Genomic DNA, 70,344 nt, shown 5'->3' with positions numbered 1-70,344 from the left:
CCAAACAATCGTTGTTAAGATAACTTCAAAAATCATGGTACTTACAGTAAGTCTTCTTTTGAATTTCTTTTAGAGGAATTCTATGCCTAGGAGGTAGCTTGATCATCTTGTCCGCCATGAGGTAATCAAAGATCTTCTCCTTTTGGGATACATCATAGGCATAAAAATTTAGCTGACTTGGATGAATGTACTGCTCCTAGCTACTTTGGAGGTTCTAATTTGACAATGTCCTTGTAGATGTAAGACTTTTTACTTAAAATCTTGGCCATAGCCACTTCTTGATTAAGATCATCCTCAATGTTGGTCACCATGTAGTTAGAATCCCTGTTATAGGTCCCTTTGGATAAGTTCGTCATGTTTTGCTCCTTTCTAATGACTCTTTCGTAGTGGAAATCCCTGGCAGTTAGGTGAGAGAAATCTTGGAAGTCTAAGTCGTCAAACTTCTTTTTGAACTGTACGAGCATGCCTTTTATCGCCAATGCTATCACTTCTCCTTCTAGTATTTTAGTATTGCATCGAAGTCTGGCTTTTTTAAACCTCGTGAGGAAATACTCAATTGGCTCTCTTGGAAATTGAGTAATCTTTGACATGTCTGCCAGTATGACTTCTTGTTCGTCCTTGTATAGTTGTTTATGAAAAACTTTCTCCATCTCAGTTCATGTGTCAATAGAATTAGTAGGTAATTTAATGTACCATGAGAAAGCTATAACAGTGAGAGTGTTCCGAAATTGCTTGAGTTTGTAGTCATATTTCAAGCCAACTTCTCCATGCTAGATAGTGAAACGAGCTATTTGCTTCATAGTTGACAAAGCATATTTCCCGAAGAAAATTATAAAGGTTCGAACCCTGTAAGGAGTGGAATATAGTCTACTCTCCCTGTGAAAGGCCTGAGGTACATGGGTCTCTCCAAGTGCCTAGGACCCAGCATGTCCTAAAGTATGTTCATGACTTAATCCCTGTTCACCGCTTGTTGAGATTAACGTTGGAGCAAATACGGCTGATGATAATGTTGTTGATAGCCAAATTGACCTTGCCCTCGAGCTCAAAGGTTCTACAAGAGGTACAATCTAAGGAAGCCTCTGATTGACATCGTTTATTTCTCTTTGCTCATTCACCCTTGTGCTTTGAATTATGGGAACAACAATTAGTGGAGGTAAAGAGGTAAGGCCATAATATATCACCTGAAAAACTTTTTTCTTGCTTTCAATAGTTAATAGCATTTTGCATAGGAGCTGAAGGAATATTTGTAGAAACTGGAGTTGAGTTGGTCATAATAGGGTGACATTAGTGCTAACGGGATTCGATAATGATTGGCTAACCTTCAACATGATGGCTAACTCTATTAGAAATTGTTGTGAGCCTTGCATCGATTGAAGAACTTGCCACAATTCTTGGGAATTTCGTTGAAGAGATTCATGATTCTACATGAGAGCCTGTTGACAAGCTTGCTACATATTCTCTGCTATCTGCTCCATGGTTTGCATCAAACTATTGTTTGCCAAGGAGATTTCTCAGCTTAAGAGTTTGACAAGAACGAGACTTACATTTCCTTCTCCTTTGCCTTCGCCAAAATGAGTGGGCTAAAGAATGTTATATGACTCTCTTGGTGAAAGAGGTGGAGATGGATCTCCAGCTGGTTCACATATCACTACTTTTCCAGTTCTCTTTGTCATGACTACAAGTAATCGACACTATACGTCCCACCAGGTGTGTCAAAAATATGTTCGATGTTTTATGTGCTAGACAAGAGATATCCAAAATCCAACTATTGGGAATAAGAGTGTTGGGTTATGGATGATGTGTGTTAAGGTGTACCAGGACTTGCTGTTAGTTCAAAGATTTTTGATAAAGATTTGCAACAAGTCTGACCTCTTCACCAAATGGATTTTGTGCAGACAAATAACACAAGATTGCTGGCTCGAGGTTGCCTTCTAAAAAAAAGACTTAAAATTCATGTCGTGTCAATCTAAAAACAGGAGATAAAAAACTATCACCAGAATGAAAGGACTTCTATTTTAAAAAAATGAAAAACAACCCATTGCTGGAATGCTTCAGGAATTTCACTAAAAAGTAATACGTCCGGGAATGTATATGGGCGTGCTTTACAAGATAAATCGAAGACATAGCCATGGAGGCTTTCAAAATCAAAGGACAAAATCTTAAACTAGTTGGTCTAAACCATGCTAATTGAAAAGATAAGTAATTGGAGTCATTGCCTAAGTAGTAGTAAAGATTTGAAGACCATGAGTCTGTGGTTGACACGGGGTGATTGTAGACTTCTCTCCTTCCCCTTTTAGAGTGCTTGTGACGATCATAGCGACATCTCTTCTCCTGTTTTTCTACACTTTCCTCACATATTCTGTCATTGGGAATCGTGAGAAACCATATTCTTGTTGCTAGCTTTGGTTATTGGGTTAGTGGTCTTTATGACCGTAACCTTCTCCTACAAATGGAGATGATGATAATATTTCTATGATCGTGCTCCTTTTTCAGGGTGGATGTGGGAGCTCTAGGACGCAGTGATATGGTCCACCTTCCTAGCTTGCAAGCTTCATGCTTGAATTTGTGAAAACATGATGACTAGTAGTCATCATTCTGTTGATGCTCCTATACGAAAGATCATGAAAAAATGTCATCTTCTTCAGAGTACAAGACGAACGTGACCTTGGCTTCTCAGTATCGTGAAGTAGCTGGGAATGTGTTTGAGAAAATTCAGAGACGTAGGGTTAAGAAACTCCAACTTCTCATGAACTTCCTTTGAGATAATCTACTACAAACTCCGTTCTCCTTTAACAGATTGATTTGAAAGAGGACAAATCATTAAGACAATAATTTCCACATTTGTTGCCTTTTCAACATGGATTTTTGGACACTCCTGATGTCCAGGAACTGATTCCTGGATTTTAGGCTAAAGACAATCAGAAGGTCCTGTAAAATGAACAACTATCAAAAATAAAAATGTGTTGTACTTGCAACGTGTTAGTTTGAGATTGGTTGTTCCTTACAAAGTATAGGACCCGAATTGCCACGTGTTAACAGGTGAGTGAGGGTTATTTTTGGTACAAACACAAACATGAATATCTATTATGAACATCATCAAATGTGCCAATATTAATTATCAGAGAATCTCGTGGTGAGTTAAAATTGGATAAGGCTGAATAATTGAAAAGAACCTACCATTATGGGAGATGTGACGTCCCTTAAAAAAAATCGAATTTAAAGGTCTTAGACGATTCAAGGGACTGAAGAAAAAGAGACTTTGAGCATCTTTTGATTATGGCGGCCTATCGTGTGTGGGCCGTGCAGTGAGGGAGGGGCCGTGCGTGGGCTTTCAGAACTCTTGTATCTGTTTGCATACCAACCGTGGGGCCTACCAGTTTCATTTTTGATTCTGCAGCCGCCGGTCGACGGTCACTTTGCAAAGAGCTGGGGCTCCTCATCAAATTGCAAAATAATAATCAATCTATCACGCGTCCAATTGGCCATGCTCTCCAATCCCCAATCTATACACTCGCTAGTTATAATCATCAACAGGAAGAATAAAAAAGAGAAGGGCACTTGCCAAACAAAAACTACGGGGTTTAATCACCCCACACTTTCTTAAATAATCCAAATTCATTGTGGATAATTTATATGGACATATTTAAATGAGGTCTCTTAGGGTTATTTTTTAAAAGTTTCAAGTATTATCCACGTTGATGAAGTCGTCAAGGTTTACGTCGCCGAACTCTTCGTCGGCTGAACGTTTGCCCGTGAAGATGAAATCGGGCACATCGAATCCGTACGTGTCGACGTCACTGTAAAGGAAACCATCAAATAGGACGGATGTGGGCGATGAGGCGGCGGGAGTGCTAGTACTAGTAGTAGTGGTGGTGTTGGAATAATTGTTTTTTTGGGGAAAGTTGATAGCAGCGTTAGGACCTATTAGTTTGAGGGCAGCTTGATCGTAAACAGTGGCAGCTTCTTCGGGAGTGTTGAAAGTACCGAGCCAGACCCGCTTGCGGCGTGCCGGGTCACGGATCTCGGCAGCCCACCTACCCCAAGTTCTCTGACGCACGCCCCGGAACTTGTACTTGAACTTGAACTTATTGTTGTTGTTGGATCTCTTGTTTGTCAACGGTTGTGGCTTGCCAGTAGTAGTAGTGGAATTTGGTAATAAACTGATCTCTGTTACTTGCCTCTTCACGCGACGAGAAAACCTGCGCAGATCATGATCCAGCTCGTCGTCGCTAGAAGAATCGGTAGCATCGGCGTCTGTGAAGATGACTCTGACAACTTTTGTAGTTACTTCTGTATGCTCAGTGGCCAATGGGACAGAGACTAACATCTTTATCCAAACCGTATATATAGCTAGAGCTGTAAGGAAAATCAACAAAAAGAAAGACTAGTGGAAGAAGCCGGATGACCTTATTGGGTCTTTGGCTTAGAAAGGAAGAGAGTGTGCCTAAATATTATGTAACCGATTATGAGAGCTAATGAACTACGAGAAATAAAAAGCAATCAAGGAAATGAGGATTCAAAAACCGGGATGGATCATTGCTATATATGGCCTAGTGAGTAGTGAGTGTGATTGACCATCTGTGTGTGTTTGTTTTTGAGGAGTGTGTGGGTGTCACGTCGGAGTGGAAAGCGGGGCAATTGCTTCCAGCCAACTCATTTGACGTGTCAAACACATAATAATGTTTCAATATTCTCAATTCATTGAACCAACCCCAACTCATGACTGGAATAAGGACTCCAATCGGACTCTAATTCTCTTAAAAATTATGTTAAATCATGAATTAATATGTGTGATTAAGTATTTTAGTGTTTGTAATATTATAATATAATATATTTTGAGAAAAAAATTTCTAAATACTAAATTCTAAACCCTAAATCTTAAACACTAAAAATTAAACCCTAAATCCTAAATTTTAAACCACAAAATATTAATTTCTAACTCTTAAATTCTATTATGTCATTTAAAACAAAAAAATAAATTCCACATCACCTTCCACTGTACTACAAACACACATATAACATTCAGTCAATTAATTCGCTCTCCTATAATATCATTAGTCCCACATCGTATCGTATAATAAGCGAGCTAAAAAACAAAAGCTTCAACAAGCAAATGGTACACAATTCTATTCACACATCAACATGTCGACATTAGATTACTGCTCCTCCTTTCTAAGATTCTTTAACTCAACATTAGTTTCTCACCAATGCTGAGCTCAACAAAAATAACAAAGGGGGCGTTTTGAACACTTTCTATCTTTTACCTAAGGGGATTCAAACCAAGGAGCTCCAAAATCTCTCCATGTGCTGCTGAAGGGGGGATTTTAGCCGTCAACCCATGGCATACTGCTGACTCCAGCTACGAGCTGTCGCCTCATACTTTGCCCTGTCTGTTTTGTACATATGAGCAATTTCTGGCACAAGTAGTGGGTCGTCAGGATTTGGATCCGTCAAGAGAGAGCATATAGACAACAGCACCTACAATACAAATACTCATAGAGTTCATTTCTAAATTCAAAATAACCAATATCAAATGAAGTGCACCAATAATTGATCACACAACCGCCAAAGGCCACTATTTGACAAGATGATAAAAGTAAGCAGCAGTTAGAACCTTGGAAATTGTTAGTGCTGGGCTCCATTAATGTTCTTTAAGTATATCAAGACATATGCTTCCATTGCTGTTAATATTTGGGTGGAAGACTTTTCTTCTGATTGCAACCTGAAGAGAAAATATACATATACCCAGTCAATGGTCAGTCATAAATATATTGTAACTGATCAAATTTGATTTTTAAAATAAAATAAAATAAATCTCACAAAAATCGTGAGATTAGTTTTGATTTGATAAAGCCCTTTTATAGACTAGGTTTTCAAGAGTGATAGAGATATGAAAAGATTCTAACTTCATTAAAAAAAAATTTTCCTCGACACTGCTTTCTTCTTCGGTATTCCTAAGTCAGAGAGTAACATTCTTCTCTTGGTTCGTCGTACACCTCTGGTTGTGCTGCCGTGGGTGTGAATCAAGTAGACCTAGAAGGCAAAATTACGTGAGTTGCTAGCACACAGAAGGTAGACAATTAATTTTCCTCAGTCAGGCTGAACCGGCTGCTCTTGTGCTCGAACTTTGTCAATCTTGTTTGATATTTTTGTCCGTTTCACAACATAATCAACAACTTTTTGCTGTCCAAAATCTATAGCAATTCGGTTTTGTTGCTCATCACAAAGTGTGATAGCCATGGCGTACTCTTTATTGTTCGGATTGATCTCAGTTTGGCTTGCAAACTTTTCAACCTCCCTTTGACTCAAGGCTTTTGCAATTTGACCCACTTGTCCTTCAAATTTCTACTACCCAATAGCTAGTTGTCTCACCATATCCTCCAACGTAGTAGAAGGTGGATTGGCTTGATTCTAACTATTCTTCCATGAAAAATTAGGGTGCGCATTGAAATCAGATTATAAGCATTAGATTATGGATCAAACCTTGGATTTCGATGGTAGGAGTTCATCATATCGACTTGTTCTAGCACAAACTTAGGGAAATCCACTTGTTAAGGGCATGTAATGGTTTGAGGGCATGTAATGGTAGCATGGCCAGGAGCATGGCATATGGCACATAGCTCTTGTGGAATTGCGCACCCATTCATTGCTAGAAGCATGTCAAACTTGCTAGCAATGGCATCAACCTGCGATTTTGGTGTAAAAGAATCAAAATTAATAATTTCACACACCTGCTCAATTACCTCTCACTTCCAAGTGTTGGGCCTCAAGAGGTAATTTGTCAAATAAGGTTTAATATGTCGTTGGAGTCATATTCTTGATCGATCCCCTGCATAATTATTGACTGTAGCTTTACTAGAAACAGTAAATGCCTTACAGAAAATACACATTAACACTAAGATAGGCAAAGTATGATGAGAGCATTGATTCAATAAATTATTAAATATTTCTCATGCCTCAGAAAGAGACTCCTTTGGTTATTGCTCAAATTGCATGATCTTGTCTCTTAATGTGTCAATTTTATCAGTTGAGAATTTTTTTTCCAAGAACTTGTTCTGAACCTCGATCGGTCCAAGTAGGATCTTGGTCTCAAACTATTCAACTACATCTTTGCTTTGACTTTCATTGTGTGTGAGAAGACCTTCAACCTTAAATGCTCTTCATTGACCCCGTAACTAAGGACATACTAGCAACCATGTTAAAAATCTAACGATTGTGATTAAAAAGATCTTTAGAACTTAAACCATGAAAAAGGCATCATGTTGTAGTGGATCGTTTTAAGCTCGTAGTTCCTACCTACCGTCGGAAGTGTGATACTAATGCATGAGGGAGATTGTATAATGGTGGGAATGTCAAGATCGCCCATCATATCAGGTTGCACAACCACCACCATTGCTTACAACCTGAAAATTGAAAGAAAGAAAGTTAAGTACATAATTAAACTAAAACTAGTCCTTCATAAAGGTGCCAAAAACTTGTTCAAATAATTCTTGTAAGTGCACAAGATTTTACAAATAGCACAATGTATACAAGTATGAGGTTGATCCCACATAGACTAGTCTAATTTAATCATCAAACCTAACATGATGTATGACTGAGAGTTGATGGAAGAATGAAAATTTGAATGATGAAATTAATAAAAATTAACAAAGAAGTAAAAATCAGATTTTGTGATACCAATAAGAGAGAGGAATACTAAGGTAATTCTATCACAAGCATTCAACTAATTCAAGTGTTGATTCTTTCTTGAATATGTTGGTTCATTCGTTCGCAGTAGTAACAATTATCACTAAACAATGGATTAATCATGTTTATTCACAGTCGTTAATCCAAAGTTAACGACTCATTAAGATCTAAAGAACTATAACAACCAACCAATCACCTAAGCCGTGTTCTCATCATTTGACAATTGACTTCTTTAATTTAAATTCATCTAAGACATGTGAATTTTATTTGTTCCTTAGTCTTAACTAAATGAGTCTATGTGCTATCCAATTGGTGATCAAACAATCAAATAAATAATAAACTTTTAAGCATAGAAATTAAAGACAAGAATTATTGGACTATAATCATGCACTCATCAAATTGAATAATTTACAATATTCATGCTAGGCTACATCACACCCAAGCAATAAGGTTTAATTACAAACTATCATCCAATAAGCAAAAATAAATATATAAATAGAATACATAGAGAGAATCAAGAAAAACCCCTTTTAGAATTATGGAATAGAGGTTGGGAAGAAAGCCTTGAATCCTTAAACCTTGCCTAAGTTTGGAGAGAAGAAGGTTTGCTGCCCAAAAACTCATAAAAAGATTGTGTGATTTAATTTCGTGGCCTCTTTTATATACTAGGGTTTAGAATTAGAGGTTTTAAAACTAAGAGAATATATAAAACTCCTAGCCCAAAATCCACCTATTGTTCTCACGAGTAGGGCTGAGACTGGGCGAGTCGTTTGATTATCGGTCGATAATGCAATCGACTATACTCATTATTGAAAACCATTACCGGCATGAGTTTTTTGGGTTGGGTAATGGTGGACAACTGATTTCATCGGTTGCTCACCGGGACAGTCGGTCGGTAACTACCGACTTTGAAATTCTAAAATGGCCACCAAAAAAAAAACTTCAGCTATTGCAATATTTACTGATTCACTACCAGTATCATATATTAAAAATCAACTTCATAGCTTCACTAGCTTCAAAATTCAAAAGGATAAAAAAAATTTCATGAATAACTATTGGCTATGATGATGAAGCATGGAGGTGGATCTGAGACTTCAAACTTGACCTACTTGAGAAACTTGAAAATTCAATAACGTTGACAAACTTGAGAAGTTTAATAACACTGACAATGTCGATTGGCTTTTTGCGATGGTGGCCTGGGACTCAACCGCATTGGAGTAAGCTAGAGAAAAGATGATCTTCGACTGCGATCGCGACGGCCATGGCTCGATTGAAGGATGAGTTCCGATAGTACCCTTCGACTACGATTGGAGAACGAGTTTTTTTGATTCAGGTTTCGTTCTTGTGGATTTCACTGCTGTGTAATTGTAGACTTTAAAATTTCCTTTTGTAAAACTGTAAGGTATTTGAGTTGGACTGGGATAGTAGGACTGGGTAATAATGAACAAATGGGTATTTGTTTGTACCAAAACTAAATCGTAACAGTCAGTTGATATGTGACAAAGAGGAACCCACAATACAAAAAAAAGGGTCAATCTTTTGGTGACACGTGGCGGGGGCAAGAAGATTTTTAAACTAATCGATCTTCATTTTACAGGTTTTTGATTGGTTGCTGACTTGAAATCTAGGGATTAGTTCCTAGAAATCAGGATTGTCCAAAGACTAATTGTCCAAGAAGCTATAATTCAGGAAGTCTTGGTCATAACGAATGAATTCTTTTCAAAAGTGGTTCGTTGGATAAGCATCGAGATTCTAGCAGAGTTTTATCAAAGAGGGACCTGGAGAAACGAAATTCTGTTAGCTAAATAACCCTGTTTTCTCTCAAAGTTGTACCTAGCTGAAACACGTTTACGCGCAATTCATACCACGTTCGTCCTGCACCATTCAAAAGTTTCAATTTTCACATGATCCTTCGTGCAGAAGAATCAACAAGATGATCGCCACGAGCCATGTTCCCATGTTTTTCACCATGAAGCCTGAAGGTCAAAGGAACGACTTCCACGACATCAAAGAGAGTTTGTTTCCTCCATAAAGAAGCCATACGACTAGAAGGACATTTCCATTATTTATACATTCAGGAAAAATTTGTGGTTGCAAACCCACTAACCCAGTCACTCCAGCAAGCAACAAGATAGTAATTGTGCCATGATTCCCATGATGCTTCACGACCAACACCTAAAGAAGAAAAGAAGAAGTGCTCATCTCTTAGCACTATAAAAGAAGAAGAGAAAAAAACAGCAAATTACCTGCGTCAAATACAGACCCAACGTCTTCAATCCTTTATTTGCTTTCTTAGGCATGACTCTGCCCACTTATCCTTTTATTTAGCATGGCGCCGTGCCAACTAGTACTTAGATTTACTTTTCCAAAAGCCCCCGCAACAATGTTTTTAGTTTAAGCTTGTAAAGCACACCTATATCCTAGGATGTATCCCATTTCAATGAAGATCCTAATGCATTCCCACAATGCGTTGTTTTTCATTTCATCCCAATAGGAGCTCTGTTTTTCCTGCTTTTTTTTTTTTCTAGATTGACACTCCAAATATTTTAAGTCATTTTCCCGATAAGGCAAACCTCGAGCCAGCAGCTTGTGTTATCTAACTGCGCATAGTCTGTGTGGTGTAGAGGTCAAATTCAGTGCAGAATCCTACAAATCATCCTATCAAATCTTTTAGGCCAATAGCAAGCCTTGACACACCTGCAAATCCAACATCCATATCCACAAAATTCCTGTTCGCAACAACCTGAATTGTGAGGTCTCTTGTCTAGAGCAGAAGACGACAAACATATTTTTGGCACATCTGGTGGGACCTGAAGTGTCAATTAACTTACAGTCATGACAAAGAGAACTGGAAAAGCAACAATAGGTTAACCAGCTGGAGACTCGTCTTCGCCACTTTCACCAAGGGAATCACTCAATAATTTTTAGCCTACTTGTTCCGACGAAGGCGCAGGAAAAGGTAATGTGAGCCCTGTACTCGTCAAACTCCTGAGCCGGGAAATCTCCTCGGTAAATCACAGTTTGACACAGTCCATAGAGTAGATAGCCAATAACATGCAACAAGCTTGTCAGTAGACTCTCTTGCAGAATCATAAGGATCTTCAACGAAATTCCCAGGAGTTCCGATAAGTTATTCAATCAATGCAGCAAGGCTCGCAACAAGTTGCATTTTTGCACCTGTTCCTCAACAGTCGATACAGACTATCCAACCGTCAACTCTACCTCAGTCGTCTCAACAATTCCTAACAGAGCTAGCCACTATGCTGAACGTCAGCCAATTGACGTCAAATCACAGTAGTAGTAGCAATGGCCAACCTGTTGTGACCAACCCAACTCCAGTTTTTGTAGCTATTCCTCCAGCTTCAGTGTAGAATATTTGGAATCTTGGAACACAAGAAATGAGTTTTCAAGTGATGCCTTATGGCTCAACTCTTTAATTCCACTTACTACCGTTCCTATCATTGGTAGCACAATCATTCCCTTGGGAACAACGGTGAATGAGTAGAGGGATATGAACGAGAAAAACCATAGGCTTCCTCAGGTGACACCTCCTGCAAATCCTTGGAGAGAACAGTATTTTCAACCACAACAATCGCAACACCAACCATACCTCTAGGCAGAGATTGGAGGCAGGGTCCGTTTGGCTTTCATCAGCATTACCACTAGTCGTAGATGATTCAGTGACAGCCTCAGCAGGTGGTGAACAGGGATCAAGTTGTGAACATAGTTCAGGACATGCTAGGCCCTAGGCGCTTGGGGAGACCCATGTACCACAAGCCTTTCATCGAGAGAGTAGACCGTATTCCACTTCGCAAAGGATTTTGGCTTCCTGATTTCCCTTTGTTCTCCATAAAAGACACCCAGTCAACTGTGGAACACATAGCTTACTTTACTATTCAGTGTGGTGAATTGGCTCGGAGGACGACTACAAGCTCAAATTGTTTGGGAACTCTCTCACGGGTATAACCTTCTCTTAGTATATCAAGTTACCCGCTAACTCTATTGATACATGGACAGAAATGGAGGAGGCTTTGCATAAGTAATTCTACAAAGAAGAACCAAAAAGTCATGGTGCCAGATTTATCAAGGATCACTCAATTTCCAAGAGAGGCGGTTAAGTCATTTCTTACTAGATTCAAGGAAGCCATACTTCTATGCAACATTGAGATTCTAGAAGGAGACGTAGTGGCATTGGCAGTGAAAGGGAAGCTCGTTCAATTCAGGAAGAAGTTTGATGATTTTGACTTCCAAGACTTTTCTCACCTAACTGCCAGAGTTGTGTGCTACGAAAGAGTCAAGAAGAAAGAACAAGACATGGCCAATTCATCCAAAGGAACCTACTATAGGGACTCAAACTACATGATGGCCAATTTCGATGATAATCTTAACCAGGAGGTGGCTGTAACAGAGATTCTGAGCAAGAAGTCCTATATTTGCAAAGATATTGTCAAGTCAGAACCTCCTAAGCAGCCAGCTGTAGGATCATCCAAGTCAGCCAAATTCTATACTTACGACGTATCCAAAACAAAGAAGATCTTTGATTGCCTCCTAGCAGACAAGATGATCAAGCTACCTCCTGGGTATATAATCCCTCCTCCTGAAGAAATCCAGAAGAAAACTTACTGTAAGTATCACAATTCTTGGGGCCACTTCACCAATGAATGTGTAGCTTTTAGGAATGAAATTCAAGCACGGATAGAGAAAAGAGACTTCATTGTTCCCAAACCAGCAATGGAAGTGGATATAGGCCACAAGCCTAGATCAATCCCAAGATAGAAGGTGAACCTAGAAGATGTTCAAGCAGACCTCCTAGCAGACACCAGAGACCTCCTGTCCGAACACCAAATCCTAAGGAGTTATGGTCCAATAAGAAGTTTCACAAGGTGACAACCAATGAGACCCTCTGGAAGACTGATGTTTTACTTAGAATATAGATACAGGATATTCAATCACAGACAACCTTTGCAGAAAGAATGAAGATTCATCCCAACCCCAGGGAAGAGACTGAAGGCTCATTTCCAGAAGTCAGAAGCTTCAAGCTCGGGTGCAGGCTCGGAGGACAAGTTCAATGCAGGGAAGGTAAATTCAGAAGGTTCTAATCGATTGCAACAAGGTAATAGTGGAAAAAGGATCAAGGAAGCCAGAAGGTTCGTTGGCAGGCCAGTCCAACATCGTCCATCTCAACCTAGGTCTAGGATAGTCAAACTTCCAGCTTCTCCTATCAATGTTTGGGTAAAGGTCCAACATCCAAAGGATAAACCCACACTCACCAAGTCTCAAAAAAAAGGTTGGAGAAGAAACGATAGAAGGAGAAGAATGCTGCCAAGCGTCCTCAACAATCGTTTGAAGAGCCTGCCCAGTTCCCATCTAGGCAGTCTATTGAAGAAGGCGTTCAGTTCGTTATTGGTGGCTTTCTATCTTTAGCCTTAGGGGAAATCAACTATCATTCACTTTTCAAGCAAATGACACAATATCCAGCAGAAGAAATGCATGTTCAACAAAGGAATTCATACCAAAAGGAAACTCAGAAGACATACACTCTTGACTCAAAAAAGATAGTGTTCTTGAGGTGTCAGCCTACTATACAATAGGAATAGGGCTCGGGGGCAAGAATGGAAACTCTTCTATAGACCCAAGGTATTCTGAAGATCTCTCCTGCAATATGACTTATATTCTACCCAAAGATATTGCAAATGTTGAAGAAATACTAATAGCAAGTCTATCTGTCACAGATCAGCCAGAGTTGCTACTATCCTTAAAGAGCCAATCAAGGAGCAGAGCCAAAAGTCAATCAAAGATGAGTCCCAGATACATTCTCCAGAAAGGTCTCAAGGGAACCCGCCATGGTGATCAATCATGAAAAAGCTTCTACAAATTCAGAAGATGAGGCAACATTTTGCTTTATGTTTGAAAAGCCAACACTCAACATTATTCAGCACCTACGGCCTATCTATCTTTCAGAACATGTGGATGGAATGTTGGTCAACAGACTCGTGGTGGATAACATATTAGTAGCAAATCTTATGCCTCGGTCTACAATGCACAAAATTAGTAGGCAAGATTCTGAATTGGTTTCTACTAACGCTACTATATCAAACTTTGTAGGAGGTATATCTACAGCTCAAGGTATTTTGGCTGTAAACCTCACTATCGATAACAAGATCATGACTACAGCTCATGTTGGAAAGAGACTGGATACAGTCCTGCATGGCAATTCCATCAGCTTTACACCAATGTATGGTCTTTTGGAATGAGAATGACATAGAAGTGATTAGGGCAGACAAGGATCCATTTTTGGAGTCATCAAATTTTGCACAAGACAGGCTTTATGATGAAGACATTGGCAATCTCAGAGTTACAAGCCTGGACAAGCAAGGCAGACCCAAATCACTTACCTTCCACAAGGATTCATCCTTGGAAGAGCAAAATCTATCTACACTAAGGTTTTCGGCCTTTTATTGACCAGAATTTGCAGACTGATTACCCTTATCATTTAAGAACTCAATGATGTCGAGACTACCGATAGAAGTTGAATAGGCTCAATCCTTAAAGGTCACCATGCAAAAGATGACCTCGTACATAGTAGAGAAACGTTTAGAGAGTTTGTTTCAGACTGACTCCCTAATGAATGTAGCAGAATGGTCTTTGAAGAGGACCAACCAGAAGATCATGCTATCTAGATAGAGGAACTTGAATAAGCTCTAGCAAAGCTAGATGACCTGAAAGCTGACGTTCAACATCTTCTAGAAGAAATCAATTTGGGAACAGAAGAGTCTCCAAGACAGTTGTTCATCAGTCAACTCCTACCTCCAGACATCAGAGAAGAGATGATTCAATTACTTGAAGAATTTTAAGACTGTTTTGCATGAGAATACAAGGAGATGTCTAGCCTCTCCAGGGAGTTGGTGGAGCATCGGTTACAAATCAAGGAATGCTACATACCGCACAAATAGCCTTCTAGAAGAACGTCAAATGTGGTAAAAAATGAGTTGGAGAGGCTTCTCAAGGTTGGGTTCATTAGAACTGCACGGTACGTGGAGTGGTTATCTAACATCATTCCTGTAGTAAAGAAGAATGGGAAGATAAAAGTATGCATCAACTTCCAAAATCTAAATCTTGCTACACCAAAGGACGAGTACCCTTTGCCTATGGCAAATATTCTGGTGGACCGAGCAGCAAAGCACCAGGTTCTATCCTTCATGGATGGACATTGAGGCTACAACTAGATTTTCATTGCAGTAGAAGATACACACAAAACAACATTCATATGCCCAAGTGCCTTAGGGGCATTTGAATGGGTGGTGATGCCATTCGGCCTGAAGAATGCAGGAGTTGCATATCAAAGAGCCATGAATTCTATTTTTCATGGCACGATTGGTTGATTCATGGAAATCTACATTGATGATGTGGTGGTCAAGTCTCCTTCTCACAGGGAACACCTTGCTATCTCAAGCGAGCACTCTCCAGAATGCGGAAATATGGGTTGAAGATTAATCCCTTAAAGTGTGCCTTTGGAGTTTTAGCAGGGAACTTCCCAGGGTTTCTGGTTCAACAAAAAGGCATCGAGGTTGACAAGAACAAAGCCAGAGTCGTTGTTGAAGCACAACCTCCTAGCAAATAGAAGGAACTTCAAAGATTCTTGGGGCAAAGCAACTTCCTCAGAAGATTCATCTCTAATCTTCCAGGGAAAGTCCAAGTATTTTCTGAGCTCTTAAAATTGAAACAGGAAGAAGGATTCATCTGGGAGGAAAGGCATCAAGAAGCGTTGCAGAAGATCAAGGAGTATCTAGCAAAACCTCCTATCCTTACTCCTTTTATTCTCAAGAAGGCGTTGAAACTTTATATCTTAGTAGCAGAAGGTTCTATTGGTTGTCTGCTAGCTCAAGACAACGAGAATGGTAAAGTGCAGGCGGTCTATTATCTCAATAGACTTCTATCTCCTATAGAATAGAGATACTCTCCGATTGAGAAGCTTTGATTGAGTTTGTTCTTTGCTGCTATCAAGCTCAGACACTACATGCTGTCAGTCATAGTTTTACTTCTATGCAAGACTGGCCTCATCAAATACTTGTTGTCCACACCGATTATCAGGGGAAGAATTGGCAAATGGTCCATTGCTCTGAATGAGTTTCTTTCCAATATGTACCTCAAAAGGCGGTGAAGGGACATGCGCTTGTAGACTTTCTTATTGATCATCATTGTCTAGACATTGAAGAAACAAAGTCTCTAGAGTTGAGGACATGCCTAGTATCCTATACTCCATGGACGTTCCTATTTGACGGATCCAGGACAGACAATGTGTCAGGATGTGGTACTGTTATCATTTCTCCTGAAGGTCATAAAACTCTTCTGTCATTTCAGTTTAATTTTGATTGTATGAACAACCAGGCCAAGTATGAAGCACTCATCATTGGACTAGAGATCATAAGAGAGCTAGCCGCACAAAACATTGAAGTCTTCCGAGATTCCCAATTGGTGATCAACCACTTGGGAGGCGCCTACAAATGTCATAGTCCAGGCCTTGTACCTTACTACATGGTAGCTAAGTAGCTTCTAGAAGATTTTGATGATGCAATTATTTCTCATGTTCCAAGGAGATTCAATGCAGAAGCAAACAAGCTTGCATAGGTGGCCACAAGAGTCAAAATTCTCCAAGGAGCCTGTGACAGAACCATCATAGTACATACTAAACATTTGCCTTCTATCAAAAGGGGGCACTTGCTGTTCTGGATGCATTTCACGTGGAGATCTCAAAGTCAGGTTGAAGACATCCTTTAATCCAGTTTCTGCAGTATCCAAACTTGAAGGCAAACCAGAAGACCAGAAGGAGAACAGTCAACTATGTGCTGATGGATGGAGAACTTTACAAGAAGAGTCCCGAAGATGATTTACTCCTGAGATATTTGAGTCAGGAGGAATCTATGAAGATTATGGCGAAAGTACATGAAGGAGTTTACGAAGCTCATCAAGCAGGCAAAAAAATGAGGTGGCTCATCAGAAGGTATGGATACTATTGGTAATTTATCCTGGCAGATTGTATCCAATATTCTAAGGGATGCTCGCCTTGCTAGATACACGGGCAAATTCAACATGTACCAGCTACTGCCATGCAAGCAGTTGTGAAGCCATGGTCATTCAAGGGATAGGCTATGGATCTCATTGGGAAGATCTTCACACCTTCGAACTTAGGACATCATTTCATCATAGTAGCCAGAACTAATTCACAAAGTGGGTGGAGGCCTTTCCACTCAAATCCGTAACTCAACAGGACGTGATATAGGTTATCAAGGAGAGCATTATTCACATACTTGGCCTACCCCAACACATTGTGGCAGACCAAGGCACAATTTTCTTTGGAGATCAGGTACAAGCTTTTGCGTTAAAGTATAATTTTGAAATTTCGCATTCTACACCATATTATGCTCAAGGCACTGGCCAAGTAGAGTCTACTAACAAATTTTTGATGCACATAATCGAGAGAATGGTGGAGAATAGGCTAAGGGCTTGGCATGAAGCTCTTTCAGAAGCTCTTTGGGCCTACAGGACATCAAAACGGACAGCAATAGGACCTACACCCTTTATGCTAACTTATGGTCAGGATGCAATCTTCCTATGGAGATGACGATTAAATCAAGAAGGGTAGCCTTGCAGAATTCATTATCTCCTACAGATTACTATCAAGCTCTGATGACAGAGCGGGAAGGCCTTGAAGAAGTTAGACTTGCTGCCTATGATCATCTTCAAATTCAGAAGCAGAAGGTTATGAAGGCCTACAACAAGAGAGTAGGAGAGAAGACATTTGATGTTGCTAACTTGGTCTGGAAAGTTGTTCTCCCCATTGGTTAGAGAGATTCAACCTATGGCAAATGGTCACCATCTTGGGAGGGACCCTACTAGGTGACAGATATAAAGAAATGAGGTGTCTACTGGTTACAAGATCTAGACAGGACTCAACACAAGCATCTTATAAATGAGAAATATCTCAAGAGGTATTGTCCTACCCTATGGGAAGCTATGGATAAATCTGTTTTATGCTAACCTCTACACTGCAAAAAAAGCCAAAAAATACCTTTATCCAGAATAAAATCCCACCCATTCTACCCAATCCATAATAAAATCCTGTCATTCAGGAAACCAAGCCAACATCCAAATTATCCAACCATTAACCATTCAAAAAGTCAGAAAAATATCCAAAAATGCACCACAGAAAACCCAAAACAGAAAACATAAAATCCAATAAGTTACCGGGTGCATTCAAATGAACCTCGCTGGAAACCTGGGGAAGATAGAAACAGTGGGCAGAAGTTAGCAGAATTTAGTAATTCATCAAGATTAAGGGGTTATCAAGCAGAACCTTAAGAGGGATCATTAACAGCTTCATCCCCAGCCAACGACATGTCAACCGGCATGGTAGCAATAGAAGGAGAAACTTCATCAGAAGTGATATTCAACTCAGCGCATATATCCTTCAGCTGATTCCATTTGGCAACAGAAGCTGCGGTGTTCACCTCAATGAAGGACTTTTCACTAGCGATAGTTGTTGTACGATCATCCAGCTTAGACACCTGAGCGTGTACAGCCTCAGAGTCCCTGAGGGTGACAACATTCTTCTGAGAAATACTGACCAGAGTCCTTTCATGCAGCTTCACTTCAGCTTGGAAGGTGAAAATTGTCCTCTTTTCATCTTCCTCAGTAGCCAGAGAATACTTTAGCTCACGGCCCAGACTCTGAAGTTTAGCAACAAGCTCCTCATGCTTTTCTTCTTCAGCATTCAATTATGAAAGGTGGGTTCTATTGCTGATGAAGTTAGAGATGATAATGGAGAGATTTTTGGAGAAAGTCAGGAGCCTTTCACGGACAGAGTTAGAAAAATCTAAAGCATGTAGAGTCTCTTCTATTGCAACCTTCAGATTGTTGAACATTGAATGGTGTAGGCAGGTTTCTGGCTCAGTGGCGCTGAGAGTCTTTAGGAGTTTCTTTGATGCAGTTATTTTTTCTTTAGAAATCGTTTCAGGACCAGCAGAACTTAAAGCCCCAACGACTGGAGTCACTACAAGAGTTGGATGCTATTACTACGCTTTTTGTCTGCACTTTCTCAGAAGCGCTGACGCTCGTTTATTATTACGACAACTTTCTACGAAAGCGCCGTAAAATTATAAAACAAATGCGACGCTTAGGAAAAGAGTCGTTACAATATTGATATATCGGTGCTTATATAAAAAGCGTCGTCGTATCAAAATATAATTCGTGCGAAACAATTGGCGAAAATTATATCGCGGCATTTCCTTTTAAAGCGTCATTATATACCGGCACTTCAAAACAAAACGCCGTAATAGCTATTCCATATAGTGATAGTGATATGAAGCGTCGTAACATTGACAATATTAACGGCGCTTAATCTCAAAAGCATTGTTATTTGTAATTAAATAAAATTTGATTTATAACACTTCAGATTAATTCTACATATTTATATCTACAAATAAAATCTATGATTATTTTTCTGTAGAAATCTATGATGGAAGCATCTTTCAATTGTTCATTTCAACTATATATAGCAATGAATAAAATAGGATGTTCAAAGAGCTTCAATAGGGTGAGCACCCAGCAAATTCTATATTTTTTTTGTATAGGAAAAATAATAACGGCACTTTGAAAACATCATTATATAGTAAAATAAAATTTTAATAAAACGATTCACGGCGCTTCGTTAGCATCGTAAAATAAAAAATAAAAAATAAAAATACATATGCGGCGTTTGGTAAGTGCGTAATAGAGTAAAATAACGGTGCTTACCTCACCAAGGAATACCAATCCTAGCATTTAATTCACGATGCTTTTTGTTGATTTTTCGGCACATTAGTAAGCGTCGTTATTTCTTTCTTAAACGGCGTTTCTACAAAAGCGTCGTAATAACATTAACGACGCAGTTATTAACGGCGCTTATTCGGTGTTTCGCGAAGCGTTGAAGTATACCATTTACGATGCTTTTTTAACTTTTTAAGGCACCAACGTTGTCCTTACTGTTGTAGTGAGTTCAAGGAACTGAAACTTGAGTCCGGCTAACCAGCTTGGCCAAGAAGCCTTGGATGTCAACAGCCCGTGGAGGAGTGACAGATGGAGTACTTTTTTTTTCTTTGGAGCAGGAAGTGCTTGAGAAGGATGAGAATCATAATCAATCTACAAACGACACAAGGGGATTACTCTCAAGGTTAGTAATTTGCAGAATAATTCAATCAAAATAGCAGAGCTACCTTCTCTGGAGAATCATGAATGGTATACACCTTTAGCGGACCAGTGAAGGTAAGAGTGTTGTAATTTTAATTAACTTGCAAGCGCACGAATACAATTATAGCATAGGTATGCAATAGCGAGGTCGATCCCACGGAGATTTATCAAGTAATTCCAATTTCTACTCAATTAGAATGTCTCGAGATAATAAAACTAAATTATTTCTGAAAATTAAAGAGAAGTTGTGTGAATTTGAAAATCAAGAAAGTGCAAGAATATTAGAAAGATTCAGGGTGTTTTAAATCAACAGAATGCAAACTAGGACTTCGATTTCACCATTCCAATCCTATTCTATGTCTTATTTGGTTAAGATTCAATTCTCGTTTCTAAGGTTTGTTCTTATCTAAAATATGAAATGCCATTGATTGTGGTCAAGATCAACTATTCTTAATTTGTTATCTAACCATTGATTGTGGTCAAGATTACAAACAAGAATGCATTGAGTGCAAGAAGAACATCAAGAACCAAGAGTGTCTACGCATGGATCGTGCTTCAACAACATCTCATTCATTCACAAGAGCTATATCAATTTTACCCATTGATCGTGGTGTAATCTTGTCTCAAACATGTATCTAAATAATGGTGATCAGTCATTAAATCAACACATGATATATGAAGCACAATGAATAAAACTAGAAACTTGAATTGGTAACGAATTAATTAAGACATAGAATAGTCATGCTAGGCTACATCGAATCCCTAGTAAAAGAGTTTAGCCACACATAATATATAGAAACTTCAACAATTCAAGAAGGAACAACATCAAGAACTTAAGAAAAAGAACACCCTTTACAAAGTAATCTTGGTGAAGAGGATTCCCCTTTTAAGAACCTTGTTGCTTTCTTCTCTCGTAGTGATGTTGCTCTCCAATATCCTCACCTTACGTGATTTTTGAGTCTCTCCCTTAGGTCTGCCGTCTCTTGCTGTGTATGCTGTTCCCCTTTATATCATCCTTGGTTAGGTTAAAGTCATCCATATGAAAGGAAACAATATAATCCTAGTAGAATTAGAATCCTTTAGTTTCCTCTTGCATTAAGATTTTCTCCAGCTGAAATATGGAATCATAATAGTCAAAGATTCATGCAAATCATAAATTGATGCTCTATTAGTTTCCTTCAAAGGCTGGAAACGTCCTTGGGCTTTCAAGAAGTCTCAAACCAATATTGTTAAGTATGGGCCCGGATTCCTGATTTTCTGGCCTGCGCGGTCCGTATTCAAATTGTCATAACTTTGTCCACAAAACTCGGAATCACAAACTGTAAAATTCTTCAGAAACTAGACTTCCATATCTTTTCAACGGTATATGACACAAAACCCAGATCTTCTCAAAGGATTTATGGTGACCTTCACAAGTGGGCTGGACTGAACAGTGGCAGATTTTGCTGAAATTACCAAGACTCGCATGTACATGTCCAATAACATTGTCAAAATTGCCATTGACATAATTCATCGTCTAGGATTCGATTAACTGAAATGCAAACAAAAATAACGTAAAACACCCAAGCTTAACTTGAAAACAAAGCAATAAGTTAAGAAAGAGAGGTATAAAATCAATGTAATTTTACAGTCATCAAAGAGTTCTTTTGGAGGATCTGAGTCGTTGTCCAACCCCAGACCTTTTGGCCACAGATCTGATAGCCATGGTCTTTCCTAACTTCTGAAGGGTTGATGGAGTTTTTTTAGAAACAACAGAGCCCACTTCATGGCTATCATTGTCTTTGGAGGAGGCATGAACAGAACCTGCAAGCAACACCAACATTCAGCATATGCAATAAATAGAATACATAAGCAACAAATTTTAGGAGCTTACCAGAGTCACCAGGACCATTCAACCTTGGATCAGGAGCGACAATGGCTAGAAGTTCTTCCACATTATGGGAGAATTTCTGGTTCACGTATTCAGTCCACCAGTGGGTGAACTCTGGAGTAGTTTGATGGCATTCAATAAAAGCAGAAATTCTTGCTAACGATAGGATTGAAGCAGACACAGAGTAGATGCTGATGAGATCTTCAGCTGACCACACGCCCCTGCATGAAAAGGATTTGTTCTCTGAAATATACTGTGGCAGAGGAACCATTAGAACGAGTCCAAACTGTCGGGCTAGTTGAGCAGTATTGTAGTACTCCACCCTACATTTGTTATTGTGAGGGGACTCGCTGAAAAAATATGGAAGATCCCTTAAAGACAGGGAGTTGATCCATGTCACTTGGATTAGTGCTTAACTAATCTGGAGCTTGCCTACGATCAAAGGGAAACCAAACAAAGATAGCAAACTGGGAGAAATCCTGGTAGAAGTAAGAAAAGTAGTCTTTGAAGCTATGATCCAGAGGCTCCACTCCTTTGAATTATAGATTGAAGTAGTCCATGTTTGAGGAGACAAGATTGGGTTCAAGGCATAGGGGCTTGAAATAGGCCCCCAACCAGAGCTGCATTATCCAAAGAGAGCTAGGGCAACTCTCAAAGCCAGACTCTATGAAGGATTGCATAGCCCGATACACCATCGTCAGGACCATAGGAGCGAAGGAGTACACTACCCCGTGAGCCTAGTAGAGGGCAAGTTTGGTGAAATCCTGGGTTATCATTGAGGAGCTGACGTAGAAGAAGAACTTGTTGAGCCAAAAAATCAAGAAACGGGTATGCTCTTCTATTAACACAGTGTCTTTGTCTTCTGCAAAAGTTTTTAGCAAGAAGAAGTACGAGATATCTTTTACCTTTTTGGTAAGAGAATGAGGCTTTTCTGGAGGCTCGATGGAGTTTTAGCTTATGGAACTTGATTCCCAGAATGAAGGCAAGATCTTGACGGGTGGGGCTCATGAATCCAGCCCTGAAATGGAAAGAATTGGTCCCCATATCCCAGAATTGGGCAGCGGCACATAAGAGAGCTTTGTCAACATGGATTTTTTGTTCACTGATCACGAGGAGGTCATCAATCCCAAGTCTCTTTCAGAAATGTTCCAGATGAGGGTAAAGGTGACCCAACCACTTTCCATATTGTGGTTCCTCCATGGGCCATAAAAGGATAGGAGAGGTCTTAAAATAAGTAGCCCATGCATGGATATGGGTGAAGGGAAGCTCAAAACCACAGAGAGGATAAAAAGAGTTCAAAGATTTTGGAAAAGAGCCAACAAAAGAAGGGGCAAGTCCGAACCTCTTAGATCCAAAAGCTGGAGTAGGAACCCGCAGGAAAGGATGAGCATTTATGGGGATTTCTTCCTGTGTAATGATCTCTTGAACCTGAACACTTGGGTTAGAAGAAGGAGATGAAGTTCTAATGGCAGCCATGGTGAAAGACAGAAGAAGAAAATTTTGTGGAAGAAAGGAGTTCGTACAGAGAAGGGAGACAAAAAAGTGAGAAGATGGTAAAAGGGTTTTTTCCTCTGTCAGTCTTTGTGTGGAGGTAAAACTCCCTCGGTGAAAATCGTGTTAGCTCAGCTGATTGGTTGATATCAAGGCCAAGATCACGTTAGCGGCTCAATAAATAGGAGGATAAAAAATAAAAATTCAAATCATTCTCTTGTTCCAAGAGGAAGGTTTGAAGGGGGCATTGTTTGTACCAAAATTAAATCTTACAAGTCAGTTGACAGGTGGCAAAAAGTACCCACAATGTACAAAAAGCGACCAATCTCCTGGTGACATGTGGCGGAGACAATGAGATTTTTATACTAACATGTGTTCATTTTGTAGGTTTTTGATTCGTTGCAGCCCTGAAATCTGGGGATTAGTTCCCATAAATCAGGATTGTCCAAAGACTAGCTGTCCAAAAAGCTACAATTCAAGAAGTCTCGGTCCTAACGAATGAATTCTTTGCAAAAGTGATTCGTTGAATAAGCATCGAGATTCTAGCAGAGTTTTATCAAAGAGGGACCTAGAGAAACGAAATTCTGTTAGTTAAACAACCCGGTTTTCTCTCAAAGTTGTTTCTAGCTTAAACTTGTTTCTATGCAGCTCAAGCTACGTTCGTCATGCACCATTTAAAAGTTTCCATTTTCACATGATCCTTCGTGCAATCAGATGTGTCAGATACGACATCTCGCTCGAGCGGCAAATCTTTCGCTCAAACAACTAATATGTGGGTGCAGACATTAATCCGCCACAGGGTCGCTCAAGCAACGAAGCCTCTGGCCACCATCCATAGAATCGCTCGAGCTACTTTCCCACCCACTCGAGCAATTACCTATAGAATCGCTTGAGCGGCTTACACAAGCACTCAAGCAACTACATCTCTGGACGCCACCACAGACGAATTTGGTTTGCTTGTTGATCTCAATCCCTATGGAATTGATTGGTGACTACATCACATCCTTGCCCGACTTGACAGAATTCGCCCTTGAATTTGTCAAATCATCATCATCAGAGTTATCACCAATGTAAGGTTTCAGATGCTTCACATTGAATACATCAGTAGTATGGAGATGGATTGGGAGCTTCAACAGATAAGCTTCAGTTAATTTTCTCAATAATCTCCATCGGTCCAATTTTTTGGGCAATCAAGTTATTATAATCCCCAGGAAGAAAAAGATCCTTGTAAGCACAGCCCATAAGAAATCACCAACGATAACTTCAACATGACGACATGTCAAGTACGTATGCAGCATGAAATTGACACTTCTTTCCAAGAATTTATATTGAGTTAATTGATGCACATGTTAGACATTGGCAATGAAATCCTTGGTTTTACCAAGAATTTTTGTTAGATCAAGATCATCGGTAAGATCAAGAAGGGATCATAAGTTAATCCCATAAACAATGAAGAACAAATTTCTATCAATACTTTGATTAACCGAATGATTGAACTTGAACTTAGCCTGAAAAAATGATTGATCCCATGACTTCAAATTTGCACTGATGCAACATATTACCAAGCAAGCAGTTCACGACCTCGGTTTGGAAATTCGTTTGCGGATGGTACGCATTGTTGAAGTCAAGCCTGGTGTTGGACAACTGTCACAAACTCCACAAAAAATTACCTCAAAAATATGATATCTTGATCAGAAACACTGGAAAGTAGTAGTCTATGCAAGAGATAAATCTCCCAAAAATATGACTCCGCCATAATAGATGCATCTGTACTTTTTTTACAAGCAATAAAATGCAACATTTTTGAAAAATGGTCCACAACAACAAATATAGAGTCTATACCATGCTGTGTCTGCGGCACACCAATGATGAAATCTTTGCAAATGTGTCCACGGCTGATTACGGATCGGTAATGGTAAATACATAAGCACATTAGTAGTTGTCCCTTGGATGCCAATCCAATTTGATAGTTTGAGACAAAAATGACCAACCTATTTTATCTTAGATGGCCGGAAATAAAATGAAAATACGAGTTGTAACATTTTGTATCTCCCGGCATGACCCTCATTATGTTGCTCCTAAGTGATTTTTCTATGAAGGCTAGACTCGGGTAGACAAAGTTGTACTTCCCAAAATAAGAATTCTTGGTGTAATGCATAGTCTATAAAGTCGTCAGCAACTGTGGCCTTCCACATTGGCACAAAATATTGTTTGGTATCATACAAGGCAACAAAATTATCAAAACTCAAAAATTGTGCTTTGCATCATTGTAAACAACATAGTCTTACGACTAAGGGCATCTACCACCTTATTCAGTACTCCTAACTTGTGTTTAAATAAAAATTAAGTTTGTGCAAATACCCACCCAATGAACATGCCTGTCAAAGAGTTTATCCTTATTGTTGATGTATTTCATGGTTGTATTATCAGAATATAAGACAAACTCTATATGCATTAAATAAGATTTTCAATGCTTTAGCGCCTACACAATAGCATAAAACTCCACATCATAAGATGAATAATTAAAGCTTATTGTCATTTAACTTCTCGTTGAAGAAGGCTATTGACCCGTTCAACTAATTTAAAACACCTCCAATTCCCTCTTTGGAGGCGACACAATGCAGCTCAAAAGGCTTAGAGAAGTTTGGTATGGCCAAAAACATGAGCAATGGTAAGCTTCCATTTAATCGACTTGAAGGCTTCATTTGCTACATTCGTCCAGTAAAAATTTTTCACTTTCAAGAAATTTGTGATCGGTGCCATGATAGTGCTGAATTGTTGTATAAATCATCTATAAAATGAAGTCAACCCATGGAACCTCCGTACTTTAGTCAATGTTTTTGAATTTTACGCACTTTCTCCACCTTCGCTTCATCAACTGTGGTGCCATCCTTGAAAAATGCTACTCGTCATGAAAGAACATTTCTTTGTTGTCAGATACAAGTTCTCTCTCTGCATAACAGCCAATGCTTCGTGTAGATGTTGCAAGTGTGCGTCCGAGGTGACACTATAAATCAAAATATTATGAAAATAAACAACAACGTAACAAACCTCACGATGAAGGACCGCAACACCTGACTCATGAACCTCATGAACATGCTCGGCGATATAGAGAAACCAAAAGGCATCACCAACCACTCATGCAATTCCTCGTGTATCTTAAACGTAGTCTTCCATTCGTCTCTAGATAGAACCCAAATTTGATGGTTTCCTAACATCAAATACATTTTGGAGAATACTGAAGCTCCACTAAGCCCATCCACCTGCAACCCAATATTCGTGTGTTTTCCATCTCATTACACTTAATGATAAATATATTTAATGGAGCAGATGGTAAGAGAATTTAGTTAGAGATGTGTGTCCTGATGATGGTGGCGTTCCATTTCTTGTGTTTGTTGGTGTGGTTATAATGTTGGATTATATTCATGATATATTTTTGCTATGATATGATAATGTGATTAATTGCTTATAAATATTTGTGAGTGTCATTCTGATAATCCCACACGAGACAAAACTTGTCTACTAGGGATACCTAAGGGTTTAAAGACTTGTTGCATATACTAAATACAGTTGCGATTCCTACAAAAGTGAGTTAGATGTGAAATTTTTTATTTTTGGTTCATGGCTTATTTTACCTTTGCTTGAGAACTAGCAAATTCTAATTGTGGGGATATTTGATAAGTCCATATTATATGGATACATTTGTGTTTTTATATGGGCTTTTGCATGATCATTTGGATGATTTCCTATCAATTGGTCTATTTTGTGCTTTTATAGGTGCAAGTGCAATTAAACTCAATATGGGCTGAAAATAGAGCAGTTGATGTGTTGTTCGGATGCCAAGAATTTTTGCTGTAGAGACTCGATTCTAGAGTTTTTAGTGGCATTAGATAGTACACTTCTCAAGCGTCGCATCGATGGCAAGTTAGTCAAATTTGTTCACATCTGACGAAGGTACGAGGTCGCAAAACTGAGTTAATTGAGTCCTAGGGATAGCATTACATTACTTGTTGCCGCAAAGAAGTGTCATTCGCACAAAGGAAGAAATCATACCGAATTTGGATGCTCGAGCTCCCACTTAAGCTCACAATCCTTATGCTTTAATAAAAGATTTTAGAGAATATGTGTTCGCTAGTTCAAGTGAGATTGGTACCAAAAATGACTAGAGAAGGTTTGCTCGAGAGGAATCGTGATTGAGCCACAAATTTAACCTAATTCGACAGTTGATATAAAAGAGCACTTAACGAGAGATGGAGAGGAGCTTTGAGGGGAGAGATTTTTTGGACAAGGGAAGCAGCCATGCAACTAGGATAGGGAGCTAGAGGATATTTTAGTACAAATTTTCTACAAATGTGTTGGCTTTTCTTAACTCCCATGGGTTTAATTTTTCTTCTTTGTTTGTTTGAACCTAGTATGAGGAACTAATTCTCTTGTTAGGAGATGATGTAGCCACGCTATTATGCTCAAGAATTTTGGTTTGATTGTCAATTTATTCATGCTTTGTTGACTGTTAATTGTTATACTTGATTGATAATTGAATCTTGATGATTGATCACTATTAGGATTTGACTATTTTCATGCAATTTGAGTTTAGTTTTTTGCAATTTAACACTATAATTACCTAGACATAGATGTCATATACTAGGATTTATGTGATCGTGATAAAAGTTATCATTGATCATAAATAGTTGCGGATAGATGTAATAAGTTAGACGCCATGACTACTACATGAATTAGGGGAGTTGATCATTGACATGTATGAGTGAGTTGATAGTTAATAACCAAATGGATTGAGTATTATGGAGAGTGGTAAAATCGGAACCCTAATACTTCCATCAATTTTCACAGACACTTGATTTGTTCTTTTGCGACATATTGAGAATTGTATTTTAACGTTGCTCGTTGGTTTGGAATTTGTTCTTTGCGACATATTTAGGATTCTCTTTGAACATTGCTCTTTAGTTTTGGAATTTAGCAATCCCAACATTCTTGACCTTTTTATTCAGTGATATTTGTTAGTGAATGTTGGAACTAAGTTAAACTAATACTCAATCCTTGTGGGACGATACTCATTTTTGCTAATCTATACTATTATTTATTCGTGCCCTTACAAGTATAATTGAGTTTGAAATCGCTATAACTTTATTGGCGAAATGTAACCCATCAATTTGATAGCTTATGGGAGCCCAACATGTTTATTTCATTGATTTAATCAATATAATAGTTTTATTTCTACTCTTTTATCACATAATTCATTGTCCAAAATTTATTATATTAATATAGATTCTATTGCTTTGAAAGTACATTGTATAATTCATTGTTTAATTCTGAATTCGTTGTTTTTTAAAATTTCTTTGAAAAAACAATAGAATTAAGATTTACCTGATGAAACTCATCGACGATGAATCTTGTTAAAAAGAGTTTTATGCACTGATTCTAAATATATAACTTTTTTAAAAATCTGACATGTATTTTAAGAGTTAAAACGCTTTAAAATTTCATTTAAAATACTTGACATCTCATGAGTTACCTAACACTACTGTTCTAGTGATTCAAAATTCCACATCAACACACTCGGCACTTTTAACCAATGAACGCATTCCACATGTAAGGGCCAAATTTTATTTCAAAGATAGACAACAGTATCATAAAGTTTTCCTTTGAAACCTCAACCAATTGATTCACAACATTGAATTAAATATTACAACAAATCAAGTAAAAAAATCCACCTAAAAAAATCTTAGCACTACATCCCTAAGAAGAATCTCACAATTGGACAAATTCACACTCTAGAACCCACGAACTCTTGCAAGGTTCAATATGCTTACTTTGCAATGAAAAAGGCTTATTTTATTTCCTTGCGAAATCAATCACGGAGTCTGCACATTTGAGTCCTTGGATTTGTTCTCTTCCGAAGATGGACGGTTCTCTGAGTCAGATTGCCGGATATCTTCAATCATACGAACAACCTCATCCATGTTGGGTCGCATATCTGGGACTTTCGCAACACATGCCATCCCAATTTGCAACATCTGCACCATTTCTTCTTCAATATTCTGGTACCGCATCAGCTCAACATCAAAAACCTCCGCTGTCCACTCCTCCCTGACAATGGACTGGACCCATCTTGGGAGATCAACTATGTCATCACGTCCAGGCGACTGGAGCGGAGCTTTTCCTGTCAACATTTCAAGCAAGAGGACGCCAAAGCTGTACACGTCTGATTTATGCGTGTGCTTACGCGTTTCAACCACCTCAGGAGCACGATAGCCTGCACCTCGAGATGGAGTGGCAGGGACATTCATAAGAGAAGTCATGCCAAAATCAGAGATGCAGCCATCATTGTCAAGGCTGAGAAGGATATTTGAGGCTTTGATATTTCCATGAGTGAATTTTGGACCACCCACAGAGTGGATATGGGCAATCCCTCGCGCAGCTCCAAGGGATATCTTGACCCTTGTTCCCCAGTCTAAAGGAGTTCTCCCAGCTTCCCTGTTTACTGCCAACAAAGCAAAATTAAGTCTTGCTTTAGAAAATATTGATTCCAAACAACAGGAAAGTTAATGATCGACGTCGGACACATTGAGATTTCCAAGGCAATTGCCATGTATCCGAATATGGATATGCTGGAAAAACACAATAAATCTGATGGTCAGCAAGTTGATAAGAAAAGTCAAACTTTTCAACAATTTCTAGATTCTTCGTAACTCCAGGATTTCGTTACTCCAGGAACAGATAAACTGACATTATATAATTGACAGTTCAAGCAAATTCTAATCCAAACGATAGAAAGAGCAAGATAATAGTCATGCTGCTTTCACAGATGTGCGTATAAATTCATTGCTTCCACACTCCATTTTGATGATAGCTGTTCCAGACAAAGACTGGAAAATGTTGTAAGTGAAGATGCATGAGACTGTTTTGGGAATGGCATGTTATTAAATGTGATTGTCTTATTTATGCACTGTAACATTTGAGCTAAATTAATGCAAACTTGTCATGTACGTGCAAAAAGTTCCTCTATGAGTCATGAAATTTAGTAATAGAAAAAGAATTAGGTCATACCATGCAAGAGCACTGATAAGCTACCACCTGGAAGATAGTCATATACCAGGAGTTTCTCATCCTTTGAGTAATAATATGCACGAAGTGGCACAATATTTGGATGCTGACCAACCCTTCCCACTATTTCCATCTGCTGTTCAAAGTCCCTTTTCCCCACGACGACTTCCTTCAACCTTTTTACAACCACTGTTGTTGACTCCTCCAATATGGCCTTATACGCGGTCCCAAAACTACCTTTTCCCAGGACTTCTGCAGAAGCCCTCAGTAAATCCTCAAGATCAAAGTTATAAGAAGATCCTTCAAAGAAAACCAGCTTGTTTTTCTCAGGTTCCTGCACCCCACTTCCAAAATCCTCTTTGGGCTTTTCACCCCTCCCACCACTAGCAGCCTTTCCTTTTAGCACACTTCTGCCTCTACCATCTTTTTTCTTCAAGCAGCAACATAAGGTAATTGAAGCTGCAAGAAGCAGGAGCATAAACCCTCCAACTGCAATGGCAATGATAATTCCAGTTGTCAGTTTATTTTTGGAGTTTTCTTTGGGAGGCATTACTGGGGGAGGAGAGAAATCTGGAGATGGAGAAGGCGGAGGGAGAATGACAGAACAAGGTTTAAGAGGTGGTCCACATAACAAAGTGTTTCCAACAAAGGATGAATTGGGAAATTTTTGAAGGGAAGATGGAATTGAGCCATTGAGAATATTGTAGCTTAAATTCAAACGCTTGAGCCTGGTATGGTTGAGGTCAGGTATGGGTCCAGAAAGGGTGTTGTTTTGGAGGTTCAATCCTGTGAGCTCTGTCAAGTTTGCAATTGTCTGTGGAATACTGCCATTGAAGGAATTGAATGAAAGATCTAACACATTGAGTTGGGAGGAAAGGGAGAGAGGAATATCACCAAAGAAGTTATTGTGTTGGAGGTAAAGATATTGGAGTAATGGAAGAGAGGTAACATCAGAAGGCAGATTTCCACTTAGGAGATTAGATCGAAGACTGAGAATTGTGAGAGCATCTAGTCTACCAAGTGTGTTGGTTGGGATTTGGCCAACAAATCCTACTCCTGGAAGCCGAAGGGCTGAAACACGAGTGCCGCCTGTATTACAAGTGACACCCACCCAAGACGTGCAGATGGAGGAAGCAGAACTCCAGTTGAGGTTCCGAAGATGAGGTACAGCCACAGCAAAGGCAAGAAGAGCTTGCTTATCAGAATTCAGATCCGCAACAGCAGAAGGCAAAATAGTTGCTACCAAAAAAATATATGATACGACCAAAGTGCAGCAGAACTCCATTGAAACTTTTGTTAACTGGGTAAGCGAATTTGGTAGTGGTACTGATAATGTCACCTCTGCAGATGTCACTGTTTCCCTGAAACAGCACAGATATCCCAAGAACAACATTAGGCAGCTGTGAAGGAAGAAAGAAGAAAAAAGGTAATTTTCAGTGAACAATATGATCAGACAGAGAGATCAACTCTGCGAAATTCAAATCATCATGACCAGTGAATAATATAATTTTTTTTGGTAAGTAGTGAATAACGAAGATTACTGCCATCAACTTTTTTTATCTGATTTTATTTTCTAGCAATTTAAAGGTGATCTTTAGCAAGGACAATAGACAATCATATATAGAGATGAAAAATCAATGAAGCAAATTTCCTTAAGCCAGAAGTACTCGACACAACTTTGTTGTTCATGAAAATGAAGTATAGCACGACACAAACATTGGTATCACTAGCATCTAAGAGCTCAAAACAGCATTTACAGCAAAAAAAAGATAGATGACAAACTTTTCCCTTAGGGTAAACATAAAAAAGCAGTCGTGTCCTGCACGGAAAATCTTTATTTAAGAACTTTTTTCAGTAAAAATGATAAACAACTCTTGTGCACAAAACTCCCACAATGGGCAAGATCGGGGACGGGCGATGTACGCGGACCTTACCCCGAAATAATATGTGGAAAGGTTGTTTCAAGGAATTGAACCTGTGACCTGTAGGTTTCAACCCTACAACTCTACTACTAGGCCACATGTAGAAGCTTTTTTTAGTGAAGAAAATAAATCGGTAAAGTTACATCACTTAAATAATATTTCATTATATGATAAAGTTTGTAATCTGAGAGAAGGTGGCAATCACATATGGGAAGGAATAAAGCAAAAGCTGCAAAACAATACATTAAAGTATTGCATAACATTCTAAGGTCCCTTTAAAAAAAATGCCCTTTCTTCATCATACTAGCCAAAGGACAAGAAAAAAGATTAAAGGCAAAGAGAAAAGGGGTTCTCATTAATAATAGAGTGAGGTGATGAAGGCATTCCCTGCACGCCTTTGTCTATCATGACAGAGATTCAAAAGCAGACTATACTTAAAAAGCTAATATGCTTAGGAAAAAACCAGGATGCTTATCCTTGCTAACGAAAATTTTATGGGTGACAACAAGCTATCAGAGGTTACCCTGAACAATTGCATTGTAATTTACACAAACCAGTGTTTGTGACTTGTGAGTGAGCCAAGTGGGGTTGTATAACATATATTATATGATGCAAAAATACATGAGAGATTATTAGAATGAGTTTCAATTTTCAAATTAAGAGCCCTGCATTTAGGGGACAATAGGAATTTAAAAAGGTAACTGATAGTTGGAGTCGTTGAACAACCAAAGCATATATCAAGTTATAATGGAAAAAAGAAACTGTTCAGATGTAACATAAATAAGGGGTGACCAACGAGAATTGGCTTGGTTGGTAATCGACTGGGTTAGACATATGTGTGCTCAAAGCTCAATTCTAACCGTAAACATAATTATTTCAAAAAAAAAAACATAAATAAGGGGTGGAAGGCTCCCGTTTTAGCCCATTTTGGGCTCAATTTTTTCAATTAAAAAAATAAATGTGTAGTAATTAAGTCGATGAATATAACAATTTTTTTCTCCGAAACAAAAATAAAATTAACATGTAAAATGCATCACAATTCTGGACCTATATAATATAACACAAAACATTCTACGTCTCTCTCGTAATTAATTTGATTTTATTTCATAATAGAATTTCATAGTTGGAAATGCACTCCTGCTTCAAGTTCCAACAAAGCAACCTCTCTATCAGTATCTTCCCGTTTCTCTCTTGTTCTATAAATGAAGGGGTAACTTTAGAAAATCGAACGTTGACGAAATCAAAAGCAGATCTAATAATGAAGCTTAATTAATGGTGAAAAAACATTCAATGCAAAGTTATCAATCAATAAAGGCATTGAAGGGTAGAGAAATATCGAACCTGAAAACACGAGGAGGATGCAGGATACTTTCATCCCCAGTCCCAAAATAATGAATTTGCGGATTGCATCCCCACTAGAGCTCTTGCTCCGTCGGAACAATTTCTGACGGCATTTGGCGTAGTTGCAGCTCCAGATCCGGCATTAGATCAGGACTGCTCCATAACAAACGGCGTGAATGTGGCACGAACTAAGTAAATCTCGAATTCCCAGAATTGCCTCGACCATTTATTGACGGCTAGTGCGAAGAGAGAACACAAGTAAGAAAGGATTGAGACTTTTACTCAGCCAAGCACGAGCTAATTAAGAAACAAATGTGGATTGAGGCTTATTTCATTAAACAAAAACGAACTTGCTTGCTGGAGTCTGGAGCGACTCCCTAAGACCGGAATAGGAAGAAGAAGGAGGAGGAAATAGAGAGAGAAAGTAAAAGGAGCGCAGAGAGAGAGTGAGAGAGAGCTGCGAGAGCAGAAAGTGTCTTGAGAGTGATGAGTCATGGAGTCATGGGACGACGCCTCCTCATTAATTAGTCTTTTAACATTCTGTTTTTTTTTTTTTTTTATAATTAATGTATTGACGATTGTTGTGATTTCATTTTCAATTTGAGGCCTGGATTTCTTCATAATTACAACTATGCTCTTTCACTCGACCACGTCTAATCCAATACTAATATTTGGACTAATTTATCTCTTGTTACGCCGACTTGAATTCTCTATATTAATATATTTGAAGTTTATACATTATTAATTTTATTCGAATTATTGTTTTTTTTATTGAAATGAGGATGGAAATTCGAATTACAAGGTGATATATATTATTTTCACCACTCCAACTAATAAACCGACTCTGTTTGAATAAAACTAATCATGACTAATTTCATTCGAAAAATCTATTTAAAAAAGAGTGGTAACTATTCTCTTAGATGTTCCTTTGCTAAAGATGTGCTTAATTTTTACCCTGACAAAGCTTTGATTATTACAAAAATGTCCTACGCAATAAATATCCGGAGTCCCTCAATCGCCATGCCCTTTGGATCTCAATTCTCAAAGGTGGCTGTGGGAACAATTACGAATAATTGTGGAATCAATTATTAGGATGTATAAGACTTGAAAGCATCCAACCATTTCTCACCAACTTGTGTGTTTATTATAATACCACCCAACCACCCTCACCGAATATGTCACAACACACATGCATTTCCATTAACCTCAACTTATTTGTTGGCTGGGCTATACCTTGGCCGCATTGGAATTGGAATTTCACACTGCATGTGTCAATGGAAAAAAATGAAAGATAATATTTAACTGTTAAGTTATTCATTCCTTGTATGAGAATACAATATCACCATTCATTCCTTGGATAGCTTACGAGCCTAGGATTGACGGGACATTTGGTTGGGATTTGAATGATAAAATTTCAAATTCATTCCACCTTCTATGATCTCCCTTTATGGAGAACAGCCATATGCCTCATGAGTGGTGAGGATTTCATTAAATGACTTCAATTTCAAGCTTCAACAATTGGGCAATTTGGAGACATTCAAACCCTCAGAGCCCAAGATTATCATTTGCAATACATAATTTCCTTTTCAAATTGGTTGGAATAAATTCTATTAAATACAGGTGTTCAATTGGAATTGCCAGACTAATAATCCACAGTCCCATATCTAACGGCTACCTTTTCTTTCTTTCATTCTTTCTTTTTAAAAATTTCAGCACCATGAAATAAAATAGTAATACTCCTTTTTCGTAGACATAAGAATCTCACCTACCACCACCCAAATAGACAATTAAATATCCAATAAAGTTTCAGCACAATTGCTCCCTTAAACGTTGCTTTCCCTCTTTTACCTTTAATTTCTTTTAGCAAAACTTAATATTACCTACCAATCCATTACTAAACGCAATCCTTCTAATTCCAAATAAGACGAATAAAAGAGAAGCATTGACCACAAAACAAATAAAGAATAGCAAAAATAACAACAGAAAAACCTCAAAGATTGAAAAGCCACTTGCCACTTTTGTTAAGACATTCTCCTAACCTAATTCAAAAATGCTAAACATCTCAATTTTTTTTTTAACGAAAGTCTTCCCAAATTTAGGCGACATTGTCATCTAGACATGTTGACATGGCCCATATTTGAAAATCAAATTTTCATCTTCTCTCCCATTTCTCTTTTGTTTAAATTTTGAAAATAACTCCTTGCCTTTTTTTATCTTCTACTCCCCCTTCTCTCTCACTTTCATAATTTCATCATCTCTCTCATTTAACCAAAAATAGAAAAATAAAATATTCAAATTCACGAATTAGATTGAAAAAAAATGTAACTCACATTCAAACAGTCAAGTAAAGCATATATACACCAATTACATCGGCAAAAAATAATTTAACTCATTTATATAACACAAATCAATGCAATGTACAAAATCAATGTAAATTACATTGTATTCATAAATTACAAAATCAATTACTCATTTAGGGGGACGGTGCTGGAGGTGGCCAGAGCGACAAATTACATTGTTTTTAAAAACAATGTAATTGCTCGAGACATTGCTGGAGGTGGTTGGAGACGCTGGAGATGGTTGAATGCCCGAATCAACAAATTATATTTTTTTAAAGACAACGTAAATTTCTCGGGTCATTGAATTTTGATAGTTATATGGTCGGGAAATGGCTAGATAAGGTGTGCCTCGACACGTGGAGTCTAAATATGGGGTTGGTTACTGGAGAAGTCGCTAGAGACGACTGGATCGACACGATTTTTGCTGTGGTGACCTCATCCTTCAAGTGTTTTGTTTAGATGATACAAGCGGTACTAGATGGTGTAGAGAGTCAGAAAATGATTGTGGTGATCGGGTGCTTCCGTCTAGTGGGTTGATAGCCCCGATCGATAGTCGAATGGAAGAGCTCTTAGTTGGTGGTGGTTGTCTCACGAGAGTGGGATAGAGAGAGAGAGAAAGGGAGAAGAGAAGAAAAAGAGAGAGTGAGTGTTCATATGAACACCAATGCTGATGTGGAATGTCACATATGATTGGGAAGGCTTGGGACCATTTTGTATTAGGACATTTAGCACTACTAGACCTAATTAATGAGCCCAACTTCTCATCCTCTTCAAAGCACGCTAAGAATCTTCTAAGATCATAACTTTTCCTATTGCCCTATTTTTCAATCCCTATCTTGTCCTGTCACTTTGAGTCATCCAATTAACTAGTGACACTTAAACTAGTACCTCCAAGGTTACACCGACACGATCATGATAACTAATCTGGGGGGGTGCCGATGCAATGTTGCATCGGTTTTAACCATTTCTCTTTTTTAGCCGCCTGATCAATTAAAATCTATCTAACAGCTATGATGTAATAAAAGGGTTGATTGGATTTTATTTTTTTGAAGTCTGTAATATCCCAATTAGAGTTAGGTTTTCATCGCTCTCTGAACTCTCCCTCACCCAAATCAATCTGTATGCTCTCTCCCCAAATTGATCGAAGGCTCCACATTGTCGATCTTATCCAAGCGAGCGAAGATCCAAACGTTGTTGATCATAGAAGCGAGATTATGTGCAATCCTTATGCTCTTGCAGCAAAGAAGTGAGAGAAGACCAAACATTGTTGACCAGAGAAGCGTGCCCTGTGTACACTCTCTTGGGGCTTGTCGGTTCCCCCGGATAAAGAACTAGGAAAAATTGCATCGTCAGATCTCTTAGAGATTGACCCTGATAGTATAGAAAATTATGTTCTTATATCCAATGTCTTTGCTGTCAGTGGTAAATGGGAAGGTATTGAAAAAGTGAGAAAGAGAATGATTGTATCAAATTGATGTTTGTTTAGACATATAGAAAGAGGGGAAAGCTGATTGTATCAAATTGATGTTGTAATTGAATCACTTGCAGCATGTTTTTTGTAGTCTCTCACTTTTGTATCAAATAATGGTTTTGTATCAAATAAAGGGGTTGTTTGTTATTGAATCACTTGCAGCATGTTTCTACCAATTCTTAGTAAATATGGCGGCATGAAATCAGCAAGTCAGTCACCAGATTTGTCAATAATTTCCTAGTAGTAGAGGGCCACAAAAGGCCATTCTATTTGCACGGTTTCACCTTGTTATTGATATTACCTTTGTCTATCCAGGAATGCGTACAGTGTGAGACCAACGACAAAACCAAATTTACAAATGCTATATACTCCATCTAAACCAAATTTGAAAGGGCACTATACATTTCACAATGCTATACGCTCCAAAAAAAAGATCATTTTCATCTGAAAATGAATGCTCCATTTGCTAAAATCACTCCTTTATTAGTAGATCACAATCTTATGAAAAAAAAATTGACATCAAGTCACCATAAAAATTAACATAAACACCACAGAACAATTTCATTCCAACAAATTCACATAAACATTGCCCAATTTCTTCTCAACCACTGTCCAAAGAACACCACATAAATTAACAAACTACGAAATTATCAAAGTGATGTAGTCCTCCTACAAGTGACAGATTACTTCCTTATTCCACTTCAATGCTTGACGCCAAATTAAGGTCAAAACCTGGTTCCTGTAAATAAATACTTTGTGTTATATTTGGAATCAAGCAATCCTCCTGCAAGTTAAAGAAATAAAAAGCTTCAAATATCAACCATGATTAAAGCAATTACGTAAAGTAAAAGTATATAAACGTAAAACTTACCATATTAGAATTAGAAGGTTTTTTTAACTTTTCTTTTACTTTTCTCATATTGTGGTTTCATTCTTCTCTTTACCTTTTGACCTTCCTTCTTCTTCAATCCTTTGATATTTTTCATTCGACTACTAACCTTATTCTTAAGCACTTAGTCAATTTCAACTCCTTACACATTGTGAAATCTTCAAGATTCTTACTACATTCAATACGTGAATCTTTGATCATTGAAACTTGATATGTTAACCGTAGGAGTTGTGATTGAACTCTTCGAATCCAATCTTTGCCATATTCTTCTTCATTCGGTTTTCTTTCATCTAACACAATCTCACTCTTTACAGCCCTCATAAGTCTATTACAAATATATTTCTCTAGAATTTTTGTAACATTAAGTTGGCTAAACACTCTTAATATATGGCAACACAACATCCCCCACTTTCAAACTTCTTGCAACTACATTGCATCACGTCATTGTTAGTGGCACAAAATACTTCATATTCTCTCTCCTTTTTCCAATGTGGAGAAACAATATACACATGTGTGTCTTATATGTCATCCTTCACTATAAATGAATCAACACAACCATATTCCTCTTTGAAGAGGTGAAAAAATCTTGGAGTATACATTTTTTATGCTTGCTTTAGCATTGGAGACTTGAAGAAACCTAATGAAGTTACATTTTTCTCTCATTTCTCAGCCTCTAATTCCTTATTTCGTTTCTGTTCCACCACCCTATCCACCAATGCTCAAATTGCTTTTCAAGTAATCTTTCGGACATTTGTGTGCTTCTAATGCTCAATGTGAATGAATTTTTCATATAAGCCTTAGGCCATTTATCCTTCTTTTTATATATGCGAGTCAACCAACTATTCTTCATTAAATTGTAATCTTCAAGCAATTTCTTCATTTATCCTCATATTCCCTCTCGTCTTCATATTCATACATGCACTTGTTAAAATCCATCATAAATGGAGACTTATTTCTCATGTAAGAGCCAAGATGTTTCAATGCATTTTGTTGTCTAATGTGCCATGTGCACAATCCATGACATACTTGTGTCCACTCACTCTCTAAGGCACTTGCCATAACAACGTCTTGATCCGTCAAGAATGAACGAGGCTCTTTAGCACCATGTGCATTTACAAAAGTACTAAAAAGGCACTTGAAAGATTCAACAATCTCATCATACAAAAGTGCAGCCACGAAAATCACTATCGGTCTACGATGATTATATCTAGTGAATACACCCAAGGGTCTTATCCTTTCATTTGTAACAAAAGTTGTATCAAATGTTACCACATCACCAAAAGTAACATAATCGTCAACCATTTTTGTATCAGCCCAGAATATATTAGTAATTTGGTCAACATTGTTAAGTTGTAGAGCATAATAAAATTTAGGATCACCTATATTTTTCTTCTCAAAATATGTAAAAATGCTGCCAAGCTCCCTATGAGCAATATCTCCTTTCCTCCTAGATCTTAAGTATGATTTCTGATCTTCAATAACAAACTCAAGCTTAGCCCTACCACCAACTTCCTTGCTCATTAATTCTTGTGTTACTTTAGGAGTAAGCCCTGGTTCGGAAGCCAAAGCAATTGCAAATGTATGCGCCATAGCGACCTCTCTATATGACCTAAGCATGTGAGTAGTTTTTGGAGGTTGTAACTCATGATTATATTCCTCTACAAACTCATTCACTACATATTTCTCTCTCTTTATCTAAAACTATTTTTAACCTTACTTTGCAATCGGTTTTCATAGACAAACGGTGGCGAATCATGTTATCATCATCTTTCTTTCCTCTCTTGTGACCCTCCTTGCAACAAACAAGCAATTTACTAACAACTTCAATTTTTCAGTTCTTGTTATTATACTCTTTTCTAATACCAAAACTGATCTTTTTTTAATAAACTTTCCAAAACTAAAATGCACAATCTATTGTGTCAAACTCCATACCAATCCTAGGTATCTATTCTTGCTCTTCATCTATCATTGGAGGACTATCATCACAAGTGCCAATAGAGCCATCCATGTTGAAAAAAAAATTCCATAAAAAGACAATCAAATCAAACAAGAAAGAACAAAGTACTGAATATGTGATAGGTTAAGGAGTAATGCGCAAGAAAATCAAACAAGAAAGAACAAAGTATTGAATATATGATAGGTTAACGAGTAATGCGCAAGAACCAACTAAGTGAGCAATTGGGAATTCGCAACCAGGACTTAACGAAAAATAAAGTCGCCAATAGAACCTATTCTTGTGCACCTTATAAGGTTCTGGGAATTTTCAAAATCCAGAAAACAAAAGCAACAACACAAAAGCAATTGCATAACTAGAAAAATACCTAAATCAAAGAGGTTACTTATCGAAAATGTAAAACCATATGAAAAATCTTCGATCTCAACCTATACGTGGAATAAGAAGAGAAGATTTACAATTTTCTTGTTAGTTTGACAAAGAATAATTGTCTGTAGAAAATGGCAATATTTTTAGAATCTCTTTCTGAAAATTGGGATTCATTGCGCGAGACAACAAAAATTGTTGTAGTTATCCTTTATTGCATTATGATGTGCCAAATATATACATTCATTTGTGCATCTTTTACACATAAGTTCATCCCATTTTGAGTTGATTAAGAGTTGATATTGCCTAAGAAAGCTATATTTGCATATTGTAGGTGTCAAGGCAAGAAATGAAGGGAAAGAGTGCAAAATGAAGATTTGGATTCCAAAAGCGATTTTTGATCAATCGGAAGGGACCCCCGATCAATTGGACCTACCAATATGCCCTTGAATTCGTGGAGGCAGAAGCCATTTCTGATCGATCTTAATTATTTCCGATCGATCTGAGTTACTATTCACAACAAAACAAATTTCGTGAAAAAATCCAGAATTTAAGTGGGTTTGAGCCAAAATGAGCCCAACTTGTTAGAGAAACGACATAGAGGTTTAAGGAGCTATAAAAAGGTAGTTTTAGGGTTTTAGAGAGATTCTCTCCCACTTGGATTGATCTTGGAGGCTAGAGTTTTGGAGCTCTCAACGAGAAAGCCATTGAAGCTTGGAGAAGAAGGGGGTTTCTTCCCTCCTCTTTTATCCTGGTTTTTATGATTTACTTTCATTCGATTATGATGTATCTTGACTCCATGAGTGACTAGATTCTCTTGCTAGGGATCTAATGTAACCTAACTTTGATGATTCAATAAACTTAGTTTTTATTTCTCGTGATTTCTATCTATTGTTGATTGTTTATGGGTATGCTTAATGTTTTTGGATGTTTGTGTAAGAAAAACGTTTGTAAAATAGAGTTTTAGGTTTCAAAATTTTTGTTTATGCAACGGAACTTTTCTAAAACTCCATACATGTTCATGATCATTTTAGAACTACATTTAATCAACCCAAGTTTGCAGAATCCTAGTTATGTGATTAAAAAAAATACCTTTTGGATTTTCCAGATGAAGATCCACAAGGAGAGTTCAACAATCTATTGATGGTAACCCTTGAAAACTTGATTCCAAATCTAGTGTGTTGTAGATGAGATTCGGACTTCTATTACTTGCAAATCTTCCTCCTTATTCCCTAGAATCAATCCTTAATGTGGAGAGTGGTCTCTACAATAAAGATCATTAGCACCAAATTAATGAACTAAAATGAGAGAATAGCTTGGAAGGAACTTTTCACACACTTGTACGTATTGTATCTTGTATGGCCAGTCAAGCTTGGTATTTATAATACCTTTGACCGACCCCCACTCTACCGTTTCCTAGAGTGGGCCGGTTATAAGCTTGTGCAATACAACAAGCCCAGTTCTCTCTTATTTAGTTCATAACTTATTTGGTCCAACTCAATTCTTATTTGGGCTAAGAAGCGGACCTACAAGGGAAATAATATATGGGCTACACCATATTTAAAAATCTAAACCCATCATACAAGGTTTTACTTTTAAATATGAAAATTAATATTTTCCACAAAAAAACTAATATTGAATAACTCCCCATATTATCTCAAATTACAATTTGAGTCCCTCAAGTTATAATTATTTAATTCGCCTCCTCACGTAAGTACCAAATACCCATAAATTAAATACATGTCACTGACATCATATATTTAATCGATATCTATAATCCTTGAGCAAATCTGCTTAACTTGTTTGCTTGTGCTAGATTAATTAAAATTCGCTTGTAAGACTTAGGCACAAATCCAAACCCTATAAGCCACCTCAAGAGGGTATTTACAATCTCGATAGGGACGTGAATTCTATTGACTAACTACCTTCCATCATACATATAATGTGGTGACCCAACTTTATTGGAATTATTGGCCTTTAATTTAGACCTCATCCTTTGGTAAAATCGAAGTCTCATACACCATATGCACACATAATAATAGTCATCAATAAATTTGGAGCGTAAACAATTCAATAACAAATATACAAATGTACAATTGTTCATACAGTCAACTAGAACAATTGATTTGTATTTGGTCTGGTCAATACACACAAAGTGTACTAATACGATAGGGTAAAGCAATTCCCGCTTTCTGTCACTAAGATAAGCCGACTACAATATCGCACCACAACTATACCGATTGTGTGTCCAACTCTATCTAGGTTGTGACCTAATCTCATATTAATAAGAACCTATGAATTTATCTTCTGTATGCACGCATATAGCTCTACATACCAATTCATATACTATATTAAATAATAGACATATATGCCATTCATCATTCTCAATTGAAAATACAACTAAATATTTTATTCATAAAATCAAATAGTTAATGTATACATAAAATCTGGGCTTTTAGTATACACTCTCAACAGTTTGACCATCATTCAATTGATTCATTGCCTAGATTGAGACCGAAAGGAGATATCAAAGATTTGCTTCTTACCATAGACATCATAGGTTGCATGGACCATAGGAATATAGGGGCATGACCGATGTAATCGCTACATGGTTAATCCACAAATCTTAATGGGTATTTATCTCTTGAACCCGATTGTTAGGAATACAGAGATTAGGGATAGAGACACTTTTGGTGTAACTAGGAATGGAGCATCGGATAGGATAGGGAAATCAATTGTCAACAATGAGGTAGTTATTTAGGAGATTAAGCAGTCAAAGAAGTTGAATCGAATAAGGGATTCTGAAAATTAGGTACCCTATTCTTGCTTACTCGCTTAATTTAGTTGTTAATCACTTTTTAATACTTGCTTTAGTTTAGAACAAACTAAATCCAAACCAATTCACTTCTCCATTTTAGCATAATTGTAGCTTTGATTGATATTGAATTAAATTGTCAAAATCTCTGTGGGACGATACTCTACTATCTCTTTATTACTTACGCGATTTCGTATACTTGCGAATTTGCACCAACAAGTTTTTGGCGCCGTTGTCGGGGATTGAGGCAATTTTATTTTGTATTGATTTTAGTTATTAATTGTGCTAACTTGGTTTTTTTACTTTCTTGCAGAAAATTCTTTATCTTGTATGAGTTTGGGAAGGCATGCTCTTAGCTTGGATTTAGCTCGCTTAGATCCGGAGATTGAGAGAACCCATTGCAATCTTAGACGGGAGCACAACAATAATCCCATTGAAGACATGGGAGACAACTTGCAAATAAAGAATGGTGTAGAGCCCATTGGAGGCGGAGGCTTGAATGGCAATAGAAATGTAATGTTGGGAGCGGGTCTAATGAGGTGGATGGGCCTCCAAGGCAAAATGACCCCTGCTCTTTGGAGGAGTGTGCTAGGCCTACTTGGGATACCACTCCCTCTAATATCTGATATCCCCCATGAATGTTACACACTTTGAAATCAAGCCGGCGATCATAAACATAATCTCCAATTCGGTGGTCTTCTATGGTCTTCCTCACGAAGAGCCAAATATGCACCTTTCATCCTTCTTGCATATTTGTGCTACGTTTGCTATCAATGGAGCTTCGCAGGATGCTATTTTGCTGAGATTATTTCCCTTCTCTTTGAGGGACAAAGCCAAGACTTGGTTGATATTATTGCCTCCAAATTCTATTGGCACTTGGGAGGAGTTTTCAGAGCAATTTTTTATTAAATTCTTTCCTCCTTCCAAGGCGGTTCAAATTAGGAATGACATCATAACTTTTGCTCAACTTGAATTTGAATCTATCTATGAGGCATGGGAGAGATTAAAAGCTTTCATAAGGAGCTGTCCCAATCATGGCCTCCCGGAGTGGGTGGTGTATCAAGCTTTCTATATCGGTTTGGTGCGCCTACTAGGCAAATGTTGGATGCAGTCGCAGGTGGTTCATTTATGACTAAATCTCAAGAGGAGGCCCGGATTTTATTTGACAAGGTTGCTAAGACAGACAATTCTTGGCCTACGGAGAGGCTCCCTTAAAGGCAAGGCAATTAAAGAGATAGTGAGTTGATGGCTACCTCTGGTTAAGAAAATTGATGCTTGGACAATGAACTCCGCTCAAGGATTGAATGTGCTTCAAGGATTTTTAAGCATCAAGTGTGATTATTGTAGTGGAGCGCACCAAAATGGGGCATGTCTAATTGCATCTCCTTCAACCCTATGAAGCAAGTTAATGCTATTGGAGGGACCAACTTCAATAGACCACGAAATGATCCTTATTCTAGTTTTTACAATCTAGGGTTCAAAAACCATCCCAACTTCTCTTGGAACAACACCCAAAATATTCAAAATCACAACTTTTGCAAGCCCAAGAGAAGACAAGAGACATTGATGAGATGTTCTCAAAACTAGCTGGAGGCTTAGATGCAATTGCAACCCAAACCTCCCAATTCATGACCAAGATGGAGCACTACATGAACAAATCAATGTCGCCTTACAAGCTCAAGCAAATTTGATATAAAACTCAATACAAGAAACTGCCCCATTTTACAACGGTTATAAACCGTTGCACAAAATGCTTAAACCGTTGCATAATGGATTAACAACGGTTTTAGTGACCGTTGTCAAATCGAGCATTGCAATAGTGATTTGGCAACGGTTTCATAAGTCTTTTGCAACGGTCACAAAACACGTTGTAAATGATACTATCGACAACGTTTTTAACTCTATTAGGTAACAATTAAAAAATGTTACGATAGTGCATTTTGATGACGGTTTATAAACTGTTGTATATTTTAATTAATTTGCAAGGGTTTCATAATTGTTGTGTGCTAGTATTTTTGTAACGGTTAATAAACCATTACAAAAATAAAGCAACGGTTTTTTAACTGTTGCGTTTTGGTATTTGGCAACGGTTAACAAACAGTTGCCAGAAAATGCAACGATTAAGAAACGTTGTTAGAGTTGTTTTAGGCAACATGTATAGAAACGTTGCTTTAGTCTATTAGTAATGAAATTTATAACTGTTGCGAAATCATGAAATGCGCAACGTTGTAAATTAAATGGCAACATTTTACGTTTTTAAAAATCATGGACATTCTCAACGTTTATGTTGGTAATTTGCAACTGTTTTGGAACCGTTGCGATCTAATCATTATTTGTAATAGTTTGTGAAACCATTGTAAAACGATTTTCTTTTTTTCCTGTGATGCATTTCATACATTAATCATCCCATCATTCAAATCAATGCACATCAGACAAGACTATAAAGAAATAGTAATACATAAAGTTACTAATATTATCTCAGACAACAGTAACTGATCCAATTTGCATACATATCCTCAGTTGGATACATATAACTAAAAATGTCAGAAGCATAATTCAACAACATAAATTCAAAGAATTGCAGTTCACAAAATTAAAGGAGTGGAATAGCTTTATCAGCTAACAAGTTTTCAGATATTGTCTTGTCCAACTTGATCATGATCTCCTTGCTCAACTTCATTTCCCTCTTCATTGTGCTACAAACAAAATTAACATCATAAAAAATAAAATAGATTGTTAAGAAATTGGGCTGTCAGGTAAAATAAATTTATAAATAAGTTATTGAACTCAAGATTAAGAACCCTAAATCCAAAAATATATACAGATTGATTACTAAGAATGGCAAGGAATAAATGGGATTCTACATACATATGCGTGTGTGTGTGCACCCTAAACTAGAATTGCAAGATATACCATATTGGATAAACAATAATCTCATTATATAAGAGCATTCGAATAGTCTTCATTCCTAAATTATGATTAATTGAGATAACAAGTGTTTAATTACCTGATCCATGATATTTGTAGCCGTGAAAGATCGTTGGACGTTGACACGAGGAGCACTTGAAGCATCTTGAGGTGAGCCGCTGTTAGTCATAGGAGAATGAACCAATCCAGGAGGTAGTTCCACATTGGGATAAGCTGCTGCTGCTATATTTGCAATGAAAGTATTCAAACCAGTGATCATTGCCTGATACCTTTCCTCAAGCTCCATTATCATTCTATGTCCAGCAGCCAAGCTTTCAGAGGATTGTGCACTTGTCATATTTTTCTTCAAATCTGAAGGTGCAACTCCTTTTCCATAAAGAGGCGCACGACCAGGATGATCTTTTAACGCTTTCTTCAAGAAATTCTCCCTCCCAGTGCTACTCTCAGGGGTGTCAATTGATTGGGAGGATAAATTTTCAAGCTCAATCTGCAAAAAATACAAAAAATAAGTGAACTTATTTTTAAATCTCCTTATTTCTAATTTATAAAAAAATTAATGCTATATTGCTCACTCTTGTATCTTCATCAAGTTTTAATGTCCCTTCCTTTCTCTTTCAAGTCAACATAAACATATCTACTTCGGATGGTTCATCTTCACTTTGTCTTTTCCTCTTCTGGCAAATTCAAAATTTCGCATAAGCATGCTAAGATGTATAATATAACTAATTAATATGAATGCTTCAAACCAACCTCCTCTTCTCGCACTCGAGCAAAACTTTTTGATCCCATAGTATGACTATACTTTGCCTCCATCCTATTCTTTGTATTGGCCTCACTTCTTAACTGCAAGTAAATTGGTATTCACAACTCCAGTTCAGTTTAAACATTAAAAAAAAATCCCTAGAATCCTTTTTGTAGTGCCAAAATCCAGATACTGTCAACCATGGAAAGTAGGGATGTCAAACTATGGGCAAATCAGAGGAAAAGAGAGAGCCTCAATAATGAACTAAAAGATCTCCCAATACCATAGTAAGAGCAACCATAATCATTCAATGGTAGATATGAATTATATGCCAAGAGAGGAGCTCTTATGCCTTAGTGGTGGCCTGCTCCTTATCACTTGCACTAGGTGAAAGGTTTGATCCCCTCCTTCCTTGAAAAGGTAATTATATAACCACATGTTGACTTATCGATGAAAAGGACAATCCTTAATAGCTTGATAAGAATCAAGCAAATTGTTTACCGTAATGTTGTAGTAACTTAGATGCCTCTGATCACTGCTGCAAAGAATTTCATTCATCTACCTTGCTTTCATGCATCAAAATTAAAACAGAAAACATAGGAATGAATTGACTGATTAGAGCAAATTCAACCTAGATGTGTATCACAATTACCTTAGATTGGCTGCTGAAAGTGTCATGTAAGAAACTAAAATTGTAGGTATAATCTAACATCACTAAACAACACATCCACAATACAGAAATTAACCACTCAAATACACGTTTTAGTCACCAACAGGATTTCTGACATTCTCGTGAAGAATCAAAAAGTAGCTAAAAAAGGAATGCAGAGCATACACAAGGAAAAAAAAGAAAAAGGGAAGTGAATAATTGAAGACAAAGGAACTTCAAGACACAATGCATGGTACGAATGAAGTAAAAGCATTGCCATTTTGCCAGGTACCCACGCAGTTTGAGGAAGGAAAAAATGTTGATTGTTTCAAGGGAAAACAATTTTTATGAAAACGTGCATTATATTGCATCACAAGCCTATACCAAAAATTGGGATGAATATACAACCAGAGTCCATTAAGCATTAATAAAAGAAACAGGACATTAAAAGGATTCATTGGACAGTTTTTCCAAAGAAACTCATCTCCAAATAATCGTAACTCACATTTAATGTAACTAAAAATATTAAAAAAATTCATCAAAACCAGAAAATGTACCTCAGCCTTCTTTGAACTCCATCTTTTCACAGGTTTTTTCCATTGGATAATGGGTACCGCCTCATGACGATCTTTTAGGTGTGCAGATATTGTAGTGTGTTTCTTAAAATGTTTTCTCTTCAATCGGCTTTTCTAGCAGCGCCAAGCAGATGCAACGGTGGCCAATACCCATCTTTTTGCAAGTTCATCAATGATGAATTTTTCCTGCATCATCTTATATTAGTATAAGAAAATTTGAATTGGAAGAAACAAAAATCATGAATATATAACCTGAATCAGTTTCCATAAGTCATCCTTCTCTTTTTTAGGCAGTTTCTTCCAACTTTTGAGGCTAAGGGGAACAAGCTGGGCATTCCTAGCCAATGTTCCTATGTATGAGCTCAATGATGCAACATGACTCTCTGGACCAATGGGCTGATTTTTATCGTTCAATATAATAGTAGGCCGATCATTGAGACCCCGACCTACTATATTCAAACACCTTGTTTTTCTCCTGTATACCCTCTTCTTAGGTCCTTTTCTAAGATAAAATTATGTTAGTATATTTGTAAAAAGATAACATATAAAGCAACATATTGCAAATATTACCTTGACCAACCAGATTGTTAGGAACTATTGGCTCATTTTCCAATCCATCAGTACGTTCATCTTCCATGTCAGTAGGTTCACCATCAGTTTCTTGCTCTAACTCCTCCTCCATAGCATACATTGGATCAAGATCAGATTCTTCATCCCCGTCCATGCCACTTGAATTATCAGCACTACCACCATCACTGGAATCTGAATTCTCTTCACTTTGACTTTCAGTTTGTATCTCTCGTGGTTGTCGCAACCATATAGGGACACAATCAAGTTTAGTCTGAGAATGCGATGTTGCTCGCTTAGTTTTTTGTTGTACATCTTTACATTTACTTTTAGAACCACTTCGATTTTCAGCTTGTAAGTTTCCTCCAAACCCACTAGATTGTCCACCTTCTAAGCTTCCCCTAGAACCAGTTACTCGTCCTCCAATCTGCAAGTTTTCTCCAGATCTAGCTTGCTGGTTGCAAGAAGGAAATCCTCTTGCATCCTTTTGTTTTCCGGCTTGAGGACTTACTTTCTTAGTAACTCTAGATGAGTTTTTCTTCTCCTTTCCCATTTAAAAACTGCATAAATAAAATAAAAAATACATTAGTGCATAAAAAGTAGCATAAAATAGTTACAAAAATAGCACAAATCATTTTTCAAATAAAGCAACTTACAAGACTTCAACACAAGAAATACCATAAAATTGAAACAAAGTAACACAGAACAAACTCTGAACTTACATAAATATCATTGAAGCCTTATAGAAAAAACAACTATAAATTGTCCTTCCAATCCGTCAATTATCTGATTTCCATGTCATCGGTACTCAGCTCACCATCCATGTCAAAATTGTCTCTTGGTATTGCTTTGATAACATTATACCAATCATGCTCCATAGGATCTTGGACATAAAAAAACCTGATGCACTTGGGATGCTAACACAAAAGGATCATTTTTGTAAATCAATTTCTTAAACTTAACCACTTGAAACTGAAATTCATCTCTCCTCCATTGGAACCAATCACAGTCAAACAATACAAAGCTTTGATGTCCATAATAATCTAACTCAATTATTTGCTTCAGTACTCCATAGTAAGTAACATCACCAGTAATTGGATTTTGATCCTTGTTGCTTGCAAAGCTTGAAGTAGAAGCAGTAACTGCAACCTCGCTATTCTGAGTTCTCTTTCCCACATCACGTTCAAGAACACGAAACCTAAAACGATTTATAATGTAACCTTTGAATCTTTTGGCAACGTAGTTAGGGCCACGTGATAACCATTTGATTCCTTCAGATAATTGTTCATTTTGCACCCGTGCTGCAAACCACTAATGAAATTCTTTGCTGTGGTCATGTTCAGTAGCCCACTGTCTTGACTTTTTAGGATATCGTTGATTTTTCATTATCTCACGATGTTCTCTACATATAAAGAACATATACTATAGGTGAGTAACTGTAAATTAGTGTTAAAATAGTAGCCAAAACTAGTAGGACTTAGAATAGAAGCTTACTCAATATATGAACTAATCTCATCAGTGTTAAACAACACATATCTATGTGCTTGAACCCAAGTGATCTCAGTTAGCGCAAACATTTCACCATTCCCTAGTGGTCGACCATCCCGTGTTATAATAGTTGGGCCTTGTACTTCAGTACCAACATTGTCAGAATTTCTCGATACTCTAGTAAATCGTGTATCAACACTCTCGTGAAGATACCTAGAGCAAAACGTCAAACACTCTTCAGCTATGTAACCCTCTACAATAGAACCTTCTGGTCGACTTCTATTTTGAACATATGATTTTAGAACACCAAGATACCTATGAAGAGTTACAAACTAAAGTTAGAATACTTGGAACCAATAACTTAATACGTAAAAGATTTAATATTTTGAACCGGTCCACCAAGCCTAACCTCATGCGCTAGATGAATTGGTAAGTGCATCATAATATCAAAAAAAGATGGAGGAAAAATCATTTCCAGTCTACAAAGCGTTTCAGCAATTTCTCCTTCTAACTTATCAATTTCATCCAAGTCAATGACCTTCGCGCAAAGACCTCTGAAAAAGTCCCCTAGTTTAATCAATGGCTCTGTAATATTAGTAGGCAAGGATCTTCGTACAGCCAGTTGAAGCAAATAATGCAAAATGAAATGAAAATCATGACTCTTAAGTCCAGATACTTTATGTCCCTTGATTTGCACGCATCGAGAAATGTTTGATGCATACCCATCTGGAAGTCTAACTCCTTTTAGCACCTTACAGAAATTGTCTTTCTCCTTTGATCCCATAGAGAATATTGCAGGAGGCAAATATATTTTATTGGATTCACCTACTCTTGCATGAAGTTCATGTCTAACCCCAATGTCTTCTAAATCAAGGCGGCCTTTCAAATGATCTTTTGATTTTCCTTGCATATCTAATAGTGTTCCAAGTACCTTATCACATACATTTTTCTCAATATGCATCACATCGAGGTTATGGTTTAATATATTGAATTTCCAATATGGTAACTCAAAGAATATGTTTTTTTTCTTCCATGGACTACTATCTTTGTCTCTTTTCTTTGACTGAGTCTTCCAAAACTTATTTTCTATGTCCTTCACATGCTCAAAAACATTAGACCCAGATAAAAGAGGTGGGGTAGCACCCAATTCCTTTCCGTCATAGAATGACTTTTTATCATGACGCCATTTATGATTCAAATGTAGGAACTTGCGGTGTCCTAGATAACAAAACTTTCGACTATTGCGCAGGTAGATAGATTTGGTGTCATAACAACAAACAGGACATGCTAAACTCCCTTTTGTACTCCACCCCGATAACATGGCATATGCAGGAAAATCATTTATTGTCCAGAATAAAGCAGCACGCATCTGGAAATACTCACGCTTTGAGGCATCGTAGGTCTTTACCCCAAAATCCCAAAGTTCTTTCAACTCCTCTATTACTGGCTGCAAATAAACATCAATGTCGTTACCTGGAGACTCTTTTCCAGGAATAAGAAGAGCCATTATAAAATTGGGAGGCTTCATACACATCCATGGAGGTAAATTATATGACATAAGAACTACAGGCCACATACTATACTGAATACTCATTGTTCTAAATGGATTGAAACCATCACTGGATAAACCAAGTCTTACATTGCGAGGGTCGCTAGCAAAACTTGGGTCAAAAGAATCTAAAACTCTCCAAGCTTCCGAGTCTGCTGGATGCCTCAATTTACCATCTTCTGTACGATCATTTTCATGCCAACTCATAGATGCAGAAACTTTTGAACACATAAAAAGACGCTGAAGCCTTGATTTTATAGGAAAATGACGCAATATTTTTTCTGGAATCCGTTTCTTGGTATGGAATGAAACATCTTTAGATGATAAACCAATTTAACAAACACTTTTCCCCTTCTCTGAACCCATGTCCTCATCTGTGACCCATCTAGAAGCATCACATTTACTACAAAAATCAGCATTTGCATGTTCTTTCCAAAACAACATACAATCATTTTTACAAGCATCAATTTTCTTGTATCCAAGACCTAACCCCCGCATCATGCTTCTAGTCTCATTAAAACTTTTTGGAATTGTCTTTAATTGTGGGACTGAAAATCTTAGAATCTCTAAAATTGTTGTGAAACATGCAGCGGTCATTCCATGGAGGCACTTTGCTAGGAATAATCGAACAATGAAATTAAGTTTGCTAACTGGAGCTCCTGAAAAGAGATCTTGTTTACAATCTTCCAATAACTGAGATAACTTCTCCACATCAATATCAACCCATTCTCTATGCTCATCATTGTTGGCATCTTCTTCATCCTCGAGGTGTTCAAAAATATAGGGATGCGCATCATACAATAACCCCTCTATACCATCACGGATATGTGGCAAGTCATCATTCGTATAATGAAACTCATCATTAGAGGATGAGACACCCTCCCCATGAAAATACCAATTGGTATATGACTGGTCAATCCCTTTAATGATCATATGAGTATATACCACATCCCGACTTCCCCACTCACAATTGTGACAATTCACACAAGTACACAAAATCTTTCCTCCTTGTTATGTGTTAGCAAATGCAAAATCAAGGAAGTTTACCATCCCTTCTGTGTATAAAGTCCCAGTTCTATCACAATGTATCCAATCTTATCCATATGTGATGCACTCAAAAAACTGGAACATAAAACATAGTAGTAACAGACAATTTTAAATGATATACACAAAGGAAAATTTGCATGAAAATAATCTTACAAACATCTAAAGCAATGTCATACCAAAATCAAGAAAAACATAACTCTTAGGATAATTTTGATATCATTCACAACAATATATTGAAGCAATTCAAAGGGGAAAGTTTATGATGAGCAAGCAAAATCACAGCAAAAAACATTATTGTTTTGGATTTATATTCAATGATATAATTACTTTATTAAACGCACCCACAATCATGGAGAGTTAATTGTTGTGGTACGATATATAATCAGAATATTGCATATATATAATCAGAATATTGTGGTATTTATTGAAATCTTGTGAGATCATGGAGAGCATGAGGAAGAAGATGCGAAAGCAAATCAAAGTATATTGCATACTTTTGTCGATTGATCATGATGAGAAAGCAAATCAAAGTATATTGCAATCGGTCACAGAGAATATCATCTTAAATTATTCTCTTGTCTCTATTTGATGTCGATTGATCATGATATGAAAGCAAATCAAAGTAGGGACAACCAAAAGCAAGCAAAATCACAGCAAAATGATACCGAAAATAGACCACAAAAAGCCCCAAATCAAGCAATAAGAGGAGAAGCCTAACCAAGTGAACCGAAGTTGAGAAATCAAAAGAGACAATAACCTACCATTGGAAGTCGACGGCAGCGCAGAAGAGGGTCACCAGCGGAGAAGAGAGCCTTAGGTTGAGATTGACTTAGGTTTAGACCACAGCTAGCTTATCGGACGTTCTCGCATCATCCTCGCATCCTCAAGAAAAGATAGACTTAGGTTTAGAAGTGAGATTGAGGTGGAGAAGAGAGAAGAGAGGGAAGAGCTAGGGATTGAAATTTTTGGTATTACGCTTTTTTGACTTTGGAGACCGAAGGAAACGGCATCGTTGTATTAGTTTTTTTTATGAAATTAACAAGATAAATATATTGTATATATATAATCAGAATATATAAATTTGATTTAATTTAATAAGTAATATATTAAATATTACCATAAATACAAACCGTAAAAAGACAATTAAATAATTATTATTAAATTTCATATTAGAAAATACTTTATTAAGTATAATAGTAAAAAATACACTCCATACAATACATACATAAGATTAAAATCAATTATTTATATAAGGAAAGATATATTCAATTTTTTAAGTTTTTATCCGGTTCTTTTTTTTACCTACACGTGGGAACAAAGGCTCACCCCCGACCCCAGCCACACATAAATTTTGTGGTTGAGGTGAGACTCGAACCAGAAACCTCCGCTTTAAGAGGCCCAAAACTAAGTTATGCCATGTAGCTAGGATGTATATATGACACAACCACAAAAACTCAAGGAACACAATTCACAGAAACTCACGTTTATCCTAATAAGGAATAATATTCTATAGCTACAACTCCAAAAGGAGCTATTTTGATGCAATGCGGAAGATCAAACAACTTAAATCATTCACGATGAGTCCACCAAGAACAATGTGATCAGAGAAATCCCAAACTTTATAATGTTTTGTTGGGCTTCAAAATAGCAGCTTTCGGGCTTCATAAGGTCTCTCAACCGGGATTTCCCCATGTTAACCTTTAGGTCTTCTAAATCAGTCCTCGGAAACATATTAGAATAGGCAAACACACAAGTGGTTGAAAAGTTATGGGTGGTCAAAGTTACTAAACGGCAACATTTCCTCAAAACCGTTGTACGACCATTGCCAATTCCTCCCACAATAGCAACATTTCCTCGAAAACCATTGCAAGTAGTAGTCACAACGGAAAGGTTTTTTCAACACCGTTACAAGATGGAGTCACAACGGCAACGTTTACATAAACCGTTGCATAACCGTTACAAGTTCAAGTAACAACATCAACATTTTCTTGAAACCGTTGCAAGATGGATCCACAACGGCAACGTTTCCAAGAACCTTTGCAAGTTGAAGTTACAATGACAACGGTTTCTTGAAACCGTGGCACAACCGTTGCAAGTTGAACTCACAATGACAACGTTTTCTTTAAACTGTTGCATAACCGTTGTTAAATGCATAAACCTTTAACAACAGTTTTATAAACCATTGTAATTGAAAAATTATGCGATGGTTATACTTTAACCGTTGCCAATATACCAAGTTTTGCAACATATTTTTTAACTGTTGCTTAACTGTTGCGGAAATCTAGATTTGCAACATTTATAAAACCGTTGCAAAATGGGGTAGTTTCTTGTAGTGACTATGGAGTTTCCATCCGGAATCTTGAGGTTCACGTGGGAAAATAGCTAGTCTATATCAAATAGATAAATGGGTACCTTGCCAAGCCAATCAGAGGTGAATCCAAAAGGGAAGGGGAAGGAGTAATGCTTGGCAATTACACTCCGAAATGGTAATTTGATTAAAACTATTGTTGATCTAGATGTTGAAAAAAGGAAAAAAATTACAGGAAATCAAGTTGTAGGAAGCTGATTCTGGAAAAGGGGTACAGGGGCAAAATCCAATCGATCGGACCCTCGCCTTGATTGATCGATCCAGTGCAACAGTTGTAGATAATGTGAAAAATAGTAGTGTAGGGCAGTCACGGCATGCAGTTGAGCTGGATTGGCCCGATAGTTCTCTTTCTGCACCTCCAGTGAAAGCATATGTGCCACCTATCCCATTTTCTCAAAGATTGAAGGGTGCCAAGAAGGATGATCAATTCTTTAAGTTCTTGGAGATATTCAAGAAGCTTGAAGTAAACCTTCTATTTGCCGAAGGCTTAGAGCAAATCCCTAGCAATGCTAAATTCATGAAGGAGATTCCTATCCAAGAAGCGAAGGCTTAAGGAGCATGAGAATATTCAACTCATGGAAGAATGTTGTGCCTTTGTGCAAAGGAAGCTCCCAATCAAGTAAGAAGATCCGGGAAGTTTCACAATCCCATACACCATTGGAAGCACCTTGATTGAAAGATCTTTGTGTGATCTAGGAACTAGCATAAATTTGATGTCATTGTCGGTTGCTAAGCAAATTGGGTTGAAGGAGATTAGTCCAACCACTGTGTCTTTGCAAATGGAAGATAGATCTATCAAATATTCTCTTGGCATAGTGGAAGATGTCTTGGTGAAAGTAGGTAAGCTAATGTTCCAGGTTGATTTTCTCATCTTGGATATGGAAGCCATCCCTACTAATCCCATTATCTTGGAAAGGCCATTTTTGAGCATCGGAGAGCTTTGATTGATGCTGAGAAAGGGAAGCTCACTTTGAGAGGAGCAGGAGGTGACTAAATCACTTTCAAGGTGTTTGGAGCTCGGAAGCTAGTAGAAATCTCTCAACAATGCCTCCAAATGGATCGTATGGACATGGTCATCTCGGAAAATTTTGTGAAGCAAGCTCCATGTATTTCCGTAGAAATTTTTCTAACCCATGATACCAAAGTTGAGCATAAAATTCCTAAGGCGACTTCCCAAGCTGAAATTGAAATGCCAATAGCCAAAGTTGGAGAGCCAAAGAAGAAAAAGAGGAAGACCAAGAAGAAGAGTAAACCGAAGAAAATGAAGAAAAATGTTTTTCCCAAGGAGGATGTGGTGGTGAAGGCTTGTGCTCAATGCATAGCATCTAGGCTGACAAATGTCAATCCCAAGAAGCCATCAAGGGGAGTCTACACCACAACTCTCAAGGATCCCGGTTGACTTCACATAGGGAAGTTGGGTTGAAGACTCTAAACCAAGCGTTTGTGGGAGGCAACTCAGGTTTTATTGTTCCATCTCTCTTTATTTTTGTTTTATTTTCACCTATTTCATGCACTGAGGACATTGCATAATTTAAGCGTGGGGGTGAGAATCTAGGTTTTTATTTTTTGGGTTTCTAAATTTTTTTTTTCTTGACTTCAATGCCTTATGTTATGTTATTCTTGAGTGTATTTGGATGAATTTGGTGATCTTTGATGCATTGATAGATCTTGTTGTGGGCATCCACCCAACTGAGTTTTTCCTATCTTGAGTTTAGTTTCACCCATTGTGCTCTTTTGTGATGTGGAACACTTGTTTGTGGGGTATAAAATATGACTTGACTTTGGCCATTTGTGGTTGTTTGAGATCAATTTGGTTCTAAGGAGCACTACTTGAAGAAAAATATAGAAAAAAAGAAAAAAAAAAGTTGAGCTTATAAATAATTGGTCTCTTTCATGAGTTTCCTGTTGAGTAACCGGGCCTCTTGCCTAGCAAACAATGAGTTTCACGTAAAAAGGTAGGAAATAAATGTTAGAATACCTTGGTGACTAGCTTAACCTCGTAGCCTTTTTGACTCGAGTAATTAGATCCTTTGAGGTGTCTTAACACCTAGAGCCCTAAGCCACTGGATTGTGAGTCATTGGTCGAAAGCTCGTTACATGGGTCATTTAGAAAGCTTAAAGGGATTGAGCATTGCACAAGTCACCTTTGAAAAGATAAGGAAAAAGAAAAGAGAAGGAAAAAAATGTGCATAAGAACGAAGTTTGAATAAATGCTCATTGTATTTGCTTTTTGATTCTTATTTTTCTTGGAAGACCACATGGCCTTTGTTTAGTTCATTATGAAGCCAAACATGCAAGTGCCTTCCATTATGTGCATCATTTCATGATATTCTTTGGCATGGTGAATGGAATAAGACTCTTGAAGGATTGCTTTTATTGGTTTGAATGCCATAATGTTTGGTTTGTTAGTGTGGATAGGTTGCAATTGTGAGTTCATTTTATACTCTTGTTGATGACATGAATTTTGGCATTGAAGTTGTTTAATGTTTGTGGGTATCATTATTATAAACCCTCAGGAGACACAACTCCTCCTACTTGGGACACCTAGCAGTTTAAAGGCTTGTGGTACATGCTAAGTGTCATCGTGAGCCTTACGAAAGTGGCATAGATTAATTTCTTATTTAGAGTTAGTCTTAGTTGTTTTATTTTTCGTTTGAGCTTCAAGGAAAATACTCTTTCCCTCTTTTATTCATTCTCAATTTGCTCGAAGATGAGCAAAGGTTAAGTGTGGGGGTGTTTGATGTGCCAAATATATACATACATTTGTGCATCTTTTACACATAAGTTCATCCCATTTTGAGTTGATCAAGAGTTGATATTGCCTAAGAAAGCTATATTTGCGTATTGTAGGTGCCAAGGCAAGAAAATAGAGGAAAAGAGTGCAAAATGAAGATTTGGATTCCAGAAGCGATTTCCGATCAATCGGCAGGGACCCCCGATCGATCGGACCTGCCAAAATACCCTTGAATTCATGGAGACGGAAGTCATTTCCAATTGATCAGAGTCACTATTCACAGCACAATAAATTTCGCCAAAATGTCTCGAATTTAAGTGGGTTTTAGGGGTCACCATTTGACTCAGTCGAGAAATTCTATCGAGCCTAGGCTCCATTTCTGGGGCCAGGTCAGGCCCAAAGCTCGACACCTCAGGCCAATTTTGGCCCGGCCCAAACCTGACTAGGTAACATATATTATTTATATATATATATATATAATATGTATATATCTACATATATTATATATGTATATATACAGACAGTGCAGTGTGCACTGTATGTATATATATCTATAATACATATACATATATATAATACATTTCCTTCAAAAAAATACATATATAAATATTATATAGTCAAAAGTCGGGTCTGGCTAGGCCCGATACAGACCCCAATTGGGTTTGAGCCAAAACGACCCCAACTCGATACAGACCCCAATTGGGTTTGAGCCAAAACGACCCCAACTTGTTAGAGAAACGACATAGAAGTTTAAAAAGGTATAAAAGGGTAGTTTTTAGGGTTTCAGAGATATTCTCTCCCACTTGGATTGATCTTGGAGGCTAGGGTTTTGTGCTCTCGAGGAGGAAACCATTGAAGCTTGGAAAAGAATGGGGTTTCTTCTCTAATCTTTTATCCTGATTTTTATGGTTTACTTTCATTTTATTATGATGTATCTTGACTCCATGAGTGGCTAGATTCTCTTGCTAGGGACCTATGCAACCTAACATTGATGATTCAATAAACTTGGTTATGATTTCTCTTGATTTCTATCTATTGTTGATTGTTTATGAGTGTGCTTAATGCTATTGTCTCTTACCATAGACATCATATGTTGCATGAATCATAGGAATATAAGCACATGACCTATACAATCACTACACGGTTAATCCACAAATCTTAATCGGTCTTTGTCTCTTGAACCCGATTGTTAGGAATAATAGAGATAGGGATAGAGACATTTTTGGTGTAAACAGGAATGGAACATCGGATAGGATAGGGAAACCGATTGTCAACAATGAGGTAGTTATTTAGGAGATTAAGGAGTTAAGGGAGTTGAATCGGATAAGGGACGGTGAAATTAGGTACCCTGATACTTTTCATTCTTGAGTTCAATATTGTTCTTGCTTACTCGCTTAATTTAGTTGTTAATCACTTTTTAATACTTACTTTAGTTTAGAACAAACCAAATCCAAACCAATTCATTTATCCATTTTAGCATAATTGTAGCTTTGATTGATATTGAATTAAATTGTCAAAATCTTTGTGGGACGATACTCTACTCTCTCTTTATTACTTACGCAATTTCGTATACTTGCGAATTTGCACCAACACGTTATGACCATTAGATAGATTTTAATTAAACGGACGACTAAAAGAGTGAAATGGTTACGTACATATATATACACATAGAGATTGCACGTATATATATGTATTATATATATGGATATGTATATATATATATATACAAGAATTCTCCTATATGGGCCAAAAAGTGTGGACCAACTTTGTGGAACAAAATCCAATGACTGTAATAAAACACAACATAAGTAGGTGCCACATATTTACTATGAGACCCACCACATCTATGATTGAAAAACAAATCCATAAAGTTGATCCACACTGTTGGTCCACATCAGAGAATTTATATAGATATATAGATATAGACACACACACACAGGGGGTGTGTGTGCGCGTGTGTGCGCACGTGCGTATGGGCGCACGTGTGTCATTGATTTAAAACATATGGGACCCAAAACACTGGGCTTCACTTGCCATTTTACTTTTAAAAATACTTAAAAAATAGAGTGCATAAGTTATTAAGTTGCGAACGTCCGCATTTGAGAATTTTTGTATATATATAAATTATGTCGAGCTTCGGGCCGAGCCCGACCCGAAAAATGATGCCCAAGCCTGCCCAAAGCATCGGACCAAGCTGTCTAAGCCCAATATAATTTCGGGCCGAGCCTAGGCCCGTGGGCAAAATGATAACCCCTATTTGTCACGCTAAATTCTTTTTTTGACAAAAAAGTATTTTTCATCCCTCAACTATTGGTCGGGTTTCATTTTCGTCCATTAACTCCTTTCTTTCCCTTTTTCGTCCCCCAACTATGGGAAAATACCATGTTTATCCCTCGAATAAATCCGATCATTGAAAAATCCTACGTGACATCATATTGTTCGTCAGATCAGGTTTTTTCCAACCTCAATCTCACTTAAAAGGATGAAAATGATACTTTTCAATAATTGAGGGACGCAAATGAGAGAAAAAAAAGCTTAAGGACAAAAATGAAACTCACCACATAATTAAGGGACGAAAAGTATCTTTTTGCCTTTCTTTTTCTTGCCCGATGCCTAGGTGATGCCTAGGTATCTCAAACAATGATTGGCCCAACAATAAACTTTTACAGACCTGTACCTGTCATATCCCAATATGGCACATTCAGACGCCAATTCACCTTCCAGAAATGCAATTATCCCTGGTTAATGTACCCAGGTAGGACAATAGAACCTCCACAGCGTTATCCTCATAGCAAGCATGTATGATTTTAATTTAAGTACAATTCACCTTCATAAATCATGAAAAACAAACGTCAACCAGAAATTCCAAACAAGGATCTCTATGATGAAGTCAACCATGGTCAATACAACATGGAAGACCATCAGACAAGTCTGAATATTCGATGCAGCATATATCTAAAATGAAACTTTCCATGAACAGGTGCTACGTGAATTCCATACATTTCCAGCTCTCATCATTTGTAGAATTCAAAGTCAGTGTCGGGCTTCTTCACATTGGTTCGGTAGCCCTTCTCAAAGTCCTTTGGGAGTATGACATACCTATTCTTGCGTACTGCATGCATTCCTGCTTCTTGACAAATAGCTGCAATCTGTTCATGGACATCCAATTAACCAAAAAAAAAAAAAGAGCAAATTAAAGGGTCTACTACATATAATTAATGAACACATCTTGATATTGTTTGGACACTTCTACTCCCCGTTAGAGAAAACAACTAGAAAATGAGAGAGGTTGAGACAAAACTAAGTAACTTTGTCAGCATTCAATCATTGTAACACTTCATGTTCTTCACAAAAACAGTTGCTCATAAAGATAGAGAGGAAAAAAAAAGGTAAGAAAAACATGCATGTAACAGAAGTTTCACCTTGAGTGCAAGAGTAATTGCTTGAATTGAAACTAAAAGCAACTACAAAAAGTTAAACCAACCTCGGCTGCACTAATCTTATCTGGCCGAGAAATATAATCCTCCAGGTCCACCTCATCACTTAGGTTCATCTTAGCAGTGCAAACCTGCACCAAAAGAAACCACTTAAAAGAAGCTTTAACCTGTGATAACTTCATGAAGTGCAGAAAAACAATTGAATATCAATCTATTACATAGTTGAAAAGGCGTCTTCATAACAGCCTAAGAGAAATTTTAATTCTTCCGTGAAAAAAGTTATTGAATAAAGAGAGAATTATAAAAAAACAGCAAAAAACGAAAACAATGAGTTGAGGCTCACAAAGAATATGACATCACACACATAATTATGTACAAGACCCACCTGAAAAACTAGTCTCTTTTGCCTTCTATCAGGCAAAGGAAATTCAATCTTTCGGTCAAGCCTTCCAGGACGAAGAAGTGCAGGGTCCAAAGTATCTGCACGATTAGTCGCCATAATGACCTTAACATTGACTGTTTGATCGAACCCATCCATCTGAAAACGAAACAGGAAGAGATGTCAAAATTTGCATAATAAATAGCTAAAATAAAAAAATATGCTAAAAAAAGAGTCAACAAGTAACACTGTAAGTTGGCAAAACAAATTTGCATCATAGACAGACATCCATGTTAACCAGAAGACAATTTTGCAAATTGAAAAACTAATCCTCTAGCAAGCCCCAAAGGCTTTAATTAAAAAGTAAATAAATAAAGGTAAAGAACATTCTTTATTTCTTCCTAATCAATACCTGATTAAGAAGTTCCATAAGAATCCTCTGCACTTCTCTATCAGCTCCAGTTTGAGCATCAAATCGAGCTGTAGCAATAGCATCCACCTCATCAATAAAGATGATTGCAGGAGCATTCTCCTTAGCTAGACGGAAAACATCACGAACCATCCTAGGGCCCTAATGTAAAACAAAGAAGAATGCATTTTACCATAACATTATCAGAATTCGACAATCCAGATAAAATTAGCACTGTTTAATAACCAACCGAAAGGCATTTTCATCTCTAAAAACATTTGTAACGGTATATGACAAATCGGAAGTTCATTAAAGATATGAATTCCAAAAATTTACTCAACATCTTCACCCCAGGCCTAACAGACATGCCATCTCTAAAAACATTTGTAACAGTATATGACAAATCGGAAGTACATTAAAGATATGAATTCCAAAAATTTACTCAACATCTTCACCCCAGGCCTAACAGACAGACATGCCTGATATATAGATAAACACTGAGAAAACATAAAATGCAGAGTTATAAAACCTCAGTTTCTACTTGCACATAAAGGTTTCCTGTGGCTAGTGGCAATGAGCAAGTGCAAGTTCAAAACTAATAAAAGTGTTAGGATTAGTTACTTTGCCATTCAACCCAATAAATTAACTTGTTGGGCTGAGGCATTTTACATCATTTACACATATTCTAACACTTTCTCTCAGGTGTGGTCTAGACATTCTGATGGCCCAACACGTGCACAACAAAAGAGGCCCAACACTAGGGATACTCTCACAAGACCCTCCATTGGGGTAACAACAAACACAAACAAAGGCCCACACTTGGGGAACAATAAATGGAAGTTTAAATTGCAGAAAATAAGGTTTGAATCCAAGACTTAGATTAGTTACTTTGCTATTCAACCCAATAAGTTAACTTGTTGGGTTGGGGCATTTTACATCATTTATACATATATTCTAACAAAAAGAATGCAAGTTCAATACAGCGAAACTTATGCACTCTAATCGAAATATCCAATCAATTAAGATATTCTTATGCTTTTTCTAAAATCCATGCTATTTATTTACTTTTGATTATCAATTTTTGATAATAAGCCAAATGTAACATTTAATTTCTAATAAATAGGGGGAAAAAAAACAAAGCACTTAGATACTACTTATCAAAAGAAATTAATAAAATTGTGAAATTCTAATTCTAATTTCTTACATTAGACACAGACAGAATAAATTAAAATACTTAAAACCGAAAAAACTCATTGATCAAAGTTCCTTTTCAAAGAAATTGAATAAGAATATTTATCTACATTGAAGAATGATAATGAGAATAAAAAGAATGAAAGCAGTGAGATAATTACATGTGAAGGAAGCTAGGGAAAAAAATCACCATTTCCCCAATGTCCAAGGCACATGACCAAATGAATGTAACATGAGACCAAACATGATAACTTTCACATTACATGTGTATGAAGCAAGTAGTAATACCAAGATTATTTTTTACAAAATTCCTTTCACACTGGAATGATATACTCCTTACATTTTGTTTTACGAGAATAGCACCGAAAAAATAAAGTAATAGTTAATTTTCAATCTAATTCAAAAGTTATTAAGGATTCTACATTGGAAGACACCTACTTGATGTATTTCTTCCGTTCTATAAATAAATAAATAACTACATAAAGTTATAATTAGACGTATGACAATAATTCCAAGAGATATGGACACTGGAAAAAGCTCCAAAACAGTACTAAGATACTCTACTTTACCCTAACCGCTCAAACAATTTTGACATCATACCATTTTGCATGGCTTGTTTAATGCCTCCTTATACATTTCAGAAAGGATATGTAAATCTTCATTAAAAGAAAAGAATATAAGTTAATCTCATAAAATTTGTTTGACTCAGTAAATTTATTCAAAGTAATAATGAAACTCAAAAATATCAACACCCGGACCACGGTGCACAAGGCTGTTACAATGGTGGTAGATTCCGAAAACGGAAGATGTACACAGCCATACCTCTGAATTATAATGAGGTTGTTTCATGGTGTAAATGTGATCCCAGATTGCAATGAAGCAACTCTACCACTAAACCAAGTTTTTTTTGGTAAGTACTAAACCAAGATTTGTCATTTCCAAATACATATATGATTGCAAAATAGATGAATCTGATGAAAACTTTCAAGATAACAGTGCACGGAACGACACAAAAAATTTCAATAAAAAGATGCACAAAACAATGCTTTTGAAAGTGCTTATATGGGTACACTTCTCTTTAAGAATAAGTACCACATTTCCACCCACTAATTTGAGGGATTAAAATAATATAATTCCTATAAAGACTTGAATCTGTTTATACATACCTCTCCCAAATACTTCTGCACAAATTCAGAGCCGACAACTCTAATGAAAGCAGCAGTCGTATGATTAGCAACAGCCTTGGCAAGCATGGTTTTTCCAGTTCCCGGAGGACCATAGAGCAAAACACCACGAGGAGGATCTATGCCAATCTGTTTGTATAGATCGTGGTGAGTGAGTGGCAACTCCACTGCCTCACGAATTTCCTGCTTTTGGATGTCACATCCCCCAATATCCTGAAGAATACATATAATGAATGCAAAAGAAAATTAATTAGTATCAAATTTTGTCAAAAACTACATCAAGGATTGAATGAGTTCCCCACAATTAGAGAACAAGCAGAGAATACACCAGAAACCACATCGGCAATGATAAGTATAAATAACCACTCTCCTAGGTGAAAAGAATTGACAAGTGAAAACAAAATTTCAAATAATCAAGGCATGAAGCATATTCAACAAGTCATAAACAGTCATCAAACACAGAATACACCTAGATATCAGGGAAAATATGTTTGTGATATCAAAATGGTGCATAAGAACATAATTCCAGGTGTGACCACTAAACTCTGCCTATTAACTTCTGAGTACTTACTTTAGCAATATTTTGCTACTAAAATCAGGCAGGATCCTAATGGTAAAAAAAAGGGTTGTGTTATTATCTATACATTAGGCTTAAATATCAAGACCAATTTCAGAGGCCAAACTGTTGCCTTCTGGCCTGAGTTCCTAATTCACACACTTAAACTCCAGCAAAAAAAATGTATGGCCCAGTTTGCTTTAACATTTAATTGAAGAATTCAAGACTTCAAGAAAGTTGTAGCAATTAATACTTTTTTTTAAAAGGAAAAAAAAATTCACGCCCTAATATTTTCCGCCTGCTAGATGTCTCGGAAACCCTAGATGAAACAAAACCGACACAGCAGATCAACAATTGAATGGAATCAGAACGTATGATTAGGGCATACGTTATAGGTAACATCGGGCTTCTCGGACTGGCTAAGAAGCGATATACTAGAGTCTGCCTCGGGAGGCAGCACATCGACCAGAGCGTTAGAGTGGCGGTGGAGCGCTACGGAAGCGGAGGGCTTCAACAACTCACGATTAATGGTGCTAAGGATCCGGACGTAATAGTTGGAACCGGTCGTGGAGCCAACGATGCCATTGTTCTGGTCGACCATCTCCATGAACTGACCAATAACAAGGGGAACAGACTGGATCCGCTTGACCTCTTCCTGGGCGCGTAGGAGCTCGCGCTTGAGATTCTTCTGCTCGTCCTTAACATATTCCTCCTGGATATCAATGAATTCAAGCTGACGCTGCAGGGACTTGAGACGACAGTAGAGGTCCTCTTCGTCTGACAATGAGTCAAAAGTGTCGGATCTGGTTAGGGGGATGGAAGGCGGAGGGTCCGATGAAAGCTTTGAGTCTACAATCATTGCAGAAACAGAAACAGCCATTATCGTACTACTTCTCTCTTGTCCTTCAATTCACAATCGAGAGTAAATTTGGATTTGGATTTGGAGTTGGAGTAGCGAAGAAGAAAATGGTGGTAGTTGATGGACTTTTCCGGAGTTTTATACTTTGATGGTGTGAATGGACTTCCGCTAGCCCAATCTGCAGAAGTAACTCAGGCCACTCTGCAAGAAGATGCAGAACGTCAGGCCTAGGCCCAGGCCCAATAATTGATATATTGGGCTCAGTGCTTATCTTCTGATAATTTCTGTTTTTTTCTTCTTGATAAGTTCAGAGATTAATCTCTACTACAATATTCTCGAATTAAAGTTGTATCAAAATTCAGAATCATATTTATCTAATTTTAAAAAATTACAAATAATCATATTTATCTAACAATTTTAATTACTAAACAAAATATAATCTCAATTATTTTTTATTTAAAAATTTAATATCAATTAGTTAGTCTTATACTCAATTTAGTAGACTAAAGAGAATTGTGGATGCAAAAAACATGACGATCCACACGTCAGTTGCTGACAGAGGGTGAGTCTCCGTGAATCCTACAAGAACAAGGAAGAAGGCAGCTCTTCGTGGCTCGGGTACACTCTGACGCCCAAGTCAGTACTCTTCACAGAATCAAAGTGGAAGTGAATCAGAATGTTGTGTAGCGTACCTTGACATATCCCTAGCCTCCTTTATATAGGACTTGACAGGATGATTTGATAAAAGTGTTTGCTATGAAGAATCATCGTAGGTAGGATCAAATATCTCCTGATCCCTTATCTTCTTCGCGTTTGAACGTTTGTTTGCTTGAGGATAAGTCTTCTCTTTTTAATGTGATGTGTCAGGCTGACCTACCATGACCCTACCTGCTATGTTGACTTGACTTGAGCTATTTTATTTATCCACAATTACTCCCAGTATTTTCCCTATTTTTTTCTTTTCTTTAAAAAACAGGGTTAATACTTAGGTCTTCTAGTTGGATTGGGAGATTAGCTCATTCCTTTCCTTGTCTTGCCCTTCATTGCCTTCAAGGGTTGGAATTCTATCTTTCCATGTTCTTCGTGTTGAACGTGGCAAACTTTGAAATTTTCCTATCCGAAATCATGGTGGGTGAAGATCCTGAGACCAAAATTTATTTTTCTTTTTCCTCCTTTTTTTTCTTCGTATTTTCTCGGCTTTGCCGCTCCACTTCTCTCATACTAGGTAAATCCATGGCTTGAGGCCTGCGAGGCAAGTTCTTGACTATGAATGAGGCTTTTTTGGTAGTTCAAGCGAGGTAAGTCCTCTGCTCAAATTGGAGTGACGTCTAAGTGAGGCTAGGCACGCCTCTTCGATGCATTTACGCGAAGTAAGTCCTCTCTAGGGGTGGAAGTTCGGTGGTTCGGTTCGGGTTCGGTATGGTTTTAGCCAAATCGAATGTTTTTGATTTCATAATTAAGTAAATTGGACCAAACTGTTATACAAACAGAAATCGAAATAAACCAAACCGTATATTTCGGTTTCGATTTAAACCGAGATAACTACAAGTTTGCAGTCCACTATTGAACCTATTATCAGCCAAACAAATGCAAATTACAATCACCTATCACATTCACATTCCAAAAGGCAAAAGCAAAAGCAAAAGCAATTCAAATCAAAGAAATTTCAACGAAGCAATAAGCCAATAGCTGTTAGAGATTTAGGGTTTGTAAATTGTAGGTGATTGATGATTGGGTCCAGCCGTGTCTGGCGATTGGCGGAAGATAAAGAAGATTTAGAAAAGTGGAAGACTAGATGACTAGATGTTTAGATCATATTCACGGTTCGGATTATAGTTCAAATTATGGTTTGTAAACCAAAAAATTGAACCAAACAAAAATTTATGGTTTGGTTTTCGATTCAGATTATGGTTCAGATCGGTTTTTTACACCCCTAGTCCTCACCTCGGGTTGGAACAATGCAAGGGTAAGACCTCAACTTGTCATGATGTTTCTTTAGCAATTCTGTGTGAGGTGAGACATTGGCTTGTCTCATGCCTCTATTTCAAGCGTGGTAGATCATCGGCTTGGAATGGCTTCTCAACTTAGAATGACATTGGAGTTTGATCGGGTAGGGCATGGCCGATCCATCCCCAAGCTGTGTTTGGTCAAGTTCTTCCATCCAACCAAGGCAATGCCTTGGTTGGATTTGCTTTCCTTTACCTCTAGAAGCGTTTCATTGCCCCTTGTTTGAGTTTTACTCACGTTTCTCTCTCAGGCTCTTCCTTTCATCCTTTCTTGACCTTGGCCTTTCCTTACCCTTGCTTTTCCCGACCTTGGCCTTTCCTCAGCTTTTCCTTTTCCTTTTCCTTGCCTTTTGGCCTTTCCCGACCTTGGCCTTTCTTGATCTTTTTCTTTCGGCCTTTCCTAACCTTGGCATTTTAAGACCTTAGTCTTTCTTGACCTTGGCCTTTCTTGACCTTTTCCTTTCAGCCTTTCCCTTTCGACCTTTCCTAAGCTTTTTCTTTTGGCCTTTCTTAACTTGGTCTTTCTCAACCTTGGCCAATTTTCTCAAATTTTGCCTCTTAGGCTATGCCTCTTTGACTGTGTCATACAAGACATGTTCTCAGTTTAAAATATGCCTCTTTGGCAATTCGTGTTCATGCGAGGTTAGTCCTCAGCTTAGAATGATGCCTTCTTGGCAAGTTCACGGGAGGTAAGACCTCGTCTTTGGTAATGCCTACTTAGCAAATTTGCACGAGGTTAGACCTCGTATTTTGATGGTGTCTATTTGGTAAATCTATGCGAGGTTGGACCTCGTCTTGGGATGATGCCTCATTGGCATGTCTATGCCAGGTTGGACCTCGTCTTGGGATGATGCCTCATTGGCATGTCTATGCGAGGTGATGCCTCGTTGGCAATTTGGTGTGAGGCAAGACCTCGTCTTGTGATGATGCCTCATTGGCATGTCTATGTGAGGTAAAACCTCATCTTGGGGTAAGGTCTCATTGGCAATCTTGTGCGAGGTAAGACCTCGGTTTATCTTATGCATCTTTGGAAACTTGTGCTTGATAAGACCTCTTCTTTGGTTTGATTTTCACTATTCAACACTTCCTCAATTCATTAGTAATTGGATAGAAAAATCTTTTATTGAGAATGATTACATACCCAGCAACTATTTGACAAACGTACTAGAACAAAAATAACCAACCGAATCAAAATGCAACCGAAATCGTCTAATTAAAAATATTAGAAATGAACTTCTTAATTGATCAAACTGAATGGGGTTTATCTTTCTCTAGAGTCTCTTCTTGCTCTTACTCTCTCCTGTTGATAAATTATTTCAGATGTCCTTGCTCAACCAAATGCTCTAGTGCCACTTAAGATCTTTGCATTCTTCCATGCGATGTCCTTTGTCATTGTGGTAGGCACAAGAGTGAGTATGGTCTCTTTTGGCTGGATGTCCCATCATTCTTATAGGCCACCTAAAGTAGTGTTCATCCTTGATTTTTCAGAAGATATCAATGATCAACTTGTTGAAGGATGCATGAATGACTTTATGAATGGACTCTAGTCCCATGGGTGACTCTTTGTCACCGCTTGACTCATCAGTTGTTTTTTTGTTCTCTTCCACCTTGTTATTCTTATTGATCCCTTCCTGAAGTTCATTAATCCTTCTTAGTGCTCGGAGGGTTAGGCTTTCCCTCAGCTTACCATCTTTTAAGGACTTACATTCCCTTTGTCGATTGGAGAACAACATCGACAGTGGTTGCTTCCCTAGTGGTGGATATGAATCTAGAAACAAAACCTAGAAACAAAACAACTAGCAAGTTGATTCCTGGACGATATTGAGTTCTTTAGAAGTTGGTGGAACCACTTCACAGCAGTACGTCCTAGGCTTGCAGGGAACATCTTGCACATCAGCACGTCAGGGTCTGCCCACAATGCCATATTTTACTATAGGCAGCGATATGGGCAACCAGGTATGACTTACCATCATAGTCCTAGAATGTTGGAGAGGAGAACTTGGAGGGAGGATCCTCTCGTCATAAGGAATTCACGAAAGGAATTATGGTCATCTTCCTCAGAGTCTGCTCTACCTTTCTCTGTGCACTCCACTATGCATCACTGGTCTTTTTGGAACTCCACCCCCTCTCAACACTTCGAGACCTACATCACAGTGAAGTCCCAGCATATCGTCTTTCCCAGCATGGTCATATGGACCGACGTCGTGTACTCCTTGGTGTATGGGAACATCCACACCTCCCCCTT

General features: G+C 37.6%; 7 protein-coding genes and 2 non-coding genes across 15 annotated transcripts; 1 reads left to right on the top strand and 8 right to left on the bottom strand.

Annotated features, from left to right (window-relative positions):
• Nucleotides 1-3,679: 3,679 nt before the first annotated feature.
• LOC119980485 (pathogenesis-related genes transcriptional activator PTI6-like) lies at nt 3,680-4,724 on the bottom strand. Its single transcript, XM_038823194.1, has 2 exons — nt 4,385-4,724; nt 3,680-4,337 (listed from the first exon to the last, which is right to left on the bottom strand). Exon 2 carries the CDS (start codon nt 4,325-4,327, stop codon nt 3,680-3,682), a length of 648 nt encoding a protein of 215 aa, XP_038679122.1. The 5' UTR covers nt 4,328-4,337; nt 4,385-4,724.
• A 607-nt stretch (nt 4,725-5,331) lies between these two features.
• On the bottom strand, nt 5,332-6,240 carry LOC120010091. Its single transcript, XM_038860793.1, has 4 exons — nt 6,127-6,240; nt 5,972-6,033; nt 5,668-5,722; nt 5,332-5,478 (listed from the first exon to the last, which is right to left on the bottom strand). The coding sequence occupies exons 1-4, from the start codon at nt 6,238-6,240 to the stop codon at nt 5,332-5,334; spliced, it is 378 nt and encodes a 125-aa protein (XP_038716721.1).
• A 666-nt stretch (nt 6,241-6,906) lies between these two features.
• Nucleotides 6,907-7,013, top strand: LOC119983954. The gene has a single exon (XR_005464805.1). It is a non-coding gene; the product is annotated as a small nucleolar RNA R71 (small nucleolar RNA).
• A 13,574-nt stretch (nt 7,014-20,587) lies between these two features.
• On the bottom strand, nt 20,588-23,412 carry LOC120017183. Of its 2 annotated transcripts, XM_038870326.1 has the most exons (3): nt 21,785-23,412; nt 21,540-21,714; nt 20,588-21,442 (listed from the first exon to the last, which is right to left on the bottom strand). In XM_038870326.1, the coding sequence occupies exons 1-2, from the start codon at nt 22,050-22,052 to the stop codon at nt 21,545-21,547; spliced, it is 438 nt and encodes a 145-aa protein (XP_038726254.1). In that variant the 5' UTR covers nt 22,053-23,412; the 3' UTR covers nt 20,588-21,442; nt 21,540-21,544. The 2 variants fall into 2 exon arrangements, with proteins under 2 accessions (XP_038726254.1, XP_038726246.1); XM_038870318.1 differs by having other exon boundaries at nt 20,588-21,714.
• A 5,459-nt stretch (nt 23,413-28,871) lies between these two features.
• LOC120016290 (probable inactive receptor kinase At5g58300) lies at nt 28,872-34,096 on the bottom strand. Of its 2 annotated transcripts, none has more exons than XM_038868993.1 (3): nt 33,598-34,096; nt 30,338-31,734; nt 28,872-29,771 (listed from the first exon to the last, which is right to left on the bottom strand). In XM_038868993.1, exons 2-3 carry the CDS (start codon nt 31,725-31,727, stop codon nt 29,143-29,145), a joined length of 2,019 nt encoding a protein of 672 aa, XP_038724921.1. In that variant the 5' UTR covers nt 31,728-31,734; nt 33,598-34,096; the 3' UTR covers nt 28,872-29,142. The 2 variants fall into 2 exon arrangements, with proteins under 2 accessions (XP_038724921.1, XP_038724929.1); XM_038869001.1 differs by having other exon boundaries at nt 30,338-31,695.
• A 4,054-nt stretch (nt 34,097-38,150) lies between these two features.
• Nucleotides 38,151-53,945, bottom strand: LOC119980448. 5 transcript variants are annotated; one of them, XR_005463882.1, is made up of 6 exons: nt 50,387-50,693; nt 49,615-50,294; nt 48,896-49,452; nt 48,578-48,822; nt 48,308-48,511; nt 38,151-38,191 (listed from the first exon to the last, which is right to left on the bottom strand). XR_005463882.1 is itself a non-coding variant. In XM_038823175.1 (5 exons), the coding sequence occupies exons 3-5, from the start codon at nt 49,443-49,445 to the stop codon at nt 48,440-48,442; spliced, it is 867 nt and encodes a 288-aa protein (XP_038679103.1). In that variant the 5' UTR covers nt 49,446-49,452; nt 49,615-50,294; nt 53,738-53,945; the 3' UTR covers nt 48,155-48,439. The 5 variants fall into 5 exon arrangements, 4 of the variants coding, with proteins under 4 accessions (XP_038679103.1, XP_038679082.1, XP_038679094.1 ...); XM_038823175.1 differs by lacking the exons at nt 38,151-38,191; nt 50,387-50,693 and adding an exon at nt 53,738-53,945 and having other exon boundaries at nt 48,155-48,511; XM_038823154.1 differs by lacking the exon at nt 38,151-38,191 and having other exon boundaries at nt 48,155-48,511.
• On the bottom strand, nt 44,367-44,472 carry LOC119983945. The gene has a single exon (XR_005464803.1). It is a non-coding gene; the product is annotated as a small nucleolar RNA R71 (small nucleolar RNA).
• On the bottom strand, nt 45,915-47,405 carry LOC119980476. The gene is made up of 4 exons (XM_038823183.1): nt 47,110-47,405; nt 46,932-47,033; nt 46,439-46,846; nt 45,915-46,127 (listed from the first exon to the last, which is right to left on the bottom strand). The coding sequence occupies exons 3-4, from the start codon at nt 46,694-46,696 to the stop codon at nt 46,062-46,064; spliced, it is 324 nt and encodes a 107-aa protein (XP_038679111.1). The 5' UTR covers nt 46,697-46,846; nt 46,932-47,033; nt 47,110-47,405; the 3' UTR covers nt 45,915-46,061.
• A 6,889-nt stretch (nt 53,946-60,834) lies between the features above and the next one.
• On the bottom strand, nt 60,835-66,213 carry LOC119980857 (26S proteasome regulatory subunit 6B homolog). Its single transcript, XM_038823666.1, has 6 exons — nt 65,623-66,213; nt 64,661-64,891; nt 62,307-62,465; nt 61,901-62,053; nt 61,563-61,646; nt 60,835-61,227 (listed from the first exon to the last, which is right to left on the bottom strand). The coding sequence occupies exons 1-6, from the start codon at nt 66,112-66,114 to the stop codon at nt 61,093-61,095; spliced, it is 1,254 nt and encodes a 417-aa protein (XP_038679594.1). The 5' UTR covers nt 66,115-66,213; the 3' UTR covers nt 60,835-61,092.
• Nucleotides 66,214-70,344: the final 4,131 nt, after the last annotated feature.

Source organism: Tripterygium wilfordii, chromosome 2 (genome assembly GCF_013401445.1).
Source record: "Tripterygium wilfordii isolate XIE 37 chromosome 2, ASM1340144v1, whole genome shotgun sequence".
NCBI classification, from domain to species: domain Eukaryota; kingdom Viridiplantae; phylum Streptophyta; class Magnoliopsida; order Celastrales; family Celastraceae; genus Tripterygium; species Tripterygium wilfordii.
The sequence above is the reverse complement of the archived record's forward strand: the minus strand, read 5'-3'. Positions and strand labels throughout refer to the sequence as shown.

Coding starts and splice junctions, on each gene's coding strand:
- LOC119980857 (XM_038823666.1), bottom strand. CDS start 66,114: ATGGCTGTTTCTGTTTCTGCAATGATTGTAGACTCAAAGCTTTCATCG. Junction 62,054..62,306: donor TTATGGAACTTCTTAATCAG/GTATTGATTAGG, acceptor TTTCGTTTTCAG/ATGGATGGGTTCGATCAAAC. Junction 61,228..61,562: donor ATAAGATTAGTGCAGCCGAG/GTTGGTTTAACT, acceptor GTCCATGAACAG/ATTGCAGCTATTTGTCAAGA.
- LOC119980448 (XM_038823148.1), bottom strand. CDS start 52,160: ATGTGTTCAAAAGTTTCTGCATCTATGAGTTGGCATGAAAATGATCGT.
- LOC120017183 (XM_038870318.1), bottom strand. CDS start 22,052: ATGGTTCCTCTGCCACAGTATATTTCAGAGAACAAATCCTTTTCATGC. Junction 21,715..21,784: donor GAATGGTCCTGGTGACTCTG/GTAAGCTCCTAA, acceptor TGTTGCTTGCAG/GTTCTGTTCATGCCTCCTCC.
- LOC119980485 (XM_038823194.1), bottom strand. CDS start 4,327: ATGTTAGTCTCTGTCCCATTGGCCACTGAGCATACAGAAGTAACTACA.
- LOC120010091 (XM_038860793.1), bottom strand. CDS start 6,240: ATGGCTATCACACTTTGTGATGAGCAACAAAACCGAATTGCTATAGAT. Junction 6,034..6,126: donor TATCAAACAAGATTGACAAA/GTTCGAGCACAA, acceptor TTTGCCTTCTAG/GTCTACTTGATTCACACCCA. Junction 5,723..5,971: donor CGACGAACCAAGAGAAGAAT/GTTACTCTCTGA, acceptor TTTTCTCTTCAG/GTTGCAATCAGAAGAAAAGT.
- LOC120016290 (XM_038868993.1), bottom strand. CDS start 31,727: ATGTTGTTCTTGGGATATCTGTGCTGTTTCAGGGAAACAGTGACATCT. Junction 29,772..30,337: donor CTTATCAGTGCTCTTGCATG/GTATGACCTAAT, acceptor CTTTGTTGGCAG/TAAACAGGGAAGCTGGGAGA.
- LOC119980476 (XM_038823183.1), bottom strand. CDS start 46,696: ATGACAAGTGCACAATCCTCTGAAAGCTTGGCTGCTGGACATAGAATG. Junction 46,128..46,438: donor CTACAAATATCATGGATCAG/GTAATTAAACAC, acceptor TTTTGTTTGTAG/CACAATGAAGAGGGAAATGA.